Consider the following 72,089-nt stretch of genomic DNA (forward strand, 5'->3'; position numbering starts at 1 on the left):
AATATTCTAACAAACTATACACCTACACAAGATATATCTAAACAAGCTATGCAAGTCAATGATATTCTATATCATGCTAAGTCCAATTACTATTTCAAGATGTCTCAAGTACTAATTCTACATCAAATTAGTAACACGCTCACAAAGTGATTAAACAGACAACATTTCAATGGATTATCAACATATTACCTCCGATATCAATTTAAGTGACCAATACACTTAAAATAAAATTAATTGGTGAGTTCTTTAACATATATTAAATTGAGGACATTTGGATATGTTTGAAAATCTGGAGAAAAATTAATTAAGTTCATTAATTAATTTTTCTCCAGATTTTCAAACATATCCAAATGTCCTCAATTTAATATATGTTAAAGAACTCACCAAGGCCTACTTTAATATCACATTACAAGTTGGTTTCATAATTGATACAACTATGTGAATTAATCTTTCACAAAAGATAAATATTAAATAAATTTTGCAATTCTTATTCAAATGCTCCAAATTTAATATATGTTACACAACTCACCAAGGCTTAATTTACTAGCATGCCACAATTTAATTCTAAACTATATACCATCATTAGAATTAAATCCTAGACAAAGAAAATAAAAAAATTAAAGTCTAAAAACTTGAACAAAGCATGCTCACAAGTTGTACATACTTATAAAACAATCAATACAACAATAATATAAACCTAAGACATCCCCTACCTCAATTTGAGATGAAAATCTCAAAAGCCCACCGAAAAAAAAGTGCTCCGAATCCGACGATACCGAATCACAAGAAGCCCCATCAAAATCACAACTTGACTTCAAACCCAAACTCAAAATTTGGCCAAAAACAGGTTCTAATAAGGGGGGAAAGATGCGCGTGGTCAAGACAAACACAAAATACGAAGGCACTTCGACTTTTTAACAAAGGGAAGAAGGTTCAAATGAAAGAAGAAGGGTGGCTGCCCCCTTGGGCTGCTATAGCAGGTTCTGGTCGTGCATGGAGAGGGGAGAAAATGACTTTTTAATTTTCAGTCGCCCTATTTATAGAAAATCTCAAAAAATGCCCCGAACGAGTCCCGTCGGGTCTGAAAAAGTGGATTTTGAGCAAACGCGCTCAAACGGCAAAACTCCGTGAGCGAAAAAGGTTTAAAATGAAAAAATATAAATAACAGAAGAAACGGCGCTAAAAATTGAGGCCCGGACAGAGAGATATGCCTCAAATAAGTTCGGCGGCAATCGGGTCCAAAAACCCTAAAACTGGGAAAAAATGACCAGAAGGAAATTCTATGAGTACACGACTTGACGAAATGTGAAAATGAATCCCGTACGAGAATCCAGGCTCCAGACGAGATATTTTGTAATAACTTTCGTTAATTGCACAATGGCACCTACAAAAAGGGTTAACTGCAAAACTGCCCTTGAATGAAAATATCTTCCAAAAGATATTTTCTTAGATACCCCTGAAATAAAATATCTTTAAAAGATATTTACAAAAAACACCCCAAGAAAATAAAATAATTCCAAAGAACTTTGCATCCATGCCCCTATGGATACCGGGAGCAACCAGAGTACTTTCTTGCAAAAGTAAAAATATGTATTTCGTGGAAACCACTTAGAATGAATATACATGAAGTCAAAAACCAACTCCGAGCACAAGGAGTGAGGTTATGCCAACCAAGTGACAAACGGGGAAAAGACAAAATAGGGAAAAGGACAAAACAGGAAAAATGACGAAAAGTGAATAGTGTCGAAAAACGAAAAATGTGGAAATGACTCGGTCCTCAAAGGAAGTTGTCAATCCAAAGGAAAGAGTCTCAGGAACCATTTTCAAGCACTCAAGACGACACTAAACAACGAAAAACCAAACTTAGAAAAGGAATTTCAACGAAAAAAATTCATCCGTAAAATTCTAAGGAAAAAGGAAATGAAGGAAATGACCGGGTCATTGCAGTAACATTTGTTAATAAAGTTAGACTTGCACCGTAACAAATAAATGTTATACATATGGGTAAAGTGCGAAAAGCACCACTAAAGTATACTTCGCATAGTACTTTCACCCCATGTTTTAATAAGGGCGATGTTAACCCTTTTTATTTTGTAAAAACTGAGCGGAAATACTCCTCAAATTAATTTTTGCAAATTTCTGACATAAAGTAATGCTTTAATGCCTGTTTTTCCCTTTTAGACTTCTGAAGAGTGTGTATGCTAATAGTCTCATAGTTGAGGAGTGTTATTTTTAACCCACTTTTGAGAATTTTTCCTCTATCTATATATATTTTTCTCAAAGCTTTAGTGTTTTTTTTTTTATTCCTTTCTATATATTTCTCTAATCATGCATTTTCTCTTGAAATTGACTCCATAACATAGTGGTATATTATGTGAAAAAAATATTAACCAAAAATAATTTGTGATTTTAATAGCCTAAAAGGCAATAGATGCTAATAACTCCAATCATCTTGATTTCTCTCCAAATTAATTTATGTTTGAAAATGCAATTGTTAGAACATTTGCAATCCAAATGGGTAATAGGTCTATAATGTTTACAATCCAAATAAAAGTTTTCGTAATTAAAGGAAGGGTTCAATGCAAAAAAATTCCGTACTATAAAAAATGTGCAAAAAATACTCCTGTTAGAAAGGAAAAAAAAAATTCATACAACTCCCTATATTATCCATCTTCCGAGCAAATTGCCCCTATTGAATAGATCCAATGAAAAATAGATGTTACGTTGGCCATCAAGCAGTTTTTCACCAATGGCAAGATTCTTAAAGAAATTAACACAACTTACATTGCATTGGTCCCAAAAACATCCAATCCTTCTAACCTTAATGACTTCAGGCCTATTTCATATTGTTCCATACTTTACAAATGCATTTCTACCCTCATTGCTAGCAAGCTCAAGCCCACTCTCCCACACATTATTGGACCTGCACAGTCTGCCTTCATCCAAGGTAGACAAATTGATGATTCTATCCTACTGGCACAAGAGCTTCTTAATGGTTATCACAGAAATACCAACTCACCTAGATGTGCCATTAAGATTGACATCAAAAAAGCTTTTAATTCTGTATGTTGGGAATTTCTTTTGGATTCCTTAAAACTACTAGGTTTTCCTCCTATGTTTGTGACTGGGTTGGATCAAATCATGTATCTATACCCCATCCTTCACCATTTTTATCAATGGGGAATTGAATGGCCATTTCAAAAGTATCAAGGGATTGAGACAAGGTGATCCCCTCTTACCCTTCCTCTTTACAATTGTCATGCAAGGCTTCTCCTTTATTGTCTGCAAGCTCATTTCTGAAATGACATTCAAATATCATTAGAGGTGTAAAAAACTAGGTCTGTCCCATCTCATCTTTGCAGATGACCTTATGTTGTTTTCACATAGTTGTATTCCATCCTTAAACACTCTCAAAACTACCATAGAAAAGTTCCATACTCTTTCTGGTCTCCAAATAAACCATAACAAAAGCCATGTGTTTTTATCTGGCATTGACACTCAAGTGGAGACTGTTATATATCCTAGATTTTCTACGATTTGAAAAAGGAATACTTCCTGTTAGGTACCTTGGTGTACCTTTGGTCATTACAATGCTAAGAGTCAATGACTGTAGGACCTAATTGATAAGATTACATCTAGAATTGCACACTGGACAGGTAAGAACCTTTCTTTTGTAGGTAGGCAGCAGCTCATTAGGGTAGTCTTATTTTCAACTCAGATGTATTGGAGCTTTAAATTCATACTGCCAATGAGTATTATACATGAACTTGAAAGCATTTTTGGTGCATTTTTGTGGTCTGGTCCAATCTTAAAGAAGATAGGTGCAAAAGTTGTTTGGGATACATGTTGTCTTCCCAAGAGAGAAGGGGGTTTAAGCCCCCCTAACTTACACATGCACATGGAATAAAAGTGCCATTATGAAGCATTTTTGGCATATTATTAGTTCAAAAGATATGATTTAGGTTAGATTGATACATACCTATCGTCTCAAAGGCAGAGGTATTTGGGATGTCAAGGTTCCTGGTCAATGCGCTTGGAGCTGTAGAAGGTTTCTAGGCTTTAGGGATACAATCTTTCCCTTTGTCAAGATAGAAATTGGTGATGAAGCTACAACCAATTTTTGGTTTGACAATTGGTGCCCCCTTAGCCCACTGCATCAACATATTCCTCCCTAATAGAGAGCTACAACAGGTTTTGATAGCAAGACCAAAGTTAATACTTTCATCACCAACAATGCATAGTCCTTCCCAACAACCATCCTTAATATCTTGCCACTCCTATAAAACATTACCACATTACCAATTCCCAACTCCAACAGCAGAGATAAACACATTTGGCTCCCATCCAAATCTTCTCAATTCTCCATCTCAAAAATAATGAAACATTTCAATCAAAATTACCCTGCCCTTCCTTAGCCTTACCTTGTCTGGTCTAAGCCTTCTATACCCAAACACTCTTTTACACTTTTGATTACAATCCATCATAAATTACCAACTTTTAACAGAAGGTGTACAGCTCACATTAATTCCACGGTGTGTACTCTTTGCAACACTGAGCCTGAGTCACATGATCGCCTATTTTTCTCTTGCTCTTTGTCAAACCCTTGTGGTACTTTCTACAAACACGATGTGGGTACTATATTCAACCTTCCTCATGAGCAGGACTTATTAATTGGGCCTCACACCATTGGAAAGGCAACTCAGACTTTCACAACAACACAATCTCCAAAATGGGGTTAGCCTCGTTAGTCTACCATATCTGGAATGAGAGGAACAAACGAACTTTCAAGCAGAAAGCATTCAGCGCCAACTCAATTCTCCACCAAACGTTGGGAACAATTCGAGCAAAACTGCTCTTTTCTACAATCTCAGACTCTCTAAATGCTTCTAGAATTTCCTTGGAATGGGAGCTTCCACAATCAGTAATTCATCCCCTAAAGAAGCCTCCAGATTTGAGGAACTGAATTGCGCACTACATTGCGCATTACATTGCTAGAATCATCCTCCATGTTCTCCGAATTGCTTTGTTGATATTCATGATCTTCAATTCTGTTTGTTGGGGTGGTTGTTGGCTCTTTGGCTTAACTTTCACCTTTGGGCCTTCGGGATGTACTTGTATACTCTATTGTAGTTAGCATTGGGCTAGCTACTTGGGCTGTAATTTCCCCTCTCTTTAATGAATGTTAAATTTTAACTTTAAATATATATATATATATATATATATATAACTATATCCCTTAAATTATTTTATTAAAAAAATAAAGCGACTTTTGGTGTTTTAAAGTGACTTTTGACATTTTAGTAAAAGTTAAAACAGTTCTATTAGTGGTATCTGAAACATCACATTTGTTGAACTCTGTCGGTTACAACTTACATAATGTCACTTGTTACAACTTATATAATGTCAATTTTACATCAGATTTTTCAAATGACAGTCTCTTTCCCTTTCTATATATATCTTATATTAATGGTGTCTAAAACTTTATATATGTTGAACTCTGTATCTTGCAAACTATATAATCTTAGTTTAACATTCATTTTCCCTATAGCAGTATTGTTCCCTCTTCTATATCTCTATGCAAAAATATCCTCTGCAAAAATTGTTAATGGTTTTTTCTTATGTTTCAAGGACAACTTTGAAACTAGAGAGTCGTATTTGGTTCATGTGCATTAATTGCAACTAAAAGCCCAATTTTCTAGAAGGTATTTTTTATGTCAATATATATGTTGGATATGTATATATATTCTTTATTCCATTTCTTGTGAGGACCAAGTTTTTTTTTTCTTTTCCTTTTATATTTATTTTAAATTGCATTACCCTTATTCATGAAATTGTAGTATTTATATTATGCTTGAAAGAATTATTTTTATTTGTGGGACATTATTGAATTTTGTTATGCAGTGAGGCCTATGGTTGACTAGTTGATATGTATTGATAAGAGTGTGTGTGATATGTACATGTGTGTGTGTCTAGAGAGAGAAAGTGGAAGACAAGCTAAACCCTCTCATTCCTCACTCCACCGACACTCTCTCTTCTCTCTCCCTCTCTTCTCTTTTTCATTTTACTTCAACCATTTTTTTACCATTTCACCTCCAACCTTTGAGATTTTGAGGTTGCCATAGAAGGGAAAGTTGACGGGGACATTGGTGGCTTCAAAACCCCTTAATCAATTTCGGATTTGGAGCACATTCTTCCTTTGGAATAGCTAGGGTTTGCTCCAAGCTTGAGGTAGGGGTGTATTATGCTTATAACTTACGAGTTCCTGGAATTTTATGACCATTGTGTGAGTTATGCATACACTTGTGTGTGTAGGTTGGATTAGAGGGCTTATATAATGATTTAATGGCATGTCTATATTGTTTTATTGAGTTCTTATTTTAATTTTCATGTGTAACATATTATTTGTTTAATTCATTTTTTATATTATTGATGTTTATTAAAGTGTTAGATTTTAGTGTGTACAATTACTTGTAATTAAAGTGTCTTACATATTGTGGTTGTTCATAGAATTATAATGTATTTGTTACCTTATGAGGGTCAACTTTAAAGATGTATATTTCTATGATGATATTAAATTTTTACACACTCGAAATTTGATATAATGATAACATAAAGTCATATGACCTTAAAATACCCAATTTGTTGACATTGCATAAAAGAGTATGTCATTATAGTGATTTGGACTATAAGACATAGATTGTGTGATTAGTATAATTTATGTGCGCTTATGAGGTGCAATTTGGGCATATCATGGTATATGGATTATTTTGTGGACTTATTTGTTGATTTTGGGAGATACTCGGGGTTATTAATTTGAGAATGTGAGGGCTTGGCGCTCGCGGGTGAAACATTAGTTTTTCCACTTTATATTGGTCAATCGGTTAGTTTCTGGCGGACTAGTAATTCGAGAACGATTATTTTTATTTAGGTGCATAGCATGGCTATGTGACCGGGAGTGTGGGTATGTTCCGAGTTATCCCATTAATTGATTTTGACTTTTATTTTTAAGTTGGCATTTATGCGTTATTGTAATTTGTGGATTTATGTACATTGCACTATATTATTTATATTTGTCTTGATGCATGAATTAATATTATTTATGCTAGACTAGGATGATCCTATGTATTTCCCTTGAGACTAGACGTTAGGAAGCATGTTCCTTGTATTGTATGGCCATACCATGTTTGTAAAATTTTGAGAAACCTAGTTTATATTCATGAGACATTCCTACAGAGTAATTCGTGTTGATTCTTATATTTTTCAAGAAAGGGCATTGCCCAAGAGGAGGTTCCTCATCCCTAGCTTGATTGGGACCTTGACAACGTTTTTGAGCTACTTGTGATAATTGTGAAATTCATTGTGGAGCTTACTTTTGGACTTATATTTTGACTCAAGGTTTATTTTGGATAATGTATTGGGTGACACATGTATGTATTCCTTTGGATGAGGGAAATGACTTAGGAACTCACCCATCCATCTTTTGGAGTTCTTATAAAATTTCCTCTCTTATTTCTACTCATGTAATCCCTTAACATTATTTATCACTTTATGAATTGTAATGAGGCCATAGAGGCTATAACTTCTATTTGGATCATATATATTGTTTAAAAGCCAAGTTCATGAAATTATAATAAAGGCATCCGTTGGGACCCACTTAGTAGTATAATTTTATTTAAGTGTTTCATTACAAATTATTAGTAATATTATTATTAGTATTACTATGATTACTTTTCCATCATTTGTTCACATGCACAGATTGTTCATTACCATTACATATATATATATATATATATATATATATATATATATATATATATATAAGGTTGGAATAAGTTTATTAATTGAAGCCATGTATTAACTTGTCTCCATGTATATGATTGACCTGATATATCATTTATATTCATACTATAATCATGATTATCATTTTGCCATGCCCATGTATATTCAAGAAGGATTTGGTACCCCTTTGGCGACATGCACGTGTCTCCATGTAAAGCACTTTACTGGGCATTATGTATGCCTTGTTTACTTCCTATTTATATTTAGGAATTGATTTTTGGGGCTGGCAATGTTGTCCATGATGTCAGTCATCCAAGTCACCTAGTTTGTCGACCATGTGTGCCAATTTGTCAATTAATTTCCACGGCCCACTGTTTTGCCAACCTTCAAATATTATTTTCTTTAAAAATTATTATTATTATTATTGTTGTTGTTGTTGTTGTTGTTGTTGTTGTTTATGTGGTGAATGACACCGGGTTTTTTCAATTAATTATATATTTACTTAAGTGAATCTATTTATTTATTTATTTTCACGACCCGAGTCTTGGGATTCGGGGCGTGACATTTCTTCTTCAATGTCATTAATGATGAAATCCGTTTCTTATGTATTATTAAAATTTTACATTGTGAGTTTGAGGATACGCAATATATATTAACAATTGTGTCTTTTTAGATCTCTTTCTAATTATTATCAACTAATCATCCCTTCTGAATTAACATGTTATGTTTACCATTTATAGCCATTATTTTAATAAAAAAAATAAAAAATTTACGTGTCTTTTCATGTTCTAAAAGTCATAAATAACTAGGTATTAACGGCCATTTAAGAATTGTGTGTTTTCAAAATATCGTAATGCAGAAGAGTTATGACTTTTAAAAAATCTCTTGCTAATTAGTATTTTTAAGTACAATTATTGTTGTTATTTCTTAATAGTTTCATACTTACTATTATTTAAGAGTTGTATCTTCTCAAACCTCTTTTTAATTGGTATTAATAATTAATAAATTATCGGTTATGAATTATCACATCTCTTTTTATATAAAGGAGTTTGTGCCTTTTAAAAATCTTTTTCAAAATAGATGTTACTTTTTGCGAGCTACAGTTCCTCAAATGCCCATTTATTTTGGGACATGGGTAGTATAGGGATATATGAAAAATAAAACCATGGTTATTTTTTTTCATATATAATTAATACTCACACACATGCCTCCATGGATGCTTGAACCCTTGATTTCCCTTTTGGGAAGTAGGGGCCTGATATCGCTAAGCCACTGGCATGTTGGTATAAAAAAAATAAAACCATGATTACCTTCACAATTGTTGAAATATATATATATATATATATATATATATATATATATATATATTACTTTTTGCTAAAAAAAATATTTATTTCTTTATTTTTTCATTCTTACACTGATACAATACATTTTTTCCCTCTCCTTTTCAATATTTTTTGTAAAAATTTAATCTTGAGTTTAATTTGGAGAGTATTGTTGCATGATATCTTTGTGACGGCCCAAGTTTTTCAACCCGGTGCGTCAGTGATGAGCCTAAAGTGATCCGATAACGGATCCGAAATGCGGAAGCTAAAGGTAAACTAAGGTCTTTAGAGATAGGAGTCACTCCTAAGACACAAATGTGATCCTCCATGAGGTTACGGAACTTAAAGAGGATAAAAAGAAAACAAAGGTCAAAAAGGATAAAATTTGCTATCCAAGGGGCAAAAAGGTTAATTCACTATTAAAAGGAGAAACTTGACTCTAAACAAGTCAAACAAGATTAATACAACCTAATCTAAACATTTTGAAACATTCCAAGAGGTTCCATGAACATTGGCTAAGAATCCCACAAAATACCCCGTCCAGGTTGAAGTGAAAACTGACACTACTTCACTACAACATGAATAACTCCCACTATGTTTGGAATCTAAGGATGGCATTGGTATCATTGGAAAGCTGACTCAAAATCCTTGAGTTTAGGCTTAATAATCACCCCATTTGGATTAGAAACGAAGAAGTTATGACCCTTTGAAGTTAGAAGATCAGTGCTGAAACTCAACAGAAACTAGGCTTGGGATCAAGCTATTTCGGTCAACCGAAATGAAGTTTTGGACGACCAAAACGAAGATGCTGAGACCTGAAATCATGAAGAAAAGGTTCGTGTTGCTTCGGTAGACCGAAATAAGGGTTCGGTCGATCGAAATGACCCTTGAACAGTGTTTTTGGCTACTGAAATGTGATGTTACTGTGCAAATACAAAATCATTTGACATCGGTCGACCGAAATGGAGTTTCGGTCGACCGAAACACCTCAAAAACCTACTGCTGAACCTGCTATAAGCCTAAGGTGTTAAGGAACTACCTCAACTTTGAATCCCATGATACTTTAATTCAAAAATGGATGTGTAAACTGATTTCTCATGAGTTTTGAAAGTGTAAACATGTCAACAAGTTTGATATGAGTAAATAAATATAAAACAATGGCCCATGGCCTCATACACTTCATTTACAAGATTTTGACTTCTCAAACCTCAAAATTTGATTAAAAGACATTTGAAGCAAAACTTTGTTACCCAAAAGTGTCTAAGTACAAAAGTAGACATGCTTGGCCCTTGGCCTCATTACATACATGCTTAAAATGTCAAAAGTGATTACTTAACATCTTTACACATCAAGAAAATTACATAATCTTCAAAAGTACCATACATACATGGTATACAAAATATAACTTCAAAAGTTAAGCATGCTAAACACTTGTATGTTAATATACAAAAATGCTTCAACAAGCTCAAAGGCTTTTAAGGATGATGAGCATTCATGAACATAATCTCTTTACCTGAAAAACAACCCAAACCACTAGGGTGAGTAATCAAGTTACTCGTAGGAGAAGCATATACGTATACAAGGGAGCATTCTACTTAACGTCTATGTTCTAAGTGTGCTAAGGGATCTTAAGCTAACTTGAATAATTCTTTAGCAATGTAATTCAATATCAATGTACTTAACAACATCAATTCGCCAATAACAAGAATTCAAGCTACAATTAAGCATTGGTTGTCAACTTGAAATTTAATGCGAAAACAAGTAATGGAAGACTTGGAAACCAAGAACAAAATGGTTATTCCGGGCATTGACCCGTTGGGAAGACCACTCTAGTGCGCACTATCTCAATTGGGGAGAACTCATACCTCCCGCACTAAAGCCAAACTTTATTCATATCACATGTAACAATGTCCTAAGAGATTCCAAAATATATATCAAGTTCAAAACTTATATATATATATAATAAGGCATACAAACTACCTTCCACGCACAAGTATTTTGAAACCATACAAACCATGTCTTAAGGTTCCAAATCTAGAATGGCATGCCAAATGACAAATTCACATCATGATATTATGCACAATATAATATCACAAATTTATTAATTCAAGTCATACCTCAATAACAAGTTCTATATACTAATTATCAACATTTAGCAATAGGCTCTTAAATTAATCACAATTTGTAATTCACAAGAACATAGAATTATTATCACAAAAATATAGCAATTCAAGTCAATAAGAATTGCATATAACACTAATAATTCTACTAGAGTTTTATATTACTACCACATGTGAATTTACTAGAATTTAGCATCTACTAAATTATATAATCCTTCTACACATGGTTTACACATATCATACATGCTTAAATCAATAAACCCTAAGTCAAGAAGTGAGGGTTTCCTATAATATGCAATACTATCATATTAAAAACTTGTACACAATATATATTAAACCTCAAGGATTATAAAACACTTAGAATATAAACGTACTACCACCCCTACCTCAATAGAGAATTGAATCTCTATAATTCAAGCTACCAAGCACAAAATGGAAAACAAGGTTAGGATTCTTGAAGAGGAAAGTGAAAGGAATCTTTTCTCTCCTAACGTCAAAAGTCTAGGGTGAGTGGAAGAGTGCCAAAAGTGAAGTCAAAGCTCTTTACTAAGCTTTCTCTAATGGAGTCTTTGTTAGGGTTATGAAGAACAAGTGTAAAAGATGAAGGAAAAGGTGAAAATGGTGAGTGGAGTGTCTAGAGAACCTCCACTCACTATTTGCTCTTTACACTACCTCACAGACACACATATGCAAGACTAAATCTTGAGCTTACACTTGTCACCAATCCAATGCCTCTTCCAAGACTTAATCCTAGACTCACACTTGTCAACAATCAATGGTTACATGTGCACTAATCCTACGCCAATACAAGGATAACTCTCCACCTTCCAATTGTCAAGAAACTATGGTACCAAATCTCTCCACCCAATTGCCAACAAGTGGTACCATGAGAGTGTGACACTTGTTACACTTTCCAAAAATTGCAAAATGGTCATTTTTCAAAATATCTTCCAAAATAAATTACAAAAAGATCCCTAAAACGAAAATAATTATTTTACATAATTACACTAAAACTCCAAAAGTTATAAACATTTACACTAAAGTATACATTCATGCCCTCTACAAGAAAAGTACTAATCTAGCATGCTTTTCTACAAAAGTAAAAATACCAATATCATGGAAATCAAATATCATGAATGCATGCAAAACCGGAATCAAATCCGAACACAACAAGTGAGGTTATGCAAGAAAAAACGATAAACGAGAAAAAGACGAAATAAGGAAAAGACAAAATAGGAAAAAAAACGAAAAAAAAAAATCACCGAAAATGAAAAAGGAGGAAAAAGACCGGGTCATTACAATCTTTGACTTTCCAAATGGATCAATTAGAGGTTTGCAATTCACGCATTTTGTTAATATTTGGTTCTTGCTTTTATTTTTTATTTCAGTGTTTCAGTATTTCCTTATTTATTAATTAATATAAAAAATATTTATTAATTAATATATATTACCTATTTGTCTATTTATTATGAGTTTTTTAATAAAAAAAATCTAATTAGATAAAAATGTTTAATATAAAAAAATAAAAAATAATTTTTTAATATAAAAAATATTTATTAATAAATATAAAAAGAGTTTTTTTAAAGAACTTTTATAAAACTCTAATACAAATTACCTATTTATCTATTTATCATGAATTTTTTAATAAAAGAAAATCTATTGAGATAAGAATTATTAATATAAAAAAAATTATTAATTAACATAAAAAATAAAATAATTTCTCTACAACTCTAAAATAGATAAATACAAGTTATATATGATAGAGTTTTATAGAAAATAAAATAGAGATTTGTCATTCAATTTTATTGAAATTATTTTATTTTCTTTAAATATATTGTTGTCTAATTAAATTTATTTTGATAAAAAAAGTCATAATAAATAGATATTGTGATAGACTTCTTTAGAAAATAAAGTAACTAATTTATTGTAGATTTTATAGAAATTATTTTATTTTTATATCAATTAATAAATACTTTTTATATTAATAATTCTTATTTAATTAGATTTTTTTAATTAAAAAACTCATAATAAATAGATAAATAGGTAATTTATGTTAGAGTTTTATAGAAATTCTTTAAAAAACTCTATTTATATCAATTAATAATTACTTTTAATAATTCTTGTCTAATTATATTTCTTTTATTAAAAACTTATAATAAATAGATAAATAGTTAATTTATATTAATTAATAATTTTTTTTATATATTAATACTGAAACACTAAAACTCTTTATACATTTAATAATTTTTATATTTTATTTATATGTATTATTATATATATATTATATATTTTCTTTAAATATATCTTTTTTCTAATGTGATAGAGTTTTATAAAAAATAAAATAGGTAATTTATGGTAGAGTTTTATAAAAATTATTTTATTTTATTTTCTTTAAATATATAGTTGCCTGTTTAGATTTCTTTTTATTAAATAACTCATAATAACTAGATAAATACAGTATATGTGAAAAAGTTTTAAAGAAAATAAATATGTAATTTGTGGTCGAGTTTTATAGAAATTATTTTATTATTTTTAAATATAATCATAATAAATAGATAAATACATGGTATATGTGATAGAGTTTTATAGAAAATGAAATAGTTATTTGTGGTAGAATTTTATAGAAATTATTTTATTTTCTTTAAATATATTATTGTCTAATTAGATTTTATTTTATTTTATTAAAAAAGTCATAATAAATAGATATTGTGATAGATTTTTATAGAAAATAAAGTACCTAATTTGTGGTAGATTTTATAAAAATTATTTTATTATATTATTAAAGTATAAAGTGTTTCAGTGTTTCAGTATTTTATTATTTATTAATTAATATAAAAAGTATTTATTAATTAATATAAATTACCTATTTGTCTATTTATTATGAGTTTTTTAATAAATAAAATCTAATTAGATGAAAATTATTAATATAAAAAAATTCAAAAGAATTTTTTAAAATAAAAAATATTTATTAATTGATATAAAAAGAGTTTTTTAAAGAATTTTTATAAAATTCTAACACAAATTACCTATTTATCTATTTATTATGAGTTTTTTAATAAAATAAAATCTAATTAGACAAGAATTATTAATATAAAAAATATTTATTAATTGATATAAAAAATAAAATAATTTCTCTACAACTCTAAAATAGATAAATACAGGTTATATGTGATAGAATTTTATAGAAAATAAAATAGCTGATTTATCATTCAATTTTATTGAAATTATTTTATTTTCTTTAAATATATTGTTGTCTAGTTAATTTTTTTTTTATTAAAAACTTATAATAAATAGATATATAGGTAATTTGTTTCAGAGTTTTTCAGAAATTCTTTAAAAAACTCTTTTTGCATCAATTAATAAATATTTTTTGTATTAATAAATATTTTCTATTTTTTTATATTAATAATTCTTGTCTAATTAGATTTTATTTTATTAAAAATTCATAATAAATAGATAAATAATAATTTTTATTAATTAATAAATATTTTTTATATTAATAAATAAATACTGAAACACTGAAACTATTTACACTTTTAATAATAGTATAGATATAAATATAGATATAGATTCTTGTTTAATTTTTTTTTTAAATTACAAAAATTCTACGTATATTTAATAGTAATATATATATATAGAGATATAGAAATATTTAAGAGAATTGGTGAGAGGAATATTTATCATTTTATATAAATTTTTGTAAAGAAAATATGAGTAAGGTTTTCTTTCTCTGGCTCTGAAAATGCAAAATTAATTATATTAGGTCTCATTACTCATTAGTGATAAAATCACAAAAATCACTATTATTTTTGTATTTGATTAGGGAATTAATTACAATATAAATTTTTACTCCTAATTTATTTTTACTAACTCCCGCTTAGGATTTTCTGAATTTCGCCTCCCGCCCCTAAAATACGTTGTACCTGATAGTTTTGGACAAAGCCCATTCTGGTCCGTTAGAGTGCTTCGGTGACTGAGCCTTATTATCGTGTTATCCTTGGAAACCCATTGTCAGCGAACGAACAACCCATTCTATTCTCAGACGAATCTCTCACAATCGCTCTGAAATACTCTCTTTCCTATACTAACATGTTTTCTTCTCACTCTCTCAATCACCGATTTTGGAGTCTCTGGTTCTCTTTCCTTTGTTCTAAAACCCTATTTTAGCGTTAGCCCTTTATTTCTTCGATTTAAACCGATCAATCAATTGAAAGGTAACATTGAAACGCAAATCGCCTCTCTTTCACTCTTATTGTAGTTATATACATTTTGTCTTACTTCAATCTCAAACCCATCAGACTATCCATGCTTTTTGTCGCTCTCTTACTGTCGTTCTTCATATAGGCAAGTAGTTAAGTTAGCTACCAGTGGAGGAAATATATAAGCAACAATCAATCTGCTTTTGTAAAAGTCACAGGTTTTTTTTGTCCTCTTATATATACATATATGTAAACACAAAACTTGATCTATCTCCATTTTATAATTTGGTTAATTTGTTCATGAATAGGCTTTTGATATTCATTTTGGGGTTTTAGATTTGTTCCATTGATATTTATTTTGTTTATCAGGTACATAAGGATTACTTGCTGAAATAGTAAACAGAGATTTTTTTTGCTTTCATTTAATTATTTTTAGGCTTATTCTGGTAAGCAGAGATTTTTTTTTTTTCTTTCATTTAATTTTTTTTTAGGGATAAAAGAATGACCTTTTCTCTACTACTTTAATGTATTTATTGTGGGGTGGTTTTCTACTTTTTTATTTTGTCCGTCAAATGCAGAGTACTCTGACAGAGGATAGCTTCACACTTTGGGAGGATACAGTCAGGTACATATGGCTTTTGGTTTTCCAAGTCAAATGATTTTTTTTTTTTTTTCTTCTCTTCATTTGAAATATAATTTGAAATCAAATTCTGCTTCTGATTTTCTTATACCTTTGTTGTTTAAAATTTTTGTTTAATCAAGATTAATTATAATTTACTAGGTTACTTGGACTATCTTACTTGGTAATGTGTCTTGTTATGATATACTTTGAAGTAATATGTGATTAGTAGAATGAACAAAAACTGTGAAATAATATAAAAGTGAACGACAAATGTGATTCAATGATTAAGACTTACATCGAAACTTCGAAGTCTAAAGACTGCCAAACATGCTCTGAAAAGAGAATCCAAACTTTCAAAGGAAAAGAAGTTAAAAAAAGATTCTAAAGAGAAAAGAGATGTAATAAGACAGAAATTGCTAGGAAATGTAATATAAAATTCTCAAAATATTCATTTTGCCCTTTAGAAATTAATATTTCAACCATAAGAATGTCTAGTACTTGAGGTAATAGATTCTGTTCAATGGTACACTCTTTCACTCATAATTTTACTGTAAGAACCATAACATAAATATATGCATTTATCAAACAAAAATTTAGTTTTTTCAAAACTCTTGGGCTAAGCACCATAAAATAGTAGTCTTCTGCAAATTACAAAAAGTATATTTAATCAATCAAATATATAAATTTATAAGTCCTTCAGCCACTTGCCTAGTTAGACTTCTCATTGAGTATGTAATTATATGGAATAGTTTCTGTTGGCATTTCTTATTAGATATTCCTTGCCAATGAATACCTGCAGTATGCCTCCTCACTAATGGAACATGGGTTAACGCTTTAGTTATGACACTAAATAATCATGCATCACTTTTAGAAGTGATACTAAATAATCATGAATGCCTTTTGCATGTCTCAAGAGTGGAGAGGAAAAATGTAATATTTGGCTATTAGTTCTATTGTGATAAAGAAATATGTTTTTTTTTTTTTTTCAGTCTTAGGTTTATTGTACACTATGATTATATTGACAGATTGGAAGTCAAAAAAGCCTAATTTTTATTCAATGTAGGATGACTAAAGTGTTGCCATCTTTATTGGAGTAGAATTTATTGCTAAGTAATTAAATACACTTCTAGCTTGGGGTTCTTAATTGTAACAAGTCAATCATCTGTTTAACTATTTTATTTTTATAATTACCGGATACACCTCTAAACATGTTGGACGAATAGTGCATTGTACTAAATTGTAGTGTGTTAAGAGCAAATATACATGGTATAAATGTAAAGTACTATTGTAATTGTATAGTCATTGTTTTGTTTCGGTTTTTTTTTGTTTTGGCTGTTCAATAGATTGCTGTTAAATTATTTTTTGCTGGTACAAGTTGAATTTAAACAACCTTTATTCATAATTTTTTGAAGTTCATATTGTATTTGAAATGTTTATACTTTTGGTTTGAATCCAGGTATAAAAACTATGATTATGCTAAATCAAAAGGGCTAGATGTAGGTGTATCAGTATTTGACATTTTTACAAAATCATAAAGGTTACATTTTTACACTTTTACCAAAAGTTCTATGAATCAATATTTGACATTTGCACTTTAAATCATTATAAAGATTACTATGTTATAATTTTACTTTAAATCAACAGTACATTTTAATTATTAGGAAACACTACCAAAAGTATCCCAACTCCGTAGTGAAACTTTTTGGAAAAAAAAAAAAAAAAAAAAACTCATTGGGGAAAATGTTGTAATTTATCTTTTTTTATTTTGAATCTAGTTTGATTCTTTATTTTACAAAAATAAATTTGCTACACTTATGTGTGACTACGAATGCCACACTAGGACACAGTCCGGTGGAATGACCAGGTTATACTTTCTTGTTATGGTATAATAGTTATTTTGCTTGCGTGTCCAATATAGAATTTATTCTACGCTATGATTGCATTGGCAGATTGGAAGTCTAAAGTTGTAATTTTTATTCAATGTAGGATGATTAAAGTATTGACATCCTTTCATTCTTGATGATAAAATGACTTTAACGTTCTATATTATTTTATGAATAATCATATTTAATTTTTAATTTTAAGAAAAAATTGTGTTGGCCTGCTCATCGTATGAATTATTTTGTGGTCATAACCTATCTTTAAATTTCTTGTTTCTCTTGATAGGCAATCTCTGTCATACCCAAGAGAAATGTCATCATAAAGACAAATTGCAGTTAATAAATGGGATGATGTGAAGAAAATTATTGTTTTAGAGAGTCTACAAATGCTTAAAGTGAGCTGAGAATGGAAAGTCAAAAAGAAAAACTGTTAAGGCTTTGGAGCAATTCGAGTCAACGGTACAAATGTATAAAACCATTACGGACAAGCTTGACATAGCCTAATTCCCTTAGCAAAGCGATATCTTTAGTAGTTCGTTTATATTTTGTTTTCTTATGGATATGTTAGTTCTTTTATAGTTTATTAGTTGTTTTTTAATGGACACACCATTGGTAGATGTAATGGAAATTCTATGTATGGATGTATTTAATAGTTTCTTTTTTTTCATAGACAAGTCATAATGATATATGTATAGGATGTGTAATGGATGTATTTTATTTGAAGTAATTAATTGAATTACTTTTTAAGTTTTTACTATATGTGATTAATGGTATTTAATTACTGCTGTATTTTAAATTTAAAAAATTAAAATGTTGATACATTTATTAAATATATTATCACTTCAATTTTTTTATTTTTTATTTTAACAAAAGAATTGGTTATTTGCGACCAAATTTTATAGCCACAAAAGGATTATCAATTTCTGACTAAACGCTATGGTTGCAAAAGGATTAATTATTTGCGACTAAATTTAAATAGTCACAAAAGTATTCATTATTTTCGATCCATCGAATGGTCGCAAAAGTGTAGCTTATCTGCGATCACTATAGTGGTCGCAAAAGGGTAGCTTATCTACGACCAATATAATGGTCGCAAAAGGGTTGCTTATCTGCAACTAATAAAACGGTCGCAAAAGGGTAGATTATCTGCGACCAATATAATGGTCGCAAAAGGGTTCACTATTTGCGACCATATAATTTGGTCTAAATACATTTTGGTCGATAATATAATGGTCGCAAAAAATGGCTTATTAGCGACCAATTCATTTTTTAGTTGCTAAAGACTATCCGTGTCGTAGGTATTGGCGACCATTAGGCGACCAAAAAGTTTTGGTCGCTAAAGAACATTTGTGACCAATTCTTGACCTTTTGTGACCAAATATTTAGTCGCAAAAAGCCCAATTTATTATAGTATGTGTTTGAACTAATGTGCAGATTGCAAGTTGCTACATGTGTTGAAACTTCATGAGGTTCAAGAAAGTTTACACGGTTTAATTCATTTAATAATCATTGTAATTTACTTTCCTGCTTGGGTAGATTGTTGAATTGTTTTTAAGGTTTTTCACGAAATTGCCAAAGGGGGAGATTATGAGATATATATTTTGTAATTGGCTAATTTCATTGTCAAAATAAGTCCGATCGAGTTGTAATTTTTCAATTAAAAAATTCAAAGATTGAAGATAGGATGTGGATTTGAAGAAGTTCAAGTGTTTATGATATACTGCACTTCGAGATGAAGAAAACAATGTTTTAGGAAGATTGAGAGGTAATGAGAACACATTGGGAGAGTTTTGAAAGTTTTTTAGGAAGATTTTACATTCTGTCCATTTTGAATTGATTCCCAAAAGTACTGAACAGGTTCAAGATCAGCAAAATTGAAAAAATTCAAGACTGGCTACCTTGAATCGGTTCCCAAATTCCTGAACGGGTTCAAGAGTAAAAGAAATTGCACGAATTTATTTATGGCCTTTTTGAACTGGTTCCCACTTTCCTGAATCGGTTCAAGACTCCTGAAAGGTTATGGTAACTTACCTTTCTTGCTCTGTTTGATTCCTTTTTGGACTAAACTTCATTCCAAGTCTTATGCACGAAATTTATCATATTTTTTGAGGGATTAGGACTTTCTAAACTATATATAAACATTGTCATACATATTGGTTTATTCATGACTTTAGGAAAAATCAATTCTACATTTTGAGAAAACCTTTTAAAGAGAAAATTCAGAAAATCAAATATGATTATTCTAAATTTATTTTTGAGAATATATATAAACCTTGTCATACATATTGGTTTATTCATGACTTTAGGAAAAATCAATTCTATATTTTGAGAAAGCCTTTTAGAGGGAAAATTCAGAAAATCAAATATGATTATTCTGAATTTATTTTTGAGAATATACACATATATTCATGAGTGATTTAGTTCTGTTGTTCTCTATCTCATTGAAATTGGAGCTATATTGAAGATTCAGAGATTCTGTATGAAGAGCAGGATTTAATTCTTCTACATCGAGTTCAGATCATGAAGAACAAAAGTGATCACACTTTGAAAGGGTTGGAGCATTCGAGGAGTGTTGTCTAATACACCTACTATTCTTCTACAAATATCAAGTATAAGTCTGAGGTCAAGTTGCTATTGGACGGGGAGTTGCAAAGCCAGAGGATTGTCATCAATTGATGTTTGGTAGAACGATAGGATGTGAGTCAGAGTCAAAGTTCGGTGTACTTTGTTTCAAATATAGTGGATTGGTTTACTTTGGGCTGAATAGTCCACGAAATTTTTCCCATACAAACAGTTAACTTATTTTATCAACTGAGGTTTCTCACTAAAAATCCTGGTGCAATCTCTCTAAACTTTTATTTGCTTTACTTTACATATATTTGTGATTGTGGATGTTTAAATTGATCATTTAATTTAATCAATCATAAATTTAGCAAGTTGACCTAATAATTAGATCTAGGTCATTAAAGTAGTTAATCAATTAAAATAAACTAAATGTTTCCGCACCTCGCATAACTCTATTTTCACAATCTCTCCTTGAGCTACTCCTCCATGATTATAGCAACTCTTTATTAATTTGACTCAAGTAATTATGTTATTAATTCTTCAGTGTATTGCTTATTATTTCCTTATATAGTCTGTAATTCTTTGTATAAATATTGCACACTTAATTAATGAAAGTGTGGCCACTTTCATGAACTTCTTCAAGACTCTTTAACCACAACCAAAACTCACCAGAAGTAAAAATAATCTACAGTCTCTAATGTGATGTTCTAATGGAATCAAAACTAAATGCATATTGGTATCAAGATTGAATAAATATTGGTTGCACGTGTTGTTCCGCTTCTGCTATCGAGACTCACAAAATTAAACAAAAATTATAACTCGATCGGACACGTTTTGATACCGAAATTTGCCAATTACAAATTAATATCTCATAAAAGGAAATCCGAAAAAATAAAAAAATAAAAAAATAAAAAAAATAAAATAAAATAAAATAAAATTATTTTAAAGGTGTTTATCATTTTCCAAAAACTAATTAATGTTAGTACAGTAGCAACACGTAACAGACGCAGTTTAAGTAATTAATGCATGTAAGTCATGAAAATATATACACAATCAGATTCTCAGAATTTAGAAACCAGTGAGGCCATTCTCATAAATGTATTTCAATAATCCTAATTAATTGCTAATTGCATTTGTTGACTGTAGTCTGTACGTTACAAACCACTTACCATTCTTTTTAATTTCTTAATTTACTGCGGATACTCTCCCTTTTAATTCTTTTTTACTTTCATATTTGATTCAAATCCATATTAGAATGTGCTTTATAATAGTTCGTATAATATAACTTGCTTACGCTTTTACCAAGAATTGTCCTAATGTTATCTCTATATTAAATATCAATTACATTACATCTATCCCATCCTAGCAACAGAGTTAACATTGGTATCATACCACAAGCTAATAAGCTGTAATTGTAATGGCGATTCGAAGTTATGTCCTCAAAGCCCTACTCGTCATTGCAACTGTAATGACAAGTAATGCAACATTTCCATGGAGATATGGCATGTCTTTGAGATCGATTCACCGTGAAAGCGAACTCTTATCAGTCAATTACAGAATAGATTCGTTTAACCGTAGTAGTTTTCCGGATGGTTTCATCTTTGGAGCAGGATCATCTGCTTATCAGGTCATTGAAAATTATTTAGCTACTCAAACCTTTCAAGATATATAGGATAAGTATAATAATGCATGGTTAATTTGTAGGCTTGTAGATGCTTATATACATATACATATATATACATATACATATATGTATATATATTAATTTATTTTTTATTTTATTTTTCCAGATTGAAGGTGCTGCAAATGAAGATGGTAGAGGCCCAAGTATATGGGATTCTTTCACTCACACATATCCAGGTCTCCTTTCTCTCCGATCTCTAAAGAACAGATAAAAATAAGAAATGGAATTAGTGTTTTTATTTTATTTATTTATTTATTATTATTTTGTTCAGTATAGAACAAACTTTTCAATCTTAGCAATCCTTCTACGATTTGTATTTTCTGTTTTCAGTTACAAAAAACTATGTCTTGATTCAGTTTTTTTAAAATAATTTTTTGTTCTCTAAATTCTTGAAAACTATTTTCAGAATTGCAAATCAAGTAAGCCCTATATTTTTCCTTTCGATTGGAATTCAAGTGCTACTGCTTGGGCTGCTCAAGTTTGAGATCATTCTAACAACCTTAAATACCTCTATGTTAACAACCTAGTCCTTGCTTGTTGTGTCTATTTCTTATGACAAGAGAGAAATCTTAAAAAATTTGAAGGAAGTCTTCTTCTCATAGTTTTATCATAGGTTTAGCTTTCAATATATCCGGATTATCAACAAGTTCATTGTAGATTTGCAGAGAAGATAGCCAATGGTAGTAATGGAGATGTTTCAATTGATTTTTATCATCGGTACAAGGTATGCTTCTACAACTACTCAAACTTTTTTTATTGACCTGTTTCGCTTTGTTCTTCGAGTTATCTTATACACTATAGAGTAATGCTATCTAGAGAGACATCTCATAACAAATGTCATGAACTCTCTTTATTTAAGCACTAAATTGTGATAGTTCTTTAAGGTCTTTGAATTGTCACATAAAACCATTTAATAAATCTTTCAATCGAGCTGTCAAGAAGAAAAGTTCATGACTCATGTTATGAGAGACTCTTTTGATAGCATTACTCTTACATTAAATTAAGAATCATTGGTAGCACTTAATTGTTAACAAAATTACGCATGAAACATTATATTTGATTTTCATGATAATTTCAATCAACTTGCAGGAAGATGTGCAGATCATGAAGGGAATTGGTCTTGATGCATATCGATTCTCAATCTCATGGTCCAGAATACTCCCACGTAAGATAGTGACTTTCATCATCTAGTGTAGGGGATTATATATAGAGAGATGGATCCACCATAAACCCAATTTATTTGAACACATTTTGTTACATAGAAATATAATAAAAGTATATATATATATATATATATATATATATATATATATATATATATATAAGGATTTCAATCCGGAAACCTTTAGTACAAGAGCCTAAACTGTAAACTTCCAATATATAAAGAGCAGTGATAAATTGAAGGTTTGTACTGAAAAGAACACTGAACTTGACGTGGTTATTGTCACGTCACACAATTTTATTACATGTAAGATGCTAATTCCATTTTTTCTCTTTTCCTCTTCGTTTCTCTCATGTTCTTCATCAATTGTTCTTATCTATCATCTCTCTCAATCTAGTGGTTAAATTTTTCCAGATTAATTCTAGTTTGAGACTAGTCCAAACGTTTGGATGAAACGTATACACATATCACAGTTTCTGTTTGATTTTTATGGATACAAAATTTGAAGGACAAAAACAATAATTGTAGGTTTTTTTTATTTTTTTTATTTTTTTTTATTTTGTACGTTCTGTATGAAGAAATTCTATTTTTTTTTATCTTCAATTTTGCAAAATCAAAAGGAGAGAGACAAAACCTGAATCTAAGATTGAATAGAGAAGAAAAATCGAGAATTAGATAAAGCAAGGAGAGAAACGAAGAAGTAGAGCTTTATACTTCTAAGAAATAATCACCTCTCATTCGGTTGTTTGGTTCGGTTCTCATATCATTTTCCATATACAAAATTACTTGTAAATCACACATATCATTTAGTCACAAGTGTTCTTGATTTGATTTTCTATGTACTTGTTTTACTCTTTGTTTTTATTATCTAAATTTTGAAACTTCCAGATGGGAATCTAAGCGGAGGTGTGAACTGGGAAGGAATAAAGTACTACAACAACCTCATAGACAAGCTAAAAAAAAATAGTACTAAAGATTAACTCTCCCTTTCTCTCATTATTTATTAATTAGCATTTTTATGTGTATTATTATATAATTCTTCATCTAAACTGTGGATTCTATCATATTTGTATAGGTATCGAACCTTACGTGACTCTCTTCCATTGGGATGTTCCCCAAGGTTTAGAAGAGCTATACGGCGGTTTCCTGAGTCATCTAATTATGTAAGCCACATGAATATTCGTATACATAAATTTCGTGCAAATAAAGAAACGAAAAGTGGAACAAATAGAAGTTTTATTAATTTTCAATAAGTAAACGAGAGTATAATCCTCTATAATATTCTTTACAAAAGAATGAAATCCTCTTATTCGATCTTCTTTGTTGGTATTCAACGGCTGCGCGAGCTTGATCTTGAATCATCGCGGAACTTTAATGAAGAACACGATTTGAGCATAGCTTTTGTATTTTTTTATCGTTAGAATTCTGGATTTCTGTATGTCCTTCTTCCTCTATCGATGCCTTTATTTATAGACTTTCTAGGATTAATACGATGATGGCACATGTCCTGTCTTGATAAACACACAATTATAACTGGGTCGGGCTAGTTATATTGTGATAATTATCCATCAGAGTAATTATTTCCAAATATATTTTATTGAAAAAATCGTATTTTTATTTAACTAGTTGGGCTTGGCTAGTTAAATAATATAAATTGACCAAGTTTGAGCCAATTGAACAATTTAAATAAACATAAGACCCATATTTGATGAGCCATTTTGCCAAGGGAAAAGCCAATGAAATTTGTGTCTACCTCCACCAACCACCTAGGGTGCAATAAAAGGCACCATTGTAAATTGTAAATTAGATTGGGATTTTTTTTTCTTTTTTTCTTTTTTTTTTTTTTTTTTTTGGCAATTTTATCAGAATGTTATAAATTAAAGAAAAATTTGAAAAAAAAAATGTATCACACATTATTAATAACATTAGTCCTATATGAAGAGTGTTAGAAGAGTAAGATTAGAGAAAAATATTAAGGCTTGTTTGGTTCAATTTTTTGAAAACAATTTTCAAGAACTTAGGAAATAAAAAAATGCTTTTAGAGAATTAAAAGTAAGAATTATATAGAAAATGTCATTTTTTAATTAATTTTTTTTGAAATGTTAACCAAATACATATTTATATTATTTATTTATTCTTTCTCATACAAAAGCGAAAATTCATGCATTCTCATAAAGCTAAACTAAACAGAATTTAGAGAGTCGATCTTTACATTAATTTGTATAAAGTGATGGCGTTTTGACCAACCAAAACTCACATTTGTACTATTACACTGAAATGAACATGAAATTTGTTTGCCTTAAACTGTTAATATTATCGGAATATTAATGGTTATAAATGTTGGGATGTATTAAATTCTTGAATGATGTTGTTCGAAGAAGTTTTAGTCCAACCGGTCCAACTTATTCTTATCGTAGCACTTCCCGAGTTCGACCAGTTGCACTTGCCTGTGATCAACGGATCGATTACAATTATAAATTAACCCTTTTGTAATAGCATAAATCATTGTAAAATAGGGCTATTGGTCGGGTAAGTCGAACCACTGGGACTGCTAGCTTATGGCAACCAAGGTGTCTAGAATCATTTTTAGAATGATGAAGGGGGTATAAGGATTTGTTGGTTTGTCACTAAAATTATAAATTGAAGAATGCAATAAACACTGATTTGCAATTGGTTTATAAGAAGGGGATATAGGTAAAGAGGACTAGGGAAGTGAATTCACCACCTACAATATAAACATGCTAGAATATGATTCAGTTGGGGGAGAACAACAGAAATAGATGGCCATGACAAGTAGTTACTCATGGTTACTACATTATCTGCAAGAAGCTCATGAAATCAATGGGCAAGAATGATCTATCAAAGATGTACATGCTTAGCTACCTAAACTAAAGTGTAGTTTCATGCATGCTCACTAAGCTAGAGATCATCAAGCCCTTAATCACATGGTAAGAGCATATGGAGCTGAAAATCAAGAATAAACCATCAAAAGGGGGAACCTAAGCTATGGCCTATCAAATTTCTCAACAACATGCCATTAAAACCATTCCATAATCTTTTCTTCATTGTCACCATGAAAATGTAAACCATACAACCATGAGAATATACATTCTAAGATAAGAAAATAAATTCAACATGGTTATTTATATCAATATCAGTTCATTACATCAAGTGTAAGTTCTAAACTATAGAACAAACACAAAAATACATTGTTTTCCCCAAAATAGAATCAGAATTAGAACATGCTTACAATAAGGGGTTTTCATCACCTCCCTAGACAGGGAGTTAGTTGCTCATAGATGCAAGGAATGAAGGAGAGAGATGAAAACCCCCTCCATTTTCGTGTTTAGAGGACCCAAAATACCCAACACCTCGAGAACTCTCTTTTCCCCCTCTAGAACTTTACAAGAATGAGATGTGTGTAATCATAATGCATCAAGGCTCTTATTTAGCCAAAAACTCCTCTCCTCACACTCCATCACGATCTCTAACCACTTCAAGGAAGTAGAACCACACAAAAAATGCAAAGGGGACAAGTTTAGCACAAAAATAGGAGCAGGTGGGCTGCTCTCTGCAGATCAGCGGGCTCCTGCGGGCTTTCAACCTCGAAGATGGTTACTGGTATGTTTGGCGGGCGCCCGTGGTGGCGCGGCTGGCGCCCGTAGGAGCTCGTCGGAGGCCCGCGGTCTGGTGGCAGGGCCCCGCGGTCCTGTGGCGGGGCCTCGCGAAATATGGCAGAAAGTTGAGGAGTTGGCGGGCGCCGGCGGTGGCGAGGCGAGCGCCCACAGGACCTTGTGGCTGCAACTTCATCAAGGCTTCTTGTAAGCATCTTCGAGCCAGAGCATTGACGTGGTCTCCACTTTGAACACTAAGCCACGAACTCTATGCAAACGAGGACTCAAGCGGCCTGGCCCAAAAGACGGTCCTCAGCAACGACGCACCTACTTTAACAAGAATGATGTCAAAACCGCTTCTTTAATCATAATCAGGGAAACCAACCCGAAACAAGACAAAAGTACACAAGTGAAGTAAAACTATACATTATACTTCATTAATGGACCTAACTCAAGCAAGAAAGGGCATTTGAATATGCAATATTCGGCATTTATCACACCCCCAAACTTATATTTTGCTAGTCCCTTAGCAAAACAAAATGTAGAACCTAACCAAAATGACAACATATGAAATTCCATCAAACACGCATCAATCATGGAGCAAGAAATTACCTAAGAAGCTCAAATGCAACTTGGAACAATAAAAATTTGGAAATAGACTCATTAAGCAAACTACCTTACATATATAAAGCCTTGATACTCAAAATGGCAAAATAAGTTTTAACTTTTACACACTGCTCATTAAGACCTATATAAACACTTCAATTGTCATTTTTAAAATGGAATTGAACTCTAACTTCAGTGAAAGTGAACTGGATTCCCAATATGCGGCTTTTACCCTCTTTTTCCAATCCCAAAAACACAAGCTTGTAAATCCTTAAATCTCCTTCTAAATGAGGTCCCCAAGGCTTAACTTTATTCATAAAACAACTTTTATTACTTAATGACGATTTTATTGATCAACTCAAATGATCACTTACTATGGTCGTGCAATGTCAAAATCTTTTAAGCTTTCTAACCAACCCATGTAGCAAGTGTTAGGCCAACAACTCCCAAACTAGATGGCTTTAGGGTGTTAAGTGTAGAGACACTCCTAGAACTTAATAACTCGAATTGGAAAGGTTATGAACTTCGATGAACCATATTTATTTATTTTTGAATGACCGTGCAATGTCTAAATCCTTTAAACTTTCTAACTAACTCATGTATCAAGTGTTAGGCCAACAACTCCCAAACCAGATGGCTTTAGGGTGCTAAGTGTAGAAACAGTCCTAGGGCTTAATAACTTGAGTTGGAAAGGCTACGAACTTAAACTGGTCATCATTTTTATTTATTTATTTTTTAAATTGTGCCAAGGGTATCCATTCATTAGGGTCATCAATTTAGATCAACTGAGTCCTGGTCAAGGTCAATTGGGTTACATACCTCACAATTAGGTTTCCCGTATGTAAATGTGCAAAGTGAAGCATAAAAGAGTATGGAGTCCTGCGAAAATCTAATTGAAGTACTTATACAGACCGATATGAATCAACATGCTTATTTCAAAAAAATTCTTTATTTTCAAAAATCTCTTGGCTTCTATATGCAAAGTATTAAACACATGCTTCGATTCTAAAAGTTCCAAATTACACTATCATCGCTCCCAATCAACATGATTTTATTAATTAACATACATCAAAAATGAACAAAAACCATAAGAATGTAAGCACATGCACCCCCAAACTTGAATGTCACATGTCCTCAATATGAGAAGACAAAGGAAAAGAAAATTAAAAATAAAAATAAAAATGGAGAGTGCCAGGAACAATAGTACCAAGTTGAGGAGAAATGGAGCGGCGGTGCAAAAATAGGCCACTTCATGAATTCCATGAGCATACCCCCAAACTTGAATTCAAAAACCTATCAAAAGCATCTATACAAAGCAAGAATCATATGAATCCAAAAATCACTAATGATAATTGCAATTTATTTTAAAGCGAATATCCATGCAAAGAAGCAAAATGGAATGTAGTTATAAGTTCAAAAGAAACTGGAAAATAAATGCCAAACATGGCCCAAAAGAAGTCTAAAATAGTATTACGGGAAAAAGGGAAATAAAACTAAAAGCATAAAATCACTCCACTATCGGAGTGGAGGAGGAAGCACTAGGTGCGCCAGGCGCACGGTCAATCAATGACTGGAGCATAGCCTGTAAAATTTCTTGATTTTCCTAAGTCTTCTGGACGACACCCTCTAAATGCATCGAGACGAGCATTCAGGGCGAGATAGTCAGCTCGGGTCATGACATCTAACGGCAGAAGTGTAGGGGCATCATAAACAGGCGAAACAGGAGCCACAGGGGGTGCTGGAGCACCCCAATCCAACTCACCCCTAATGCGGGCCTGACGGGATTTCTGAAGCTGAGCTATACTCGACTTCTAGACCCCAAGAGAAAAATTAAGAACGGTCTTTTCTTTATCTTCACCCCTGGGTGCTTTGAATCCGGCATCTTTAAGTATCCTTGTAATAAGGTAAGGAAAAGGGAATGCCTGTGTGGTGGTAGTGCACGACCTAACCAAGAGTAATTCATTGTAGATTTTTAGCCCCAGACAAGCTGTGGGACGCAAAACTAATACCCTTTTTCAGCATTGTAGAGGGTTTTCAGAAAATCCCCCTTACGCTCGGAATGGCCTGGCACGAGAAGGACATTCTTAGCAAGGACCAAATCAAGAAACCACAACCGGCATGGCAAAAAGGACTTATTAGTGCTTGTGGTTCGAGTGCCGGTGAATTGGCCATGGCAAATCTGTAGCGACCCGAGTTTTTCAACCTAGTTCGTTAGTGATGAACTGAAAGTTGACCCGAGAACGAGTCCGAAATGCGGAAGTAAAAGATAAAACCAAAGTCTTTAGAGATATAAACCATCTCTAAGACACCAATGTGACCTCCCATGAAGCCACGAAGCTCAAAGAGGACGAAAGCGGAAACAAAGGTCAAAACGGCCAAAAACCATGAACCAAGGGGCAAAATGGTTAACTCACAATTAAAAGGAGAAACTTGACTCTAAACAAGTCAAACAAAGGTGAATACCACCTAATCTAATCATTTTGAAACACTCCTAGAGGTTCTAAGAACATTGGACAAGAATCCCACAAAATGCCCCTTCCCGGTTGAAGTAAAAACTGACACTACTTCACTAAAACATAAATAACTCCCTCTATGATTGGAATCTGAGAATGACATTGGTATGATTGGAAATCTGACTCATAATCCATGAATTTAGGCTCAAGAATCACCCCATTTGGATTTAAAATGAAGGAGTTATGACTCTTTAAAGTTGAAAGATCAGTACTGAAACTAGACTGAAGCTACTCTCGGGATCTAGCTATTTTGGTCGACCAAAATGACCCATCAGATGACTGAAATGGACAAAATTCAAGCTAAAAACAAGTTTTTGAAGTGTGGTTGCTTCGGTAGACCGAAATGAGCCATCGGTCTACCAAAATAGGCATGAACAGTGAAAAAGGCTACTGGAAATGCATGTTTTGAAGTTCAAAAGAATTCCAATTGACATCGGTCAGTTGACCAAAACACCATGAAATGCTGCTAAATGGCCTGCTATGAACAAGATTTGATGAGACATCACTCAAGTCTCACACCCCAACATGGTAATGAACCAAAAACATGATTCTATGCTATATAAACATGCTAGCAAGTGTACTTTGCATAATGAAATGTATTACAGTGGTCTATGGCCTCATTACATGTCATTTACTCAAATTTACATGCCAAACCTCAAAGTTGGAAAAGTTTACATTTCAAAGGCAAATCTTGGAATTTAAGTACATACACTTGAAATTTAAAGTCTATGGCCCTTGGCCTCATGTCATACATATCAAATACATTGAAAGGAGTGTACTCATGTACACTTTACATTATTAGAATCAAATATACATGTTTTTGACATAAAAAGCTACAAAGGCATTTCAAGCCAATCTTCACTAAATGGAAATCTTTAAGTCCACAAGTCATCCAAGCATAATGAGAGTCTCAACTTTAATTCTTGTACCTGAAATATGCCCCAGTAACGTAGGGGTGAGCAACATAAAGCTACTCGTAGGGAATGAGCATGCATCGACCTACGTTTTACAATTTTGCATGATTTAATCGTTGTGGTTCATTCCACCTAGCGTCTATGTCAAGGTGAGACTCAGGGAGCATCCTAAGCTACCCTAGATCAGTTCTAGCATCAATCACCTCATTCATGCAATTTCAACAACATAGGAGCATGCTTACACAAAGCAACAATATAAGAACATGCTTACACCAAGCATCAATATAGGAACATGCTTACACTAAGCAACAAGATAGGAATATGCTTACACAAAGCAACAAGATAGGAATATGCTTATACAAAGCAACAAGATATAGATTTTCAAAGTAATCAACTTAAAATCTAAATTGCGAAATCAACTAAATATAGCAATTTAGTATAATTAGAATATCTAATACCACACATCAAGACATAGATTCTCTAGACTATCAAGTAGAAATCTAAAAGTGAGAAATCAACTAAATATAACAATTTAGTATAGATGCGCTTAACAACATCAATTCGCCAATAGCCAAAACCACAAGTCACAATATAAATATGATTGCAACTTGGAATTGAATGCCGAAAACAAATAGTGGAAGACTTGGACATCATGTCTCGGATTTCCGCCGAGAACAAAATGGTTGTTCCAGGCATTAACCCGCAGGGAAAACCACCCTAAGTGCGTACTATCTCAATTAGGGAGAACTCATACCTCCTGCACTAGAGCCAAACTCTAGCCATGTCATATGTGACAACAATGTCCCAAGACTCCAAAATAAACAAAATAAGTTCATAACTTATACACATTACTACTACATAGTAACAAGTTAGTAATATAACTCTCAATTGTGCATAATAAGTATTTCATATTCATAATGCTATGAAATCACAAGTCAACAATATATTCATATTAGAAATATATTCTCATGAATATAAATTTAACAACAACGCTTTCCAATGCTTAAAACATAATCAAGTGAATACACCACAAGTCTAAATCCATGATCTTAAAATAGAAGCAACTCCTAAAACATGATTAAATCCATGGATAAACAAGATAGAATTTAATTACATCACAATAATCAAACTCTCTAGATTTCAAATCATCCCCAAATGGCCTCAATTTAATATATGTTGAAAGACATATCATGATCATTACATCTATTCACACAAAAGCTTAATTATGCCCATGAAACCACAAAATAGATTTTAATTAATCCTCTTAATTAAAGCCTCTTGATTTTCAAACTCAACCAAATGCTTTCAAATTAAAGTATGTTAAACAACATGCCAAAACTTAATTTAGAAGCATAATACAACTTAATTTCATGCAAGGTATAGCCATGAACTTTAATCTTTCACAAAAGATAAATATTAATGAAAAAGTGATTTTCTTATTTAATTAATCCCAATTTAATATATGTTAACAAATATATTAAAACTAAACTTTCTAGCACGCCACAATTAAAATCAAAGTTATATATCATCATGAATTTTAAATCTTATACAAAGAAATAAAAATTTATAACTTTCTAAATTTGATACAAGGCATACATATATGTTGTATAATCATGAAAAATACACAATACAACACACAATTAATCCTAAAACATTCCCTACCTCTATTTGAGATGAAATCCCAAATCCCTACCAAATGGAAACCGCTCCGAATCCGACGAAACTCCTAGGTTTTGTCGGGGAGAACACCATGAACAAGAATCCAAAGAAAGCCCCATCAAAAAAACATCTTGGCTTCAAACCTAAAATCAAGAAATGGCCAAAACTGAGTTCTAATAAGGGGGAAAGGTAGAACACGGCGAGGGGAACAATAAACACAAAGGTACTACACCTTTTCAACCAAGGGAAGTGACTGGAAAAGAAGAGAGAAGCATGGCAGCCATGGCTGCCATGAGATCTGGCCAAGAGAAAGGAGAGAGAGAAAAATCTGATATTTTCTCTTAAGTGCTCCTATTTAAAGAAATTCTCAAAAAGTACCCCGAAAAGGCCACGCTGGGTCCGGAAAAGTGAAATTCAAGCAGACGCACTCAAACGGCAAAACTCTGTGAACGAAAAAGATTTAAAATGAGAAAATATGAACAACGAAAGAAGCAACGTCAAAAACCGAGTCCTGAGTAGAAAGTCATGCCTTAAACAAATTTAGCGCAAACCGGGGCCAAAAACCCTAAAACTTGAAAATATCGACCAGGACGAAATTCCAAGAGTACACAACTCGACGAAAAGTGAAAATGAATCCCATACGAGGATCCAGGCTCAAAACAAGACATTGAGCAATAAATTTCATTAATTGCACAATGGCCCCTCCAAAAAGTGAAAACTGCGAAACTACCCCAGAATGAAAATATCTTCCAAAAAGATATTTTCTTAGAAACCCCTGAAATAAATATCTTCAAAAGATATTTATGAAAAACACCCCAAGAAAAGAAAAAGTTTCCAAAGAACTTTGCATCCATGCCCCTATGGACACTGGGAGCAACCAGAGTACTTTACTACAAAAGTAAAGATACGTATTTCATGGAAACCACTGAGAATGAAGATACGTGAAGTCAAAAACTAAGTCCGAACACAGGAAGTGTGGTTATGCCAACAAAGTGACAAACAGGGAAAAGACGAAATAGGGAAAAAGACGAAATAGGGAAAATGACGAAAAGTGAATAGTGTCGAAAAACGAAAAATGTGGAAATGACTCGGTCCTCAAAGGAAGTTGTCATTCCAAAGAAAAGAGTCTCAAAAATCACTCTAAAGCACTTGAGACGACACTAAGCAACAAGGAACTGAACTCAGAAAAGAAACGATCAACGGAAAAAAAAAAAAAATAATCGTGAAAATCTAAGAAAGGGAAATGAATGAAAATGACCGGGTCATTACAAAATCTCCCCCACAATGTCAGACAAGGTGGCATCGGGAGGAGCAAAATAGAGAGGCAAGCCCGCCCCATCCACGGGAGATCCCAATGGGCAGTCCATAGCCATAGCAAGGTTATCAACGGTGAATTCATACTCATAATCATCAATGGTGGTTTTAATTTTGTCCGGTTCCGCACATGAATAGAACATGTTGGCATAGAAGAGACGGACTACGCGTGGGTAGTAGGAGTGAGCACGTGGTTTGAAGAGAGTTTCAAGACCACGCTCCTTCAATTCACAGACGGACCACGCCGTCTCATGATTATGCTCAAAACCATCTTTGATAGCGAACTTGGCTTCAGGGACGATTAGCCATTTAGCCTAATTTGGGGTTGGAGGTGCATTAGAAGGGCCCTCGGACGATCTAGCACGCTTGGAGGCCACTCTAGAAGCCATTGGGAGGAAGAAAATTGGTTCAGGACTTTTTACAAACACCTGGCGTGCACAAGAAATGGAAAGAGGGATAAAATGAGGTTAAAGAAAATGAACATGCAAGCACAACCAACAATCACCATTCCTTCACAACTAGAATCCCATCCTCTTGAATGTGAAAATTTAAAGAAAAAGAAAGGGAAAAAGACGTACCCAAACTTGGAGAAACAAGATTCCCTTATGCTTGAATGATGAGAGAGTGAGGGATAAGGGGTGGGACGATGAATGGGGAGATGGATGAATGAAAGGGTTAGAGAAAGATTGGAAGAAGATGGAAGGTTTGAGAGAGGGCAAGAGTAGAGTTAAGGGCGAGAGTTGAGAGAAGTGAGGGTTTAAAATGAAATCAAATAGGGGGGAAATGGGCTTGGAAGCCCATTTTAATGTGCCAGCAACGGGCGGCGGGCACTTGCGGGAGAGGCGCGGGGGATCTGCAGGGCCCCGCGGATGCTGCGGGGGTTCCATGGATGATCGATGGCCACTGCCTATTTTGGCGGGCGCCTGCAGATCTGCGGTGGGCGCCAGCGGGGCTACTCAGCAGCTGCCTTGTGCAGCTTAATTTTGCTTGCAAGGCCTGGGTTGGGATCAAAAGCAACTTAGATATAAAATTTGAATTGTAGAGGATTCTAGTTGTTGTGCAGGAGTGCCGGAATGGGATTTAGTATCAACAGCCCAAGAAAGAGTTATGAAACTCGAATGGCATTTAAATTTTTGGATTAGACGAGGCAAATGCCTAAATGACCATGAATAATTCTGGACGTGGTACAGAGACCTGAAAACGACTAAGAAAACCGAATGTGACCACGGAATGCAAGATTAGACAATTCCAGAAAAATGCATAATTTGGTTAAACTTAGCGAATTCTCGAAAAATTCTAGGCAATTGACACTTGGAAGAAGAAAGCTCTGAACATGGAAGAATTGCTTCCCATGAATGCTAAATTTAATGTCGATAGCTAGACGAACTAGGCGTTGCATGGCGCATTAATCCTCGTAGATTGGGTCTGTCAATAGGACTTTCTCAACTTTTCGAATAGGTACTATGCCATCGACGTAAGGCTTAAGCCGTTGGCCGTTAACCTTGAAGAAAGATCCATTGGTAGGATCTTGGAGTTCGACTGCACCATGAAGAAAGACAGCGGTGATAGCATATGGACCATCCCACCGTGAACGGAGTTTACCGGGAAAGAGTCTCAATCTAGAATTGAAAAGCCAAACTTTTTGTCTAAGGGCAAAAGACTTTTTGACAATGTGCTTGTCATGAAAAGCTTTAGACTTTACCTTATAGATTTTGGCACTTTCATACACATCATTGCGAAGTTCCTCAAGTTCATTGAGCTGTAATTTGCAAGTAGAGCCGGCTTATTTGTCTAGCCTTTTTATGGCCCAATAAGCACAATACTCTAGTTCGAAGGGAAGATGACAGGCTTTGCCAAAGACAAGTCGATATGGGGACATGCCAATTGGTGTCTTATAAGCTGTCTGGTATGCCCAAAGCGCATCGTTTAGTCTCAATGACCAATCTTTGCGGTCCGGTTGAACCGTTTTTTCTAGGATATGCTTAATCTCCCGATTAGATACTTCCACTTGACCACTCGTTTGAGGATGGTAAGGTGTGGCAACCTTATGAATGACAGAGTACTTGGAGAGGGCGGATTTAAGGTAACGATTTCGGAAATGAGATCCACTGTCACTGATGATTGCTCGTGGCGTACCGAAATGACTAAAAATATTAGATTGAATGAACTGGATCACAATTTTATGATCATCAGTTTTGGTAGCCTCGGCTTCAACCCATTTGGAAACATAGTCCACCGCTACAAGGATATACTCATAGCCATAAGAAGATGAAAATGGTCCCATGAAGTCAATCCCCTACACATAGAAAATTTCAATAATGAGGATGGGAGTGAGGGGCATCATGTCTCTCCTAGACATGGATCCGAGCTTTTGGCAACACTCACAAGATTTACAGAAATTGTAAGCATTCCGAAACAAGGATGGCCAATAAATTCCGCTTTGAAGGACTTTGTCAGCGGTCTTTCTAGCACTAAAGTGTCCCCCACAAGCAAGAGTGTGGCATAAATTTAGGACATTTGTGATTTCATTGTCGGGAAAGCATCTCCGGATGATTTGATCCGGGTAGTACTTGAAAAATTCCAGATCTTCCCAAAAGAAATGCTTGACTTGGGAGAAGAACCGGTCTTGCTCTTGTTTGGACTAATTGGGTAGAATTTTGCCTACCGCTAGATAGTTAACAATATCCGCAAACCAAGGGAGACTTGAATGGGAAATCTAAAAAAGTTGCTCATCTGGAAAGGAGTCCCGGGCCGCAGCAAATTCAGAGGATTTCTCAATGAGTAAGCGAGAAAGATGATCTGCGACAACATTGTCGGTCCCTTTTTTGTCCCAGATTTCGATGTCAAACTCTTGAAGTAAAAGTATCCATCGAATTAGGCAGGGTTTGGTCTCTTTTTTAGCGAGTAAATGCCTAAGAGCGGCATGATCCGAGAAAACAATGACCTTGGATGCAAGAAGATAGGAATGAAATTTATCCAAGGCATACACCACAGCTAGCAATTCTTTCTCAGTGGTGGTGTAATTTAACTGGTCGTCGGAGAGTGTCTTGCTAGCATAATAGATGACATATGGAAGTTTATCCACACGTTGGCCCAAAACCGCACCTAATGCATAATCGGATGCATCACACATGATCTCAAATGGAAGAGACCAATTAGGCGGTTTCATGATTGAGGCGGATGAGAGAAGAGTGCGAAGTTTCACGAAAGCTTCCATACAAGCTTCATCAAAAATGAACGGAACATCCTTGGCAAGAAGATTACACAAGGGCTGAGAAATTTTGCTAAAGTTTTTGATGAAGCGACGATAGAAGCCGGCATGGAAAAGAAATGAACGGATTTGACGGACAGAATTTGGAGGAAGGAGGTTAGAGATTAAATCAACTTTGGTTTGTCCACCTCAATTCCCCGTTTAGAAATGACATGTCCTAGAACAATGCCTTCTTGGACTATAAAATGGCTTTTCTCCCAACTTAGAATTAGATTTGTCTCCTTGCATCTTTAAAGTACAAGGGATAGATTGTGGAGACATGAGTCAAAGGAGGAGCCAAAGATGGAGAAATTGTCCATGAAAACTACCAAGAAATTTTCAACCATATCGGAAAATATGGACATCATGCATCTTTGGAACGTGGCCGGAGCATTGCATAGCCCAAAAGGCATGCGTCTATAAGCAAAGGTTCCGAAGGGGCATGTGAATGTGGTCTTCTCTTGATCTTACAGATCAATTGCCACTTGGTTATTGCCGGACTAACCATCAAGGAAGCAATAGAAGCTTTGGCTGGCTAACCTCTCTAGGATTTGATCAGTGAATGGGAGTGGAAAATGATCCTTCTTAGTGGTAGAGTTAAGTTTTCGGTAGTTAATGCGCATACGCCACCTGGTGGTGGTGCGTTGTGGCACGAGCTCTCCCGTGGAATTTTCAACGACGGTGAGGCTGGATTTCTTGGGGACGACTTGAGTGGGACTCACCCACTTGCTATCAGAGATGGGGTAGATGATTCCTGCATCTAGTAGCTTGATCACTTCTTTTATGACCACTTCCTTCATGTTGGGATTCAATCGGCGCTACACCTCTCTAGAAGGTTTAGCGCCCTCCTCCATATGGATGTGATGCATACAAATAGAAGGGTCGATTCCTTTCAAATCAGCCACCGCCCAGCTAATAGCTTCTTTGTGCTCTTGAAGCACTGCTAAAAGACTGGTTTCTTGGTCCTTAAGAAGGTCCGATGCAATGATGACCAGAAGAGTTTGATTGACACCAAAAAACACATACTTAAGGTGGGCCGGGAGCGGCTTTAACTCAAGTTGTGATGGAGATTTCAAGGAAGGGACTGGAGTAGTAGTAGAGAGTTGAGGAAGTGGTTCTTTTGGCATCTTCCAAGGAGGAAAATCCATGATAGCACCTATGTCAAGCAATGAATTTACTTCTTGGATGGCTTGATCAATATCAAAGTTTTAGAAGTCGAAATGAGACATGCAAGTTTCAAGAGGATCCTTGCTTAGAATGAAGGGAAGAGATTCTTCAACCACTTCATCAACAACATCAATTAGAAAACAATTATCTTCGTTGGAAGGATGTTGAGTTGCATGGAAGATGTGGAGTTTGACTTGCATATTTCCAAAAGCAATGTCCATCACCCCGGTTCAGCAATTAATAGAAGCGTTAGCCATAGCTAAGAAGGGCCGAGCAAGGATCACGGGAATATGCTTCTTTGGGTCATGGACTGGTTCCGTATCGAGAACCACAAAGTCTACCGGGAAGTAAAATTTATCCACTTTGATTATGACATCTTCAAGAATGCCCCGTGGATGCTTGACTGATCTATCGGCAAGTTGCAAGACCACGGAAGTCGGCTTAAAATCTCCCAACCCAAGTTGTAAATAAACTGAATATGGAATCAAATTTACACTAGCTCCTAAGTCAAGGAGGGCCCTCTCTATCTTGTTGTCACCAATGACACACGAGATTGTCGGGGCACCCGGATCCTTATACTTTGGAGGAGCACTGTGTTGAATGATTGCACTCACATTTTCAGTTAATCTTACCTTCTTTGGCAAATGATTTTTGGAAGTGCGCTTTTGAGTGCACAAATCCTTGAGAAATTTTGCACAGGGAGGGATTTGCTTTATAGCATCCAAGAGAGGCAAGTTGATCTTTACTTGCTTGAAAACTTCCCATATGTCTTGAATTTTGCAATTCTTGTTCCCAAAATGTGTCGGCTCTTAGAGACGTTGAGGAAACGGAGCCTTAGGCTCGTAAGAAGTCTCCACATTTGGGTTGACAAGCTTGGGATTTTCATGAGTGCTAGAATTTGGAGTTCCAGGAGTGACTTTTGGATTAGAGAGAAGATTTGGATTTTTAGAAGGGAGGGTTGTTCCATCTTTCTCTCCATCAACCTTGTTGTCCACAACTCGACCACTCCTTAGGGTGGTGATTGCTTGGACTTGTTCATGAGTAAACCCACTTAGAGGAGGGGTTTCGTCAATCATATGAATCCCTCTAGGATTCTCAAATGGTTGAGCGGGAAGCTTCCTTTTATCTCTTTGAAGGAGTTAGTTCATTGAAGTGGCAATTTGCCCCACTTGATTCTCAAGTTTAGCAATAGACTGAGTGTGGGAATGAATCATTTGAAGAGTGGGCTGCAAAGATGATAAGAGTTGTTTGTTGGATTCCATCATTTGCTTGTTTAGAGATTCCATCATTTGCATGTTTGCAGCCAAAATCTCATCAGTTGGGAACGTAAGAGGTTGATTAGAGACATTTGGATTATACGGAGGACGGTAGCTTGACGAGGCCTGAAATGGCCTATTTTGAAATTGAGAAGAGGGCTGATTTTGATGCCCTTGATTTTGAAATTGCGAATTTTGTGGGGTTTGTTGCCTCCACGAGAAATTCGGATGATCTCTCCATCCCGGATTGTAAGTATTGGAATATGGATTATTTTCGGGCCTTGAGAACATCGCATTTGCTTGCTCTTGATTGGGATTAGGAAATTGTTCCGGTGTGGGACAATCTTCCAAGAGATGGAAAGGACTAGTGCATGATGCGCACACCGTACTAGCTGAATTTTGAGACAAGGAAGGAGATAGATGTGGTGCCATCAATTGATAGAATTTATGGCTATGGCATCCACTTGAGATGATTGTTCCCTCATTGTTTTCAGTTGACAAGGGTTGGTGTTCTTGGCATTGGTTGAGGCTAGAACACTACGAGAATTGTGTTGTAATGAATTCTCACTCAGATTCTCTAGTAAGGTCCACACCTCATCCGCACTTTTAGACATGAACATCCCTCCACATGATGAGTCAACCATGAATCTATGGGTGTCGGTCAAACCAGCATGGAAAGCTTACACCAATTGCCATTTTGGAATTAGGTGGTGCGGACATTTCCTAAGGAGGTCTTGTAGTCTTTCTCAAGTCTCATGGAGTTGTTCCCCATCGCTTTGTGAAAAGCTAATAATAGAACGCCTCATTAGATTGGTCTTACTCACTGGATAATATTTTTTTAAGAATTCTTGTTGCAATTGAGCCCATGTAGTGATGGAATTTGCAGCAAGGGAATTCAACCAATATTTTGCCCTATCTTTTAAAGAGAATGGGAAGAGATGCAAATGGAGAGCATTGTCAGGGAAGCCCCTCAGCTTGATGGTAAAGCATATTTCAAGGAATTCATCAAGGTGCTTATAAGGATCCTCATTTTTAAAGCCATTAAAAGATGGAAGCATTTGGATGGTGCTATATTTGATTTCATATTGAGCGGCCTCAATATTTGGCATCACTATGCAAGAGGGAGAAGCATAAGTGGTAGGGATGAAATGGTCCCTAAGAGTCATAGGAACCACATTTGGAATTTCGGCCCTATCATTATTAATTCCCTCATTTCCGACATTTCCTACATTTTCAGCCATTGTGTTAAATTCAGTTTCAAGTTCTCTTATGCTAGTAGATTCCCTAAGGTTTCTTCTAAGAGTTCTTTCAAGTGAATTTATGTCAACTGGCGAGTCAAGAGTTGGTAAGAAAAGTGACCTACAGCCAAACATTAACAACACATAGCATAATTAAGACAACAATTCATCACCATCAACTCCACATACAATGTTCCCTTGCTCCTCAATTATCAAGACAGAAATGTAAATGGCCACGACAAGGACCGATGCTTGCAATTAACAAGAAAAATAAATAGCCTCGACAAGGGCTTCACAACTTAACTATATCTAAACTAAACACATGCAATATATTCACAACTTTGAAACTAAAGTTTCGAAAACTTACCTAAAGTCATCTAGACTTACAAATTTGCTAGTTTTCCTCAGCAAGCCTTGAATATCTAGAATCTCACAAACACTTAAAATGTCACAATGATCAAAACAACACAAGAAAATATTCACGAAACATAATATTGACAATCAAACCAAAGGTAATCCTAAAACCTTGGTTGTAAAACCGTTTGCAGTCCCCGGCAACGGCGCCAAAAATTGATCGACGGATCGATTACAATTATAAATCAACCCTTTTGCAATAGCACAAATCATTGTAAAATAGGGCTATTGGCCGGATAAATCAAACCACTGGGATTGCTAGCTTATGGCAACCAAGGTATTTAGAATCATTTTTAGAATGATGAAGGGGGTATAGAGATTTGTTTATTTGTCACTAAAATTATAAATTGAAGAATGCAATAAACACTAATTTATAATTGGTTTAAAAAAAAGAGATCTAGGTAGAGAGGACTAGGGAAGTGAATTCACCACCTACAATATAAACATGCTAGAATATGATTCAGTTAGGAGAGAACAACATAAATAGATGGCCATGACAAGTAGTTACTCATGGTTACTACATTATCTGCAAGAAGCTCATGAAATCAATGGGCAAGAATGATCTATCAAAGATGTACATGCTTAGCTACCTAAACTAAAGTGTAGTTTCATGCATGCTTACTAAGCTAGAGATCATCAAGCCCTTAATCTCATGGTAAGAGCACATGGAGCTGAAAATTAAGAATAAACCATCAAAAGGGGGAACCTAAGCTATTGCCAATCAAATTTCTCAACAACATGCCATTAAAACCATTCCATAATCTCATCTTCATTGTCACCATGAAAATGTAAACCATACAACCATGAGAATATACATTCTAAGACAAGAAAATAAATTCAACATGGTTATTTATATCAATATAAGTTCATTACATCAAGTGTAAGTTCTAGACTGTAGAACAACCACAAAAATACATTGTTTTCCCCAAAATAGAATTAGAATTAGAACATGCTTACAATAAGGGGTTTCATCACCTCCTTAGATAGGGAGTTAGTTGATCATAGATGCAAGGAATGAAGGAAAAGAGATGAAAATGCCCTCTATTTTCTTGCTTAGAGGACCCAAAATACCCAACACCTCAAGAACTCTCTTTTCTCCCTCTAAAACTTTACAAGAATGAGATGTGTGTAATAATAATGCATCAAGGCTCTTAACTAGCCAAAAACCCCTCTCCTCCTACTCCATCACGAGCTCTAACCACTCCAAGGAAGTAGAACCACACAAAAAAATGCAAAGGGGACAAGTTCAGAACAAAAACAGGAGCAGGTGGGCTGCTCTCTACAGATCGGTGGGCGCCCGCAAGCTTACAACCTCGATAATGGTTACTGGCATGTTTGGCGGGTGCCCGCGGTGGCGCGGCGGGCGCCCGCGGGACCTCGGCGGGGGCCCCGCGAAACATGGCAGAAAGTTGAGGAGTTGGCAGGCGCCCGTGGGACCTTGTGGCTGTAACTTCATCAAGGCTTCTTGGAAGCCTCTTTGAGCCAGAGCGTTGACGCGGTCTCCACTTTGAACACTAAGCCACGAACTCTATGCATATGAGGATTCAAGCGGCCTGGCCTAAAAAACGGTCCTCAGCAACGGCACACCTACTTCAACAAGAATGATGTCAAAACCGCTTCTTTAATCATAATCGGGGAAACCGACCTGAAACAAGACAGAAGTACACAAGTGAAGTAAAACTGTACATTATACTACCTTAATGGACCTAACTCAAGCAAGAAAAGGCGTTTGAATATGCAATATTCGGCGCTTATCAACCTGATGAGTTACGAATTTGCTTCCTTAATTAGAAGATGTTCTTTCCTATAGTCTGAAGACTTATGGAGCAACACTAAAGACTTACGAAATAAGTTGTGTCTCATTTGGCATCTATTTTAGACTTGTGATCAATTTGGTAAACAACTTATAGAATCCTTGTTCAAGAAGGAATGTATTGAAGACTCTATAAATAGAGGTAGGATTAGTGGAGAAGGCAAAGATGAAGAATGATTGAAAAAATGAGTGTTGTAAGGAGAGTAAATTAACTAGGTGAGTGTATTTAATTCCCGAGTATAAAGATGTAGCCTTAAAAGATAATGAGTCAGTGGGGTTGGGCATCTGGAAGTATATTCTCTTGCTGATTCCTAATAGAGAAAGTTATTCTCTCCGTGGACGTAACCCTAGAAGATTGGGTGAACAATGTTAATATTATGTGTTCTGCTTGATTAGGGTTTGATTGTATCTCCATATATACATGTTTGATGTGCTATGATGATATGTTTTTGGTGTGCTTGAATGAAGGGGGATTTAATTCCCAATAATTGGTATAAAAGCTAGTTGTAGGAAAGTTAATATTTTCAACAATTGTATGTTATTAGAGCCGACGGTTTATCTTGGGAGGTTCAATCCTTTAACAGAGCTGAAGGAGGGTCCTATAGTTGGTCTTATAAGAGGTGGAGAATGGTTGTGGGATGTTTGTCAGAGAAGAAGGTTGATTGCGAGATGTCTTGGAGACTCAATCAGAGATTATGATGGTGTGCAGGTGTGAAGATGGTGTCGATGAATTTGTTCAATGTGCTAATCATCCGAAAGAGTATGTAAATTGAAGTGGGGATCTTCAATCGAATAAGATGTTATGAAGACACAAGCCCATGAGGAACAAGTCTTGGGAGCTAGAAACCAGATAGTGAGTACTTGTTTCCAAGATGGGGTAAGTGTGAAAGTATGGAAGGATGAAAGGGCTCTTAGCACTAAAATAACATATAGTATGTATAGATGAAGTGTGGGGGTAAAGATATACGGTAGTGGTGGATCACTACTGGACACTATTTGTGTAAGCGCCGAAGACGTGTAAAGGATGTCACAGATCATGGCTTGAGTATCCGACATCATAGTGACTAAAGGTACATGATTTAACATTAAAAAGTACCTATGGTGTTGATTCTCTTATTTGAAGTTAATGGGTTACCACGAGTGAGTAAATTGAACACCAATGGTAAAGTTTGGGATAGAATGAATGAGTGAATGAAGGGAAGGATGGAAGGAAGAAGGCGAGAGAAGAATGAACGCTTGGTTGGTTAAGGTGAAGGAATATTCAATCGAGGTAGAGCTATAGAGGAGTGCAATGATTGGTTGATGGAATTTAAGCCAAGGTGAAGATTTTTGTAATGTGTCTCAAATTCTTGAATAATGTTATTCGAAGAAGTTTGATCGGTCGCACTTAAGTCCAACCGGTCCAAATTGTTTGTCTTAGGAGCTTTAGTCATTGATTAGAGCTAAAGGAGAGTCCTACAAAGGTTCGTCAAGTCAAGGCCAAAGATTAGATGAGGGAAGTTTGTTAGAGCATATGGTTAGTTACGAGCTGTCTTGGAAATTCAATCAGAAATCATAATGGTGTGTAGATGTGAAGATGGTGGGGATAGATTGGATAAAAAGACGTGTGATGACCCAAAGAAAAAATGAAGAAGATTAAAATAGGGATTTTCAATGGAATAAGATAGTGTGAAGACACAAGCCCATGAGGAACAAGTTTTACAACTAGAAACCAGAGAGTGATTGTTAATTCCCAAGATGGGGTGTTTGTAATAGTATGAAAGGATGAAGGGGTTTGTTTTAGCACTAAAATAGCAGATAGTATGTATAGATAGAGTGTTGGAGGTAAAGATGTATAGTAGTGGAGATCTCTACTAGGCACTGTTCGTGCAAGTGCCGAAGGTATGTAAAGCATCTCGTAGATCGTGGCTTGAGTATCATACATTATGACTAACCACAATGAGTGAAGGGACATGGTTTAGTCTTCAAAAGTATCTATGGTTTTGATTCGCCTCTTTGAAATTGATGGGTTACCATGAGTGAGTAATTGAACACGAATTGTGAAGTTTGGGATGGAGTGAATGAGTGAAGGATAAAGGAAGAAGACGGTAGAAGAATAAATGCTTGGTTGGTTGAGGTGAAGGGATATTCAATCGAGGTGGAACATTAGAGGAACACAATGATTGGTCAATGGGATTTGAGCCAAAGTGGAGATTGTTGTAATGTGTCACAAATTCCTGAATAATGTTATTTGAAGAAGTCCGACCGGTCTAAATTGTTTATCTTGGGAGGTTTAGTCCTCTATCAGAGCCGGAGGTGAGTCCTATAGAGGTTTGGCTGGTCAGAGTTGAAGAATGGATAGGGAAAGTTTGTAAGGGAATGTGGTTAGTTGCGAGCTATCTTGGAGATTTAATTAGAAATTATAATGGTGTGTAAGTGTGAACATGGTGGGGATGGATTAAAAGAATGGATGTGTGCTCACCTAAAAGAGTATGTAGATTGAAGTGGGGATTTTAAATTGAATAAGAGGGTGTAATAACATAAGCTAGCCCATGATAAACAAGTCCTACGATTAGAAATCAAAGAGTGAGTACTAGTTCCCAAGATAGGGTGAGTATAATATTACGGATGGATCAAACAAGTTGGGCTTAGCCCTAAAAGAGTGAATAATATGTATAGATGGAATGTGGGGGGTAGCGTTGTGTGGTAGTGGTGGATCATTCATTATTAGACGATGTTAGTGAAAACATCAAAGGTGGGTAAAGGATCGTAATCATCATTGCATAAGTATCCAGTACCATACTTTAGCAGAGAAGAAGGTACATAGTTCGGCGTTCAAAAGTCTTTACTGGTGTTAATTGGCCTCTTCTAAATTGGTGGGTTACCACGAGTGAATAATTGAACACTAATAGGGAAGTTTGGGATGAAAAGAATGAGTGAAGGATAGAAAGAAGAAGACGAGAGAAGAACAGACACTTGGTTTATTGATAGAGGAATCTTCATTCGAGGGAGCACGTTGAGTCATCAATAAAATTTGAGCAAATTAAGGGGAATATTGTTGGGATGTTTTTAAAATTCTTGAATAGCACTTAAGTCCAACCGGTCGCACTTAACTTTGACCAGTTCAACTTGTTCTTTTTGTAGCATTATGCCAAGTCAGACCAGTCACACTTAAGTGCGACTAAGTCCGACGAGTCACACTTAAGCCTAACCAGTCGCATTTGCCAAATGAGTTGTGGATTTGCTTCCTTTATTAGAAGAAATTCTTTCCAAAGATTTGTGAAAGAACTTGATTAGGAATTTATTTTATAGTTGTTATTGTTAGACAGGGTATGAGCATCCTAGTTCAAGAAAGAATGTATCAAAGGCTCTATAAATAGAGGCTGGATTAGGTAGAGAAGGTATAGAAGAAGAAAAGATTGAAAGAATTATTGTTGTTAGGAGAGTATATGTAATTTCTAAGTGGAGAGATGTAGCATCAAAAGATGATGAGTGAGTGAGTGAGTGAGTAGCCTTGGATGATTGGGTGCACAATAAATATTATGAGCTCTGTTAGATCGATATATGATTGTAACTTTATATATACATGTTTGATGTGATGTGATGTGATATGACATTTTCCAACAACTGATATCTAAGCTAGTTGGAGGGAATTAATATTCCCAAAAATAGAATTATATATCAAGATAGCAATTCACGTGGTTACAATATTAATTAGATATTTACTTGAAAAAATATTTTTGACAAAATCAAATAGCCGGACACAATTGTAGATATTGAGATTCTTGTGGTATTATCAAATAAGACATATAGTGATGATATTATTCCAATTCACAGTGAAGATTTCTGTGACTATGCGGATCTTTGCTTCAAGTCTTTTGGCAATCGAGTGAAGTACTGGATAACCTTGAATGAGCCACTGGCGTTTAGCATTGCTGGGTATGATGGCGGTTATTATGCTCCCGGTCGATGCTCTTCCTGGCAGCAAAATAATTGCACCGGAGGTGATTCGGGCACCGAACCATTTATTGTGTCACACAACCAGCTTCTTGCTCATGCTGCTGCTGTAAAATTATACAGAGAGAAGTATCAGGTGGCACTTCAAAATCCTAGCTACAAGCAATTTTTCCGGACAATGGTTTTGGACCAAATAGTGGTTGTAATTAATCAACTGTAAGTGAAATCTTCATGCAGGCAGAACAAAAGGGAAACATAGGGATTACCCATGTTTCAACCTGGCCGGAACCTTACTCTAATTCGAGTCTTGATCGTCGTGCTTCAGTTCGTGCTTTGGATTTCATGCTTGGATGGTGAGTATTGCATGGTACATGTTTATAGGAAATTAGTTGTACTTTTTTTTGAGTGGTTTATTTTAATTTTGCAGAGCCCTAAATAATATTACATTTCATTTGATATATTAACTTTGCAACTTCCAAATCTATTAAGGTTTATGAGCCCAATTGTAGATGGTGATTATCCTCTCACCATGCGAGCTCTTGTTAGAGAACGACTTCCAAAGTTCTCTGCTAATGAGTCCGAGATGCTAAAGGGGTCGTATGATTTCATTGGTATAAACTACTATCATTCTATTTATGCAAAACATGCTACCAACTACAGTGCTGTAAACTTGAGTTCCTCAACCGATAATCGGGTCAATTTTGTGAGTAAGTTCCTCAAACTCAATACTTTTGGTATTAGTTGGATTCAAATGAATTCATAGCTAGTACTCTATCTTCCTTAATCTGTACTAAAAGAACATCATGATATTTCTTTATGCTAGCTGCAAGAGATGGTGTCCTTCTTGGTGAAAAGGTATAATTCAGTTTTATGTTAGTTATGGAAAAAATAATACAGTTTGTGTTAAGATTAATAATATACCTGAAATAGTGACTGATGATGGATTCTAAAATTTTGTGGCTACAGATGGGTTCCATGCAGGTTTATCCAAGAGGGATTTGGCATCTTCTAATCTACATCAAGAGAAAATATAATAATCCAGTTCTTTATGTTACGGAAAATGGTAACTAACTAATTAATCTATTAGGGTTGGTTTTTTTTTATTTTTTTTTATAAAAATTTTTATTTATCCATATATATGCTGCGGAAAATGGAAAATTGGAGCATAATATACCCTTCTTTTGTAGGGTGTGTTGAGAAAAATAATGCCACATTGTCACTACAAGAAGCGCTCAAGGACAACTTTAGGATCAAATACCACTACCAACATCTGGCTTTTATTTTAAAAGCAATCAAGTAAGTGTTTTGGAGCTTTGTTAAAGATTTAAATTTATAAGAACGATTAGTTGTGATTTTTGTTATACACTTTAATTTCCTATTAATAAATATAGGAACGGCGTGAATCTGAAGGGATACTTTGCGTGGGCATTAATGGACACTTTTGAATGGAATTCGGCATACTCTATTCGTTTTGGCATTAACTACATTGATTTTAATGATGGGTTAAAAAGATACGCAAAACTCTCCTCGCAATGGTTCAAGAACTTTTTACAAAAATAAGGACGACATAATATCCTCCTCATATATAATGTTGAGCCATACATGTATCTTTTCGTTTTCGGGTTTAAACACTGTGCATGTATCAATAAGCGGAAGATCATATATAATTTCTTCTGTGTAGTCCTTAATAACGTTGATGTTGTTCGTGTTGGAATTCTATGTTCAACGGCTCTTATTTGGCATTTCAAACTCATTAGTATTTGATCTTTAATTAATTTAATTTATGAAGTTTGTATTGGATTCAAATATGTGGAATGTATGTAGGATTCATAGTGCGGGTAAAGTGCAAAAAATATCCTATAGCATATCTTATTATTTCTATCATAGGCAATTTGTGCAAATAAGTGACACTTGACACATTTAAGATAGACTTTGGGCTCGTTTGGCATAGTTTTTTGCTTCTGTTTTTAAGCAGAAGAAAAAGAAAAGCAGAAGCTATCACTTCTATTTAGCTTATCTGTCACTGTTTGGAATTATATTTTAGAAGAGCTTTTAAGGTCAGAAGAGTTTTTAATGTATGTTTGGCAAATCATTTGTTGAAGCTCTTCTAATGCTAAAATAACTATTTTGCCCCTGAATTGAGTGTTTTTTGGACTGTTTGGTAACCTAAAGTTGTTAATATGTTTTTATATATATATCTAACTCTTTTCTAAATACACACAAACAACCTTTTCAGTATCAAATAATCTAACATGACATATACAAACAACTCATTCAATATAATCAAATACGTCATGTCATATGTAAAATATTACATTGTATTAAACATCAACTAACAAAATAACAACCCATTTAATATAATCAAACAATACAAAATGTTATAGCATCAACTAATAAAATATTTATCCAATCATGAGTTTCGTAGCAATTCAATCCCGGATAACAGTCATCCCATCATCTAAGCATTAGCTCTGTAGCAATTCTATCCCGGATAACACTCATCTCAGTAGTATCATCACTTGTGAACGAAATATCGAATTAGCCAATTTCCTCATCGAGTACACTCCTTATAAAATTATGGAGAGTCATCGAAGCACTAACAATTGGCAACTTGCTTATTAAACTCAAAATTAGGCATATTTTGTAAGATTCTCCATTTTGCCTTCCACGCACCAAAAGTTTGTCTCCTCATGTTCACTTTCTTCACGATGTTCTCCCTCATCAACATTATCATCAATGGTAGGTGATTGATTATACAAAGGAAGCATGGTTCCAGGAGTAGGTGCCCAAGACTTAGCTCCAATGGCGGTCACATCTCGAAACAACTCATCTCGCTTAAGTGAGTGCTCTAGACCCTTCACACAAAATTTGGCCCCATCTGGATACTTCTGCACTTTTTAATTTAGAAGTTAGAAAATAAAAATTACCATTAAATTTACTATTAAAAAATGAAAAATACATACACATATACATACTTGTAACTTTGTCTCCCACCAATCACTTGAACCATCTGTTGTCTGTATTTCAGTATCCCACCCAATTCCAGTCTCACCATACCTCAGAGAGCTGCCAATCTTTTCTTACATTATCCTAATGATTTTTTAGTTGTTTCCTTTCATAGTTTAATAAAATTCTTCCAACCCTCTTTGTTCACGTGCGTTCCATTTCTATTACCAGTTCTTACTTGTTGTACAGCAAGATCAACAAAAATCGCGTGTGTGGTTTAGTCCCACACTGCTTTTATTTTAATTTTTTCTCTCTCAGTCTCTATCTAATTTACAAATGGAATAGAAATTAATAAATAATGGGAGGTGATTACTCACTTATTAACATTGGAGTAGATACTTTAATTATTATTAAAGTTTTCTCCAATATCTCAAACACAATATAAAAAGTATACTTATAACAATATCTCAAACATAGTATAAAAATCTTAGTTATAACAACTGTTATAATGTTGTATATCATGTATACGTATCCATATATCATGATGGGAAAATGGTTATTCATATAAAAATGGTTGTTCATACAAAAATGGTTGTTTAAGTATTCATACATATATGTATGTATATGTATCCATATAACAATGTTCATACGTGAATGATGCATTCACATGATCGATTAGGGCATAAATAAATAAAAAATGGGTTAAGAAAAACAGTATAATTAATTAGTTCAAAATTTTGGTTATTTCAAACTTCACACCATATATTCAATCCAACATTCATATAGAAAATAGAATCAATCATTCATATACAACAAAGTAAAAGATTACAATTGTTCTCAATACTTTAATTATTATTAAAGTTTTCTCCAATATATAAATAAAAAATTGGTTAAGAAAAACAGTACAATTAATTAATTCAAAATTTTGGTCACTCCAAACTTCACACCATACATTCAATCCAAAATTCATATACAAAATATAATCAATCATTCATATACAATAAAGTAAAAGATGTCGTATCCTTGCTTGAAACGAAAGAGATTCTTAAAGCGATAATCTTCGAAGGAAAGTGACGATCTTCCTGAAGCGTTTGAGTTGTCCTTAAGGTTTAGGAATAATACAATATCTTTTATAATGGCAGATGTTGTAATTTTATTTTCTCAATGCCTAAAAGAAAAGGGTACGCTTGTCATATTGAAAGATTCAATAAACCCATAAACAACTTCCCGTGTGTATCTAGAAGAGCGTTTTGGAGAAGCTGGGGACCCTAGCTTTGGCAAAACGCTCTTCTATAAAACTATCCAAACACCCTTCATAATAGCTTCTAAGCACAAAAAGCCAAAAGCAGCGTTTGAAAAGCCAATCCAAACAGGGCGTTTTAATTACACATCATTTTTTAAAAGCCATTTTGTGAAGTGATGAAAAATTACACCACCCCCAAGGTGGGGTAGAGTACGGAAAACATTTCTAAGGCGGGGGTGATTGAACACCCATCTTCTTCTTCTTCTTCTTTCATTTATTTATTTTATTTTTTATTTTTGAATACCAATTTGTTTCTAGTAAAGACTTAAGGAGTAGAGGGTACGATGGGTTTTTGTTTTCCAATAAAGATTAAACACTTATTTGTTGCTATGTAAAGAAATATAAATATATATATTTGAATTTTTTTGCAAATTCTAAAGTTTTGAAATTAAATGTATATTATATATATATATAATGAATAAGTATCTTTTATTTAATTTTTTAATGATATATTTAATGAAAAATGCTAAGACTATTAAATTTTATTGGGATTTTTTTTCTTTCTTTTTTTGTATTATAAAAAGAAGGGCGGATTGCAAAAAAAACCCCCCTCGACTTTCACCCATTTGCAAAAAACACCCCTTATGCATATCTTTAGCAATTAACCCCCCTCAACTAACATGAGGGGGTCATTTTAACTAACACTTACTAGATTGATTGTGTGAGAAAAATTTAATGACAAAATTACCCTTAACATGAAACATCAGTTTGAGTGATTGTGTGATAAAATTTTTGGACGAAATTACCCTTAAAACTAAAGTACCCACCACTTAATTTTTTTTTTATTTATTTTTTTAACTGCATAAAACACTAAAATGAGGCATCTGATTTTGAAACTAGCCCTTTGATTTTTTCTTTCCAAATGTTTTTACATTTGGAATATATATAGTAATATGGTAGTTATTTATCAAATGTCAACTTAAATTGATTTTGGAAAAAAAAAAAAAAAAAACACCCTTGTACCATGATTTTTTATAAAATAAGATAAAGAGAGATATATATATATATATATATATATATATATATATATATGAGAGATCCAAAAATATCAATACCATGATTTTTTTATAAAATTTAAAAGTAGAAATTTATCAAACTATGTGACAAGATCATCTCATAATTAGGAGGAAGTGGCTTTTTCAGATATATGTGTGTGTGTGTGTGTGTGTGTGTAATATCACAATTTGATAGAAAAGTATTGGGATTAAGATTTATGATGTTGAAATAAATCAAAATTTAAACGCTTCTTCTACAAAATAAATAATTAATTAAAGATAGTCCAAACAAATATTTGTTATTTAAGTGAAATATTTTTTACTATAAAAAAATTAAAAAAACAAGTGTGAAATATGTTTTGGAGGGGGTGGGGGAGGGGGGTTTTGTTTTGATACTATGATGGACGTCTCCATTGGATTTTTTTTGGGTATGCTATATTTATAATTTTTTAGAATCTTATAAACTTCTACTTTAAAATTTTATAAAAAATCATGGTACTGATATTTTTGGATCTCGTATATATGTCTCTTTATTTATCTTATTTTATAAATAAAAAATCGTGGTAGAAGTTTTTTTCTTCCACCAAAATCAATTTAAGTTGACATTTGATAAATAACTACCATATTATTATATATATTCCAAATGCAAGAATATTTTGAAAGAAAAAATTAAAGGCATCATTTCAAAATCAGAGGCTACGTTTTAGTGTTTTATGCAGTTAAAAAAAAAAAAAAAAAAAAAGTGAGTGATGGATACTTTAGTAATACTAATGTATTGTTTTGATTCTAAGGGTAATTTTGTTCTAAAATTTTCCTCATACAATCACTCTAACATAGGTTAGTTAAAATGACCCCCTTATCAAGGAGGTTAATTGTTAAAAATATTCATAAGGAGTGTTTTTTGCAAACAGGTGAAAGTCGAGGGGGGTTTTTTGCAATTTGCCCCAGAAAGAATTGAGATTTTCATTCCATATGATATATAATACATTAATCTAACAAATGTGAGAACAAATATATATATATATATATATATATATATATATATATATATATATATATATATTTGTCATTTTTTATTTAGAATCATTTGACTAGTAAAAAAAATACATATATTAGAACTTTTTAACTTATGAGTGGTACTAAGTCCTAAGAAATGTAAATGAGTCAACTCAAAGAGAGATAATATAGAGAGATAATACACTGTTAGGAGAAATATAGAGAGATAAATTATAAGTTTTTGAAATGTTTGAGAAAATACTTAAAAGTTGGTTAAATATAGTTAATGTGCACAAAACACTCTCTACTATGAGATTATTAGTATACACACTCCTTGGGCATTTTCGAAAGAGTAAAATGGCAAAATGAGCATTACATCATTACTTTATGTCAGATCTCTGCAAAAAGTAATTTTAGAGGTATTTCCGCTCAATTTTCAAATAATTAATAAGTGGGTTAATAGCACACTTTTTTAAATAGAAAGTGAAAGTGTTTTGCGGAGTACAATTTAGGGTTATTTTATGTAGTTTACCCTTTAAACTGTTGATCTGATATGAACTTATACAAATTGTGCCATTTAATTTGATTATGAAAGTTTATGGTTCAATTTTGGCTCTAGAGACTATTAGGATCACATTAGTTCATGAATATTTAGAAATTGAAAAGGCGAAACGAATTTTATAACCAATTGTATATTTTGATTTAATTTGATCGGTTGGTAACATTTGTTAATAAAGTTACTCTTACACTGTAACAAATAAATGTTATACATAAGAGTAAAGTGCAAGAAACACCACTAAAGTATACTTCGCATAGTACTTTCACCCCATGTTTTAATAAGGGCGATGCTAACCCCTTTATTCTGAAAACTAAGCAGAAACACTCCTCAAATTACTTTTTGCAAATTTCAAACATAAAGTAATGCTTTAATGCCTGTTTTCCCTTTTAGACATTCGAAGAGTGTATATGCTAATAATCTCATAGTCAAGGAGTGTTATGTGCACATTAACTATATTTAACCCACTTTTGAGAATTTTTCCTCTATCTATATATATTTTTCTCTAAGCTTTAGTGGTTTATTTTTTTTTATTCCTTTCTATAAATTTCTCTAATAATGCATTTTCTCTTGAAATCAAGTGAATGACATAGTGGTATATTATGTGAAAAAAATATTAACCAAAAATAATTTGTGATTTTAATAGCCTAAAAGACAATAGATGCTAATAACTCCAATCATCTTGATTTCTCTCCAAATTAATTTATGTTTGAAAATGCAATTGTTATAACATTTGCAATCCAAATGGGTAATAGGTCTGTAATGTTTACAATCCAAAGAAAAGTTTTCGTAATTAAAGAAAGGGTTCAATGCAAAAAATTCCGTACTATAAAAAATGTGCAAAAAATACTCCTATTAGAAAAAAATGCATATAACTCTTTATATTATCCATCTTTTGAGCATATTACCCCTATTGAATAGATCCAATGAAAAATAGATGATGTTACATTGGCCATAAAGCCCTTTTTCACCAATGGCAAGATTCTTAAATAAATTGACACAACTTACATTGCATTGGTCCCAAAAACATCCAATCCTTCTAACCTTAATGACTTCATGCCTATTTCATATTGTTCCACACTTTACAAATGCATTTATACCCTTATTGCCAACAAGCTCAAGCCCACACTCCCACACATTATTGGGCCTGCAAAGTCTGCTTTCATCCAAGGTAGACAAATTGATGATTCTATCATACTGGCACAAGAGTTTCTTAATGGTTATCACAGAAATACCAACTCACCTAGATGTGCCATTAAGATTGGCATCAAGAAAGCCTTTGATTCTGTATGTTAGGAATTTCTTTTGGATTCCTTAAAGCTACTAGGTTTTCCTCCTGTGTTTGTGGCTGGGCTGGATCAAATCATGTATCTGTACCCCATCCTTCACCATTTTAATCAATGGGGAATTGAATAGCCATTTCAAAATTATCAAGGGATTAAGACAAGGTGATCCCCTCTTACCCTTCCTCTTTACAATTGTCATGCAAAGCTTCTCCTCTATTGTCTGCAAGCTCATTTCTGAAATGGCATTCAAATGTCATTGGAGATATAAAAAACTAGGTCTGTTCCATCTTATCTTTACCAGATGACCTTATGTTGTTTTCACATGGCAGTATTCCATCCTTAAACATTCTCAAAACTATCATAGAAAAGTTCCATACTCTTTCTGGTCTCCAAATAAACCACAACAAAAGCCATGTGTTTTTATCTGGCATTGACACTCAAGTGGAGATTGCTATATATCTTAGATTTTCTAGGATTTGAAAAGGGAACACTTCCTGTTAGGTACCTTGGTGTGGTCACTATAATGCTAAGAGTCAATGACTGCAGGCCCTAATTGATAAGATTACATCTAAAATTGCACACTGGACAAGCTAGAACCTTTCTTTTATAGGTAGGCAGCAGCTCATTAGGGCAGTCCTATTTTCAACTCAGACTTATTGGAACTCTAAATTCATACTGCCAATGAGTATTATATATAAACTTGAAAGCATTTTTGGTACATTTTTGTGGTCTGGTCCAATCTTAAAGAAGATAGGTGCAAAAGTTGCTTGGGATACATGTTGTCTTCCCAAGAGAGCAGGGGGTTTAGGCTTCCCTAACTTACACACATGGAATGAAAGTGCCATTATGAAGCATTTTTGGCATGTTATCAGTTCAAAAGATATTCTTTGGGTTAGATTGATACAACCTATCGTCTCAAAGGCAGAGGTATTTGGGATGTCAAGGTTCCTAGTCAATGCGCTTGGAGCTGGAAAAGGTTGCTAGGTCTTAGGGATACAATCTTTCCCTTTGTCAAGCTAGAAATTGGTGATGGAGCTGTAACTAATTTCTGGTTTGACAATTGGTGCCCCCTTAGCCCACTGCATCAACATGTTCCTCCCCAAGAGAAAGCTACAACAAGTTTTGATAGCAAGACTAAAGTCAATACTTTCATCAACAATAATGCATAGTCCTTCCCAGCAGCCATCCTCAATATCTTGCCACTCCTATATAACATTACCACATTACCAATTCCCAACTCCAACAGCAGAGATAAACACATTTTGCTCCCATCTAAATCTTTTCAATTCTCCATCTAAAAAACAATGAAACATTTCAATCAACATTACCCTACCCTTCCTTAGCCTTACCCTGTCTGGTCTAAGCCTTCTATACCCAAACACTCCTTTACACTTTTGATTACAATCCATCATAAATTACCAACTCTTAACAGAAGGTGTACATTTCACATTAATTCCACGGTGTGTACTCTTTGCAACACTGAGCCTGAGTCACATGATCACCTATTTTTCTCCTGCTCATTTGTCAAACCCTTGTGGTACTTTCTATAAACACGATGTGGGTACTATATTCAACCTTCCTCATGGGCAGGACTTATTAATTGGGCCTCACACCATTGGAAAGGCAACTCAGACTTTCACAGTAACATAATCTCCAAAATGGGGTTAGCCTCATTGGTTTACCATATCTGGAATGAGAGGAACAAACGAATCTTCAAGAAAAAAGCACTCGGTGCCAACTCAATTCTCCACCAAATGTTGGAAACAATTCGAGAAAAACTGCTCTCTTCTACAATCTCTGACTCTCTATATGCTTCCAGAATTGCGTTGGAATGGGAGCTTCCACAATCAGTGATTCGTCCCCCAAAGAAGCCTCCAAATTTGAGGAACTGAATTGCGCACTGCATTACGCATTACATTACGCATTACATTGCTAGAATCATCCTCCATATTCTCTGGATTGCTTTGTTGATCTTTATGATCTTCAATTCTGTTTGTTGGGGTGGTTGTTGGCTCTTTGGCTTAACTTTCACCTTTGGGCCTTTGGGCTATACTTGTATACTCTATTGTAGTTAGCATTGGGCTAGCTACCTGGGCTGTAATTTCCCCTCTCTTTAATGAATGTTAAAATTTAACTTTCAACAAATATATATATATATATATATATATATATACATATCTGTATCCCTTATAAAAGTAATATTTATAAACATTTAAATAAGTTATTTTATTAAAAAAAATAAAGTGACTTTTGGTGTTTTAAAGTGACTTTTGATGTTTTAGTAAAAGTTAAAACAGTTCTATTAGTGGTATCTAAAACACCACGTTTGTTGAACTCTGCCGGTTACAACTTATATAATGTCACTTGTTACAACTTATATAATGTCAATTTTACATCAGATTTTTTCAATGACAGTCTCTCTCCCTTTCTATATATATCTAATATTAATGGTGCATAAAACTTCATATATGTTGAACTCTGTATCTTGCAAACTATATAATCTTAGTTTAACATTCATTTTCCCTATAGCAGTATTGCTCCCTCTTTCTGGATCTCTATGCAAAAATATCCTCTGCAAAAATTGTCAAAGGTTTTTTCTTATGTTCCAAGGACAACTTTGAAACTAGAGAGTCGTATTTGGTTCATGTGCATCAATTGCAACTAAAAGCCCTATTTTCTAGAAGGTATGTTTTATGTCAATATATATGTAGGATATTTATATATATTCTTTATTCCATTTCTTGTGAGGACCAAGTTTTTTTTTTCTTTTCCTTTTATATTTATTTTAAATTGCATTACCCTTATTCATGAAATTATAGTGTTTATATTATGCTTGAAAGCATTATTTTTATTTGTGGGATATTATTGAATTTTGTTATGCTGTGGGGCCTATGGTTGACTAGTTATGAGATATATGTAGATAAGAATGTGTGTGATATGTATATATGTGTGTGTATAGAGAGACAAAGTGGAAGACAAGCCAAACACTCTCATTCCTCACTACACCGACACTCTCGCTTCTCTCTCCCTCTCTTCTCTTTTTCATTTTACTTCAACTATTTTTCTACCATTTCACCTCCAACCTTTGAGATTTTGAGGTTGCCATAGAAGGGAAAGTTGACGGGGACATCGGTGGCTTCAAAACCCCTTAATTAGTTTCGGATTTAGAGCACATTCTTCCTTTGGAATAGTTAGGGTTTGCTCCTAACTTGAGGTAGGGGTGTATTGTGCTTATAACCTAGGAGTTCTTGGAATTTTATGACCATTGTGTGAGTTATGCACACACTTGTGTATGTGGGTTGGATTAGAGAGCTTATATAATGATTTAATGGCATGTCTATAATGTTTTATTGAATTTTTATGTTAATTTTCATGTGTAACAAGTTATTTGTTTAATTCATTTTTTATATTATTGATGTTTATTGAAGTATTAGATTTTAGTGTGTACAATTACTTGTAATTAAAGTGTCTTACATATTGTGGTTGTTCATGGAATTATAATGTATTTGTTACCTTGTGAGGGTCAACTTTGAAAATGTATATTTCCATGATGATATTAAACTTTTACACACTCGAAATTTGATATAATGATAACATGAAATCACATGACCTTAAAATACCCAATTTGTTGACATTGCATAAAAGAGTACGTTATTATAGTGATTTGGACCATAGGACATGGATTGTGTGATTAGTATAATTTACGTGCGCTTGTGAGTTGCAATTTGGGTATATCATGGTATATGGATTATTTTGTGGACTTGTTTGTTGATTTTGGGAGATACTCGAGGGTTATTAATTTGAGAATGCGAGGGCTTGGCGCTCGCGGGTGAAACATGAGTTTCCCCACTTTATATTGGTCAATCGGTTAGTTTCCGGCGAACTAGTAATTTGAGAACGATTATTTTTATTTAGGTGCATAGCATGGCTATGTGACCGGGAGTGTGGGTATGTTCCGAGTTATCCCATTAATTGATTTTGACTTTTATTTTTAAGTTGGCATTTATGTGTTATTGCAACTTGTGGATTTATGTACATTACACTATATTATTTATGCTTGTTTTGATGAATGAATTAATATTATTTATGCTAGACTAGGATGATCCTACTTAGGTTTCCCTTGAGACTAGATGTTAGGAAGCATGTTCCTTGTATTATATGGCCATACCATGTTTGTAGAATTTTGAGAAACCTAGTTTATATTCAGGAGACATTCCTACGGAGCAATTCGTGTTGATTCTTATATTTTTCAAGAAAGGGCATTGCCCAAGAGGAGGTTACTCATCCCTAGCTTGATTGGGACCTTGACAACGTTTTTTACGTACTTATGATAATTGTGATATCCATTATGTAGCTTACTTTTGGACTTGTATTTTGACTCAAGGTTTATTTGGATAATGCATTTGGTAACACATGTATGTATTCTTTTGGATGAGGGAAATGACTTACGAACTCACCCATCCATTTTTTGGAGTTCTTATAAAATTTCCTCTCTTATTTCTACTCATGTAATCCCTTAACATTATTTCTCACTTTATGGATGATCGGTTGGTCAATTAAACATCAACCTTCGCAATAGCACGAATCATTATAAAATAGGGCTATTGGTCGGGTAAGTTGAACCACTGGGACTGCGCTAGTCTAAGGCAACCTAAGTGTTTAGAGTCATTCTTAGGATGATGAAGGGGTGTTCATAGAGGTTGTGTTTATTGTCACTTAACTACAAATTCAGAATGCATACAACAATAAATTGAAGGAGATTAAAAGAGAAGATTTAGAGAAGGAAGTCTAGGGAAGTGAATCCACTCCAAACCTCTACACAAGCTAATTATATGATTGATTTGGGGAATTAATGTAGAAATGACCTTGATGAATAGCAATTCATGACTACTATATCATCTTCAAGAAATTCAATTAATTAAAATGTAAGAACAACCTATCAAAGCTCCACATGCTTAAATTACCTAAACTATGGTGCAATCCTCAACATGCTCACTAAGCTAGAGATTGTCAAACAAGTAACCAATTGATGAGAGCACATGATAACAAGTCACAAGGTTAATCCATCAAAAGAAATTCTTAAGCAATGAATTAACAAGCTACTCAAAATCATGCCATTAAAACCATTCCATAGTCTTAGCTTCATTGTCACTATGAAACTACAAGCCATACAACCATGAGATTAAATCATCTAAGACAAGAGTATTTAATGCAACATGATCTTTAGAACATTAAAACATCCATTACATTATGTAACATGTTCTAGATTATGGAACTAGTCAAATACACATTTCATTCCCCAAAATAAATCAAAAACTAGACATGCTTACGAGGAGGAGTTTCATCACCTCCCTAGATGGAGGTTTAGTTATCCATGGATACAAAAATGGAAGAGGAAGAAGAAGACTCCATCTCCATCTTCGAGCTCCTACTGTAGCACTCAAGAACACCTTCCTCCTTGCTCTCTTCTCTCTCCTCTGTCTTGCTAAAGATCAAAGATAAATAATGTGTGGCCCTTGGGTAGCTTTTTATGCTCCAACAACACCCTCTCTCTCCTCCAAGGAACACCTCCAACCACTTCATAAAGAAGGAAGATGGCATTGAGGAAACCAATGTGCAAGTGGCTGAAATTGAGCCATTTTCGAGTGCAATCTGCCTGATTTTCGAGCACTCGCAAAGTGATCTCGAGCACTCTAACTTAGTGCAATGTGCAACATGCTCCTCTTGCTCAGCGCTGACCTATTTTGGTAAAACTGCTATAACTTTGTGCCCTAAACTCCGAATGATGATCTGTTTGAAGTTTTGGAGAGCTGATTCAGTGCTTTAAAAACTTCATGTTTTGATGAAGACCCAATTCTCAAGTATGGTTGGTCGAAAATGGGGAGAAAGGCAATACTTCAGTGCTGCCATGCAGTTCTGCGCACCTCTGTTACGAAGATCATAACTCTCTGCTCCGAACTCCGAATGATGAACCACTTGAAGATTTGGAAAGCTGATTCAGAGATATAAATCTTTCATATTATGATGGAAGTCTAGTTCTTGAGTTTGCTAGGTCGAAAATGGCGACAAAAGTCAGGATCACTGCTGCCAGAAATTCAGAAATGGCATCCTTTTTGCTCAAAATTCCACAAGGCATCATTTTTGCTTCCTTTTTACACTTTAACCTGAAAATGCATAAAAACATGCAAATGGAGTTAATCTACATAAAATAATTAATAACTGGACTTTGTTAATGTAATTTAGGGCGCTTGAATATACAATATTCGGCGCTTATCACACCCCCAAACTTACATTTTGCTAGTCCCTTAGCAAAACTACAATGAAAAACATAATGAAAAGACAAGCATGGGCATGCTACTACAAAAATATCATCCATCGTAAAATGAGATAGATACATAGCTCAAATACAACTTGAAACAGACAAAAACTGGAGATGGGGTCATTGGGAAAACTACCTTGCATATATGAAGCATTGATACAAAAAAATGGGAAAAACCATTTCAACATGCATGCATCAACATCATAGTCCATATAAATAATTCAATTGTCATCTCTTAAATGGAAATAACTCAAACTCCAGTGAAAGTGAATTGGATTCTCAACATGCGGCTTTTACTTTCTTTTCCAATTCCAAGGCACAAGTTTTCAAATCAATGAATTCCCTTTTACATGAAGTCCTAAGGCATGATTTTATTTTCAAGACAACTTTTGTTGCTTGTTAACAATTTATTTCAACACATAAGCGAAACATAGAATGGTTGTGCAATGCTAAAGTCCCTTAAGCTTTCTAACCAACCTATGTAGCAAGCGTTAGGCCAACAACTCCCAAACCAGACGGCTTTAGGGTGTTAAGTGTAGAGACACTCCAAAGGACTTAATAGCTCAAGTTGGAAAGGCTACGAACTTCAGCTAACCATGTTTATTACAATTTTTTTTTTGAATGACCGTGCAATGTTTAAGTCCTTTAAGCTTTCTAACCAACCCTTGTAGCAAGCGTTAGGCCAACAACTCCCAAACCAGACGGCTTTAGGGTGTTAAGTGTAGAGACACTCCAAAGGGCTTAATAGCTCGAGTTGGAAAGGCTACGAACATCAACTGGTCATTTTTCATTCATTTTTTTTTTTTTTTTTTTTTAAGACTTAAATCATGCCAAAGATATTCATCTATCAGGTCCATCAAATCAGATTAACTAGGCCAAGGTCAAGGTTGATCAGCTGCATGCCTCACAGTTAAGTTTCCAATGTGCATCTGTGCATTGTGAAGCTTATAAGAGTGTAAATCCAGCAAGAATCTAATTGAAACATTTATACAGACTAGTTTGAATCTACATGATCATTTCAACTCAAATTTTTCTTTATTTTCAAAAATTTCAATTGCTTCTATACACAAGGTATTAAACATATGTTTCATCTCTGACAAGTGTCAAGTTATACTATCATTGCTTAGCAAAAATTATGAAACCAAAAATATGCCAAGAATGCTTTGATGCACCCCCAAACTTAAACTACACAGTGTCCTCAATGTGGGACATGGATGCAAATTAGAGACAAAAATGACAAAGAGTATAAAAGGAACAACAATACCCAGGGGGAGGGAACGGCATTTTGAGACAAAAACCCCCAAACTTGAATTGGACTGCGCAACCTGGAGAGCAACATGAAGAACAAAAAGAAACAACCACAAACAGCATTAATAGCACAAGCATAAATACAGAAAAAGAATGTAGCGAAAGTTAACAGAACAGAAAGAATTTGCATTGCAAAAAGAGTTTACATGATGACAAAAAGAGTTGTACAGGGATCATGTCGACTAGAGCAACCTATACATAGCAAATTCTTACAGTTTAAAAGGAAAACAAAAGATACAAGAGAAATAGTTACAGATGAAACAAAAAGAGAAGGTCCACACTCGCAACAAGCTATTGTCCAGAAGGTAAACGGGCGAGGATGGAATGGAGGAGAGATTGAGTCTTACGCCGTTCAGCGGAAGCCAAACGACGGTCCTCAGCAGCGACACGGCGGTCTTCAGCAGCAAGACGATGATCTTCTTCAGCACGTGAAGAAGTCTCACATAGAGTCTGAGTGCACGCGGACAAAGAATTCTCAAAACGATCTAGTCGCTCATGAATACCGGCAATGGAAGCCCGGATGAAAGCCTGGTCCTGGTGAGAGTCGACCGGAGGCTCTACCCTTGCAGCGGCTGCGGTGGTGGAAACCGCCTCAGAAGGACGAGGAGGGGGAGCGTGGATGAACAGGGGGGCAGGAGGCGGAGGGGTACTAGAATGGCTCAGAACATTGATCCACCGGCGCTGGGTAAAAATTTTAATTTTGTCGCCTTTTGGTTCATGGGAGGAACAACGAAACCCTTGTGCTGAAGGAGCCGAGTGATGAAAAACGGCAAAGGCAATTTCCGATTTTCAACTCGCGGAGCCCGTGTATTATGAGTATCATGCCAAAACTTCATAAATGTGGTCCAAATGAGCTCGGGGATGGAGAACCATTGGCCTTGGTCCATGGCATATAAGGCTTGCAGAAGGAGGCCCCGACACTCGGTGCTATGCACCAAAGGGCAGACATTGTGCTTGAAGACAGTGTCAATGAACCATAGGCGTTCCGGAAGATTGGTTTTGCGGATAAAAGACCGGGGCCTAGTAGGATCGTCAATAGTGCAAATGGCAGCGGCAATCTGCTCCACAGGTAATGTATCTGGCTCCTCATATAAAGGGAGATTCTCACGATTGACAATGTCATCGGGGCACTCAATGGGACAACCAGAAACCTGAATGATGTCGGTCATAGTGAAAGCATAGGCGGTGCCATCAATGGATGTAGTGAGAGAAATGGGTGGCTCTTCAGGGCATTGGAGATTCTGGTAGAAGAGGCGCACTACACGGGGGTAGGCAACCCTGGCAAGGGGTGTGCAAATGTGGTGCAGACGCCGGTTAGTCAATTTGGCTACAGCCCACGAAGTTGTGGGTAGAATGTCAAAGGCATCCGTGAGCGGAAATGAGAGTTCGTAGTTGAGTTGTTTGCGATCCCAAGGATCACGTGGTCGCTCACGAGTGACAGCACGGGCACCTGAAGAGGGTCTAGGAGGGCAAGAAGGACCGGCACGAGACATTTAGAGAGGTGGACTTGGTTGAGGAATTTCAGCGAACACCTGGCGTGCACCACAAAAAGGAGAAGGTGAAAATGAGTGGGGAGGAGGAGGAAACCCAAAATTTTGGACAAACAAACAAGCCCTATTATCAACAAATCAACAACAAAGCATCAACAGAACCAAACTCCAACATTACAAGCCCATCCTCCTTGTAAAACACCATGAATCAACAAAGGAAAAGAAAAACAAATGAAGAGGACACAAACCTGAATTTCAGGGTATCCGAGAGCAAGAAGGAAGGCAGGAAGAGGGAGGTGAGAGGATGGGGTGGTGGGGTATTGAGGTGAGTGAGAAGTGGTGTGGGTGTTGGGTTGAGGATGGTTGCTTGTGAGAGAGAGAGAGGAAGGTGGGGTGCCGGGAGGGAGAAGGTGGTGGGGTGGTGTTTGGTTTGTGGTTGGGGGAGTGTGTTTTAAAAGAGGAGGGGGGTAAGCTTGGTTCGAGCACTCGAAGGTGGACTTCGAGTGCTCGAGAATGGGGCAGTGGGCTCGGTTGGCTTGGGTGAGAGGACTCAAGGAATGGCGAGCACTCGAAGCTTGGCTTCGAGTGCTCTAGAATTGGGCAGAGAGGGTTTGGTTTGGTGGTTGGGGTGGGAGATGAGGTTGGAATGAAATTTGGAGCATGCATGGGTGGGTTGGGGAGGTGGATGCAGGTTGGTGAAGGTTGCATGGTGTGTTGCATGCATGTTGCCGAGAGGAGATGAGGAAGGTTGTTTGAGTTGGTAGAGGTTGGGAGGTTGGTTAGTTGGTGGAGGTTTGTTGTTTTGGGTAGAGAGAGAAAGTTTGGTTGAATGGTGATGGAAGAGGAATGCCGAGAGATGGTTGGGTTGTTGAAGTTGCTGAGGTGTGGTGCATGGGGGTTGGATGCATGGTTTGTGTGAGGTTGGTAAGGTGGTGAGTGGGGGTAGTGAAATGAGGTTGGCGTGTGCATGGGGTTGGATGGTGTTGGGTGGTCGTGCATGCATGGGCTTACATCCATGCATGCAGGACATGAAGCGGGATGCTGGAGGTGTTAGGTTGGTTGGAGATGAGTAAAGGGTTTTGTGTGGTGGAGAGAGAGAGGAGTTGAGGTAGGTGGTGAAGCTTGAGGCTGCGGGAGAGAGAGATGGGTGCTGTGGGTTGAGGTTTGAGAGAGATGTGGGTCGATGAGAGGGTGGGTGGTTGAGTGTGGATGAAGTTGGTTGGGTTTGAGGTGCCGAGAGTGAGGGTGGTGGATGGTGGGTTGGTGAGGATGATGTGGGGTGTTGATGTTGGTGTGGGAGTACGAGCACTCGAAATGTGGCTTCGAGTGCTCGTAATACAAGCAGAAGTCTCAGAATTGTGTTGTTGAAGTTTCGAGCATACTGAAATTTTTGGGTGGAGGCTCGAGCACTCGAAATGGGAATTCGAGTGCTCGAGATGAGGACAGTAGCTAGGGATGAGGCTGCGAGCACTTGAAGCTTGGTGGTAGAGTGCTCTAAACTGGATCAGTAGGCTCAGCATTGTGGGTTGAAGAATGTGGAGCACTCAAATTGGAATTTGAAGTGCACGAAAGGGGCTCAGTAGCTCGGAAATGAACTGACATATGGAGATTGAATGTTTCAGCCAACTTGAAGACATGGATGATCCTGCATGGATGGATTGCATGGCTACATTTTGAGTGCATGGATGAATGCATTTGATGGATTGCCATGCATGGTGCTTCGAACTATCCATCCATCATGCAAGATTGCAACAAAGAAATGCATGGAATGCATGCAACATAGAAATGCATGGAATGCATGCAAGCAAGGTGTCTAGGCATGCACAAATGCAATATGGAATGGAATGCCATGCATGGTTGCATGGAGTTGGAACTCTCTAAAAAAAATGTTTTTTTTTTTTTTTATTAAAAAAAAAAAACTTGTCAACCTCAATCCAATGCATGGATGGAAAATTTTTAAACTTGGCATGCCATTCCTATGCATCGAAAATTTTTCATGTCATTCCCATGCATTGAAAAATCATTGCAAGCAGCAGCCTCAATTCAAGTCATGCATGGAAAATTTTAAAACTTTGCACATTATTCCAATCTAATGCATGGATGGATTTTTGAAGCTTTACATGCATGGAAAGAAATTGAAATTTTGCATGGGACAATGCATGGGGAATTTTGAAAAAATTTCAAACATTGCAAATGCATGGAAAAATTTTAAACAGTGCAAGAATTTCAATGCATGGATGATTTTGCGAAAATTTTCAAGAATGTATTACAAATGAGACATTATGCACATGAGTAGCATTCCCAAAATCCGATGAAATTGCTAGGAAGCGATGGAAATTTCCGGGAATGAAAATTAGAGTTGAGAAGGTCTAAGAAAAATCAAATTTTTGGCTTTTCTAAACCGTTTCCCATAAAATTTTGCAAGGCACGAGCAATTTCAAAGAGAAGGAAGCTTGGAAATTGAAAGAATTGCTTCCTTTGTTTTGCTAAATTTACTGTCGATAGCTAGACCAAGCTAGAGCAGGCACTAATCCTTATAAATTGGATCCGTCAAGAGGACTTCCTCAACTTTTCGGGTTAGAATTGTGCCGTCAATGCAAGGCTTAAGCCTTTGGCCATTTACCTTGAAGAGTGATCCACTTGCAGGATCATGAAGTTCGATTGCTCCATGAGGAAAGACGGTAGTGACAATGTATGGACCATCCCATCTTGACCGGAGTTTACCGGGAAAGAGTTTCAAGCGGGAATTGAAAAGCCAGACCTTTTGTCCCAGGGCAAAAGACTTTTTGACGATGTGTTTGTCATGAAAAGCTTTAGTCTTTGCCTTGTAAATTTTTGCGCTTTCATACGCGTCATTACGTAATTCCTCAAGTTCATTTAATTGCAACGCACGATTAGAGCCGGCTTGTTTGAGATCAAAATTGAACCTTTTTATGGCCCAATAAGCACGGTGCTCTAATTCTACCGGGAGATGACATGCTTTGCCAAAGACAAGTCGATATGGTGACATGCCAATGGGTGTCTTAAAAGCTGTCCGGTAAGCCCAAAGCGCATCGTTTAGCCTTACGGACCAATCTTTGCGGTCCGGTCTAACCGTTTTTTCCAAAATGTGCTTAATCTCCCGGTTAGAAATCTCTACTTGACCACTCGTTTGAGGGTGGTAAGGTGTAGCAACCTTATGAATGACGGAATACCTAGCAAGGACGGATTTTAGATAACGATTTCGGAAATGAGATCCGCCATCACTAATGATTGCTCGGGGCGTACCAAAACGACTAAAGATGTGAGACTGAATGAAATGGATCACGACTTTATGATCATTGGTTTTGGTAGCCTCGGCTTCAACCCATTTAGACACATAATCCACCGCTACAAGGATGTACTCATAGCCATAAGAAGATGGAAATGGTCCCATGAAGTCAATCCCCCACACATCAAAAATTTCAACAATTAAAATGTTGGTGAGGGGCATCATTTCTCTTCGGGACATGGATCCAAGTTTTTGACATCGTTCACACGATTTGCAAAAATTGTATGCATCCTGGAACAAGGTAGGCCAAAAGAATCCACTTTGAAGGACTTTGTTAGCGGTCTTTTTGGCACTGAAATGGCCTCCACAAGCAAGAGTATGGCAAAAATTTAAAATGCTTGTTGCCTCGGTTTCAGGAATACATCGCCGGATGATTTGGTCCGGGCAATACTTGAATAGTTCCGGATCTTCCCAAAAGAAATGCTTGACTTGGGAGAAGAACCGGTCCCTCTCTTGTTTGGACCAATGAGTTGGAATTTTGCCAACCGCAAGATAATTGACAATGTCCGCAAACCATGGAAGAGTAGAATGTGAAACTTAAAGAAGTTGCTCATCCGAAAAGGAATCACGGATGGCTGCAAATTCTGAAGATTTCTCAATAAGTAAGCGAGAGAGATGATCGGCGACAACATTGTCGGTCCCTTTTTTGTCCCGGATGTCAATGTCAAACTCTTGAAGTAAGAGGATCCATCGAATTAAGCGGGGTTTTGTCTCTTTTTTCGCTAACAAATGCCTAAGAGCGGCATGATCTGAAAAGACGATGACCTTGGAGCCAAGAAGATAGGAGCAAAATTTATCCAAGGCGTACACCACAGCTAGTAATTCTTTTTCAGTGGTGGTGTAGTTCAATTGGGCATCGCAGAGAGTTTTGCTAGCATAATAAATGACATGCGGAAGTTTATCCACACGTTGGCCCAAAACCGCCCCTAATGCATAGTCGGATGCATCACACATGATCTCAAAGGGAAGAGACCAATTAGGGGGTTTCATGATCGGGGCAGAGGAGAGGAGAATGCGAAGTTTGATGAAAGCTTCCATGCAAGCGTCATCAAAATTGAACGGAACATCCTTGGCTAAGAGATTACACAAGGGCCGTGAGATTTTGCTAAAATCTTTGATGAAGCGACGATAGAATCCGGCATGGCCAAGAAAAGAACGGATTTGACGGACGGAATTCGAAGGAGGAAGATTAGAGATTAACTCAACTTTTGCCTTGTCTACCTCGATTCCCCGCTTAGAAATGACATGTCCTAAAATAATGCCTTCTTGGACCATAAAGTGGCTTTTCTCCCAACTTAGAATGAGATTCGTCTCTTTGCATCTTTGGAGCATAAGAGATAAATTTTTGAGACACGAGTCAAAGGAGGAGCCAAATACGGAAAAATCATCCATGAAAACTTCCAAGAACCTTTCAACCATATCAGAGAATATGGACATCATGCACCTTTGGAACGTTGCCGGTGCATTGCATAGACCAAAAGGCATGCGTCGATAGGCAAAAGTACCAAAGGGACATGTGAATGTTGTTTTCTCTTGATCTTGGGGGGCGATGGCCACTTGGTTATAGCCGGAATAACCATCAAGAAAATAATAGAAGCTTTGGCCGGCTAACCTTTCTAGGATTTGATCAATAAATGGGAGTGGGAAATGATCCTTCCTAGTTGATGAGTTGAGTTTACGATAGTCAATGCACACACGCCACCCGGTGGTGGTTCGTTGTGGCACGAGCTCGCCCGCTGAATTTTCAACAACGGTGAGCCCGGATTTCTTGGGGACAACTTGTGTGGGGCTCACCCACTTGCTATCAGAGATAGGATAGATGATTCCCGCATCTAGCAATTTGATCACCTCTTTCATGACCACTTCCTTCATGTTTGGATTTAACCGGCGCTGGACCTCTCTAGTAGGCTTTGCGTCATCCTCCATGTGAATGCGGTGCATACAAATGGAGGGGTCAATTCCTTTCAAATCTGCCACTGTCCAACCAATAGCTTCTTTATGCTCTTGGAGCACCGCTAAAAGGTTGGTCTCTTGGTCTTTTCGAAGGTCCGAGGCAATAATGACCGGAAGGGTTTGCTTTGGACCAAGGAACACATACTTGAGATGGGCCGGGAGCGGCTTAAGCTCAAGTTGTGGCGGAGATAACAATGATGGGACCGGAGGAGTGGTGGAAAGTTGGGGAAGTGGTTCTTTTGGAATTTTCCAAGGAGGTACATCCATGATAGCATTAATATCAAGCAAGGAATTGACTTCTTGAATGGCTTGATCAACATCAAAGTTTGAGAAGTCAAAATGGGACATGCAAGTTTCAAGGGGATCTTTGCTTAGGATGAAGGGGAGAGATTCTTCGACCACTTCATCGATGACATCCACAAGAAAACAATCATCCTCATTGGAGGGATGTTGAGTTGCATGAAAGATGTGGAGTTTGACTTGCATGTTTCCAAAAGCAATGTCCATCACCTCGGTTCGGCAATTAATTGATGCATTAGCCGTGGCTAAAAATGGCCTACCAAGGATCACGGGAATGTGCTTTTTTGGGTCATGGACCGGTTCCATATCAAGAACCACAAAATCTACCGGGAAGTAGAATTTGTCCACTTTGATGATAACGTCCTCGAGAATACCTCGTGGATGCTTGACCGATCTATCGGCAAGTTGCAAAACCACGGAAGTCGGCTTAAGATCTCCCAAACCAAGTTGTAGGTAGACCGAGTATGGAATTAAATTCACACTAGCTCCTAAGTCAAGGAGGGCCCTCTCGATTTTGCTGTCACCAATGACGCACGAGATTGTGGGAGCACCCGGATCCTTATACTTCGGGGGAGTGCTGTGCTGCATGATAGCACTAAAATTTTCAGTCAACCTCACTTTTTTTGGCAAATGATTTCTAGAAGTGCGCTTTTGAGTGCACAAATCTTTGAGAAATTTTGCATAGGGAGGGATTTGCTTGATAGCATCCAAGAGGGGCAAGTTAATCTTCACTTGCTTGAAAACTTCCCACATGTCTTGAATTTTACAATTCTTGTTCCCAAAATGTGTCGACTCTTGAAGACGTTGAGGAAACGGAGCTTTTGGCTCATAAGTATTTTCCACATTTGGGGAGACATGTGTGGGATTTCCGTGAATGGTATTTGGACAAGGATTTGGATTAGAAGAGCTTGAATTTGGATTTTTCAAAGGAGAAACTTCCTCACTTTTGTCTCCATCGACCTTGTTGTCAACCACTCTACCACTCCGAAGGGTGGTGATAGCTTGAACTTGTTCATGAGTCGGCCCACTCGGAGGAGGGGTTTCGTCAATCACATGCATTCCTCTAGGATTTTCAAAAGGTTGAGAGGGAAGCTTGCCCTTGTCCTTTTGAAGCAATTGATTCACCGAGTTAGCTATTTGGCCCACTTGATTTTCGAGATTAGCTATGGATTGAGTATGAGAGTGAACCATTTGGAGAGTAGGCTGCAAGGATGTCAAGAGTTGCTTGTTGGCATCCATTATTTGCTTATTTAATGATTCCATCATTTGCTTGTTTGCAGCTACTATTTCGTCAGTTGGACACACAAGAGGTTGATTGGAGACATTTGGAATGTAAGGAGGACGGTAGCTTGAAGAGGCTTGGAAAGGTCTACCTTGATATTGAGAAGAGGGCTGATTTTGCCGCCCTTGGTTTTGGAATTGGGAATTCTGTGGGGCTTGTTGCCGCCACGAGAAATTCGGATGATCTCGCCAACCCGGATTGTAGGTGTTGGAATATGGATTGTTCCCGGGCCGCGAGAACATGGCATTAGCTTGCTCTTGGTTGGGACTAGGAAATTGCTCCAGTGTGGGGCAATCTTCCGAGAGATGAAATGGACTAGTACATGAAGCACAAACTGAACTTGCCGAATTTTGAGACAATGAAGGAGGAAGATGTGGTGCCATCAATTGGTAGAATTTATGAGCGATGGCATCCACTTGAGATGATTCCTCCCTTATTGACTTTGGTTGACAAGGGTTGGTGTTGTTTGGAGTGGTTGCGGTCGGAGCCCTACGAGAATTGTGTTGAAGTGAATTTTCACTCAAATTCTCCAGTAAGGTCCAAGCCTCATCCGCATTCTTGGACATGAACATCCCACCACAAGAAGAATCAACCATGAATCTATGGGTTTCGGTCAAGCCAGCATAGAAAGCTTGCACTAATTGCCATTTTGGGATCAAATGATGAGGACATTTTCGAAGAAGATCTTGTAGCCTTTCCCAAGTCTCGTGGAGTTGTTCTCCATCAACTTGAGAAAAGCTTAGAATGGAACGCCTCATTTGGTTGGTTTTACTCACCGGATAGTACTTCTTAAGAAATTCTTGTTGCAATTGAGCCCAAGAAGTAATAGAGTTGGGAGCGAGGGAGTTCAACCAATATTTTGCCCTATCCTTTAGGGAGAATGGGAAAAGATGGAGATGAAGTGCATTGTCCGGAAAACCTCTCAACCGGATGGTCGAACAGATTTCAAGGAACTCATCAAGATGCTTATATGGATCTTCATTATCAAAGCCATGAAATGATGGAAGCATTTGAA

The 72,089-nt window shown here is 35.4% G+C and overlaps 1 long non-coding RNA gene and 1 pseudogene across 2 annotated transcripts; both read left to right on the forward strand.

Moving 5' to 3' along the window:
- The first annotated feature begins 15,178 nt into the window (after positions 1 to 15,178).
- On the forward strand, positions 15,179 to 18,677 carry LOC132306600 (uncharacterized). Of its 2 annotated transcripts, XR_009482051.1 has the most exons (5): positions 15,179 to 15,438; positions 15,569 to 15,641; positions 15,793 to 15,869; positions 16,002 to 16,048; positions 18,212 to 18,677. It is a non-coding gene; the product is annotated as an uncharacterized LOC132306600 (long non-coding RNA). The 2 variants fall into 2 exon arrangements; XR_009482050.1 differs by having other exon boundaries at positions 15,179 to 15,641.
- Positions 18,678 to 22,045: 3,368 nt separating this feature from the next.
- LOC132310176 (beta-glucosidase 24-like) lies at positions 22,046 to 48,590 on the forward strand (annotated as a pseudogene).
- The last annotated feature ends 23,499 nt before the right edge of the window (positions 48,591 to 72,089 follow it).

Source organism: Cornus florida, unplaced genomic scaffold (genome assembly GCF_030987335.1).
Source record: "Cornus florida cultivar Cherokee Brave unplaced genomic scaffold, ASM3098733v1 CherokeeBrave_3.0.0_Hap2_Chr05, whole genome shotgun sequence".
Taxonomy (NCBI): domain Eukaryota; kingdom Viridiplantae; phylum Streptophyta; class Magnoliopsida; order Cornales; family Cornaceae; genus Cornus; species Cornus florida.